The sequence below is a fragment of the Amborella trichopoda genome, chromosome 1 (assembly GCF_054954075.1).
Source record: "Amborella trichopoda isolate Santa Cruz 75 chromosome 1, AtrichopodaSantaCruz75HAP2 v2.0, whole genome shotgun sequence".
Classification (NCBI taxonomy): domain Eukaryota; kingdom Viridiplantae; phylum Streptophyta; class Magnoliopsida; order Amborellales; family Amborellaceae; genus Amborella; species Amborella trichopoda.
This window is the reverse complement of record NC_142336.1, coordinates 54,659,918-54,718,316: the sequence shown is the minus strand read 5'-3', so window position 1 is coordinate 54,718,316 and position 58,399 is coordinate 54,659,918. Positions and strand designations below refer to the sequence as shown.

Here is a 58,399-nt window from a genome sequence, read left to right as displayed (position 1 = left end):
ATTTGCACAGATCTCTAGAAAAGTCATTACATGGGACTTGACTTTTCTAGAGATATGTGTCAAATTTAATGGTGATCCTTTGGTCCTACACACAATGATGTGGGAGGGTGTCATGGGATCATTACTCATAATATATATATATAATACTTGTTTTGGGTGTGGAATCCAGAATAAACAGGGTATTTTGATCATTATTTGCTACTTGTATCATAAGCCAAATTATCAAAATATCTTTGTTTGTTCATGATTCCAAATAAAAAACAAGGTTGTGACATTCTCAAAAAAAAAAAGAAAAAAAAAGAAAAGAAAAAGAAAACAAGGTCGTGTTTTTAACAAAACATTTGAGAAGATATTTGAGTGAAATGACTTTTAAAGCATTCACTTATTTTGATAAATGACAAAAGCTTACATAAAGTGTCAACTTTATACTATTGAAGCGAGACGTCCTCACAAACCGTCGAAAAGGGTTGTTATGATACTAGAAGACCCTCAAATTGATCATCTCAACCTTGAGATTTATGCATATAAGAATAAAATAATTTCTGTCTTAAAAAATAGTGCATATTGTAATGTCATTATCTGCCATCTATTTTTTAAATTTTTAGTTATTTATAGATCTGTTCATCCTGCACCACTTTTGAAGCTTTAAATTCCATAATTAGAGTTAACTGATTTTCAAGTCGCTTTGTGGCATGAAAACGATAGCTTTTGGCATAGTTTTGAGATGTACCTTAGTATTGTTATTTAAGGACGATGCCTGATACAAGCCTCACAATTGATAAATGGTTTTTTCTGCCTCGCTTCTTAAAGTGATGCGATCACTTTAATTATTGGAAAATTTTTATCTAAGGTAGACACCCTAACATGTAGAATTACGATGTACCTACAAAACCTTTGAAAAATAGTTGTGATGTTGGAAAAATGTCTAATTGATCATCTCAACATCCAAATATATAGATATAGAGAGAAAAAAAGATTTCAAATCCTAAAAACAATATATCTTGCAATCCATTCTCTAGACAAGCTATTTTTTATATTGTTATATGAATAATGATCTTGAGACCCTCCACACCCATGTGTGTAAAACTTTAAAAAATCACTAAAAAAATCAAATCTCACACCCATATGATAACTTTGCTAGTGATTTGTATCATATTTAATTGTGATCATTTGAGATCCCATACATATGGGTGTGGGAAGCTCTCATAAGATCATTACTCATATTATATATATGTTGACCGTGGGAAAAGAGGATGAGATGTTATATTAAGTCCCACCCGCAACCACGGATGCCCAACTCCATTCCCAAGAGTAGCCATATTACTAATAAAATAACACATATTTACCAAGGTACCACTATCTCCTGTGTCCATCATCAAGACCGGATGGCCTCATGGTGGGACATGAACCATAATACCTTCAGTATCACATGCCACACCCTCAATACCACATCTACTCGGTGTTATAAAACTGGTGAGGCAATTTGGAAATGCCCAAGGATTTAGCTTTTTTTGGGGTTTTTCATTCAAAATAACCACGAGAACCGGCTGAACTGGCTCGGAGGTTCCAAGCCAATTGCTCAGCCAAACACAGTTTAGTTGATCGAGCCGGTTTTAAAACACTGCCTGCAAATTAAGGTAACACACGCATCGTACGAGTTGGGGAAATTATGCTATGATACATGTATACTACAAAAAAATGTATGCATGTCATCCAGACTCAGCAATAGAGGGGATATAATCCATTCTTCTGCTAAAGCATCAAACTGCTCATGACCATCTGCTACGCACGGACAGTGTAGACGAAATATCACACAACTGATATGTCAGAGTATAACTATCCCTAAGTAGTTTTTAAAACAATTAGGTAGACCAAAACCCATTTTAGTATACTGTTAGATTTCTAGAGCCTACTTCCCATGTGAGAGCGAGAAGCAAATTCCAACACCAGTAAGATACAATAATGTCAAACCTTTTAACATTCAAAAAGAAACGTATACAAATGAAATTTTGCGAGAGTCCATGTGCCTGACGTTCAAACTTCCAAACCTGAACTGAAAGGCAAACACTTCTTTTCACACAGTAGCATAAGAAGAAGACACTATGCAGGCTAGACGTCAGGCACCGCCACCGCACATGCATATACAAATAAAAGAATGCCCCTACACTGCTAATAATTATAACCACAACAGTTGACCAACCACTAGCAACCATCAACCACCAAGCACAAATCAATCACATAAATCCATCTTTCTCTCTCAACAAGCAAAACCAGGGCACAAAATCCACTCACTTTCTTTCCGATGGAATATCTAGAAGAGATCGACCTTCCTCTTCTGCATGTCTTGCTTCCACTTTGGCTGTTGGTAGAAAGCCTCTTTGGCCATCCCCAACACACTCTGGAACTCCGCATCTGACAGGTAGGCCTACGGAAATGAAATATAGAATTAGTAGAGAAATACTGGTTTATATTCTTGTCCTGATAAGTTAGAGAGAGAGGAGAGAGAGAGAGCGTATTCTAGGAGCTGGGTTTCTCAAACTTTTTAGAGAGGGAGAGACCCTGCAGTCATTTATTGAATTTAAGAGAGAGAGAGAGAACCTCTCTCCTCTTGTAGTCAATCCCAGTAGCTGGATTCGTGGACTTTGCTTTCAGGCGCTCATAACTATACGTGCATTCACTTCCATTCGCCCCTGATGGGGCCTCCTCCTGTTTCACCCCTGAATCATCACCTCCATTGCTCTCTGATACAGATTCTCCAGCTTCTGTTGCCTCCTTGACACTCAAATTATCAAGTTGATCCTCCACTTCAAGGCTTGCACTCACACTCTTCCTTGCCTCTGCAACTCATGATGCCACAAAAATTTTAGGCTCATTTTTTACGAACTTATGTGATATATATTTCTGACTCGTTGACGTATTTAGAGTCCAACTTCTGGACTTACCATTTCCTTTTTTAACACTTCTGCCCGTAAAATATGATTTTGAAATTTTGATGTGTTGGTGAGACACGTATAAAGAAATAAAAGAATTGCAGACATGGAAAAAAATTCAGGAATACCTTCAAATTCATCTTGACAAATTTATTCTTCGGACCAAAGTTCTAGGAAAAAGTCAAGAATTTGATACTCTTAGGATATCACCAAGGTAAAATCATAGCAAAAGGGGGAAAAAACTAGAAAAGGAAAAATACGTAAGTTAAAACAGGTTAAACCAGAAATAAAGAAAAAAACTTTAACTCAATAGAATTTAGTTTGTTTAAACCCATATTTTATTATAACAATCAAATTAAGGTGTGCCTCCAAATTTTATTATAAATGTAATTGTGGGGTAAACAATTCTTAGGATATCTTGAGAATTTATTTTGATCTCGAATTAAAAATTTTAAACTCCAAAAATAGTTCAAATCAAGTAGATCTATAAATGCATGAAAATCTTGATTTTGGACAGTCCAAATACTGTATTTCAAGATACACTATATTTTTTTTGATAATGTTAACTGAGTAGATCTATAAATGTATGAAAATCTTGAAATTGGACAGTCCAGATACTGTATTTCAAGATACACTATATTTTTTTTGATAATGTTAACTGTTGTATGGAAAGAGGAATTTCAAGATACACTATTTTTGAGACTTGAAATCTTTTTTCCTTTCATATTCATACATCTCGATGTTGAGATGATCAATTAGAGGGTTTTCCAACATAAAAAAACCGTATATGATGGATTTTTGAGGTGCACCTTAATTCTACATTTTAAGGTTGCAACCTTATATAAACTTTTTCCTTCTTTTATGCATAGGGTGCGGTTGGCATACGGATGCATCTGTAGCTGTAGAGGTAAGGTGTGCCTTCCAAATTTTATCCCGGTATATAATTTTGATGTAAAATGTTCTTAGGATTATCTCAAAATCTATTTTTATATCTAATTATAAAATTTTAAATTTTAAAAATGGTTAAAATCAAGTAGATCTATAAACATATGAAAATCTTGAAAATGGACGGTGTAGATACTACGTTGTAAAATGCACTATTTCAGAGACTTAAAATCTTTTTACTTTTCATGGTTATACATCATGATGTCGAGATGATCAATCAAACGGTTTTTCAACAAATAAACTACCTTTTCCGATGGATTTTTGAAGTGCATCCGTAGCTCTACATTATAAGGTTGCAACCTTATATAAACTTTTTCCTTATGCATATATTCTTTTGTAAAAATTTGGAACATCTACTTTTCTGATGAACTTACATTTATATTTAAGCATTCATTAATGCTTGCCAAAACTTTTACAGGGAATAACTATGGAAGAGAAGATCTCTACACATCATAAAATGGCTTCTTTTGCAAAACTCATGTTAGATTTTAAAAAATGTGCAGATATTTGTGACTATTAAAACCATTTGGGGGGTCTACCAAAGGACTATCTCACAAAAAATATGAGAGAAATTTAACCAAATGACAAATTGAAATGGTAAGGTTAAACAGCTGCAACTCAAAGAAGCACCAAGAGTTATAAATATCAATTTGGTCATTGAGAAAAAGTTGTCGATGTAGCATACACCAATTCAATCTCTGTCCAGCCTAAAACAATGAACCCAGTTCAGTTTGTTTTTGTGTGAGTGTGTGTGTGTGTGTGTGTGTGTGAGAGAGAGAGAGAGAGACAGAGAGAGATGTTTTTAGGGTACCAGAAACCGTGACATCAGGCGAAGGACTTCTGCTGAATCGGGAAGCAGCATCAGGTGATCCCTTCTTCTCAGCAGTGAGAACAGTAGAAAGAGCTGCGACTGCAGCCGCTCTCTGTGAACCCTGGCCTGAGGAATAGGCTGGCCTTGGTGCTGCAATTCTCGTTGCACTCGATGGTTTGAAAGCTGAATTGAGAGCAGCAAGGGCCGAGGCTCTCTGTGTGGGCCCACCTTGATTTGAACCATTCGATTTGTCAGAGCCATCAGGGGATCCGAAACTGCTTCTTCGAGAACTCTGCTACAAAAATCATAAAATCACTTATTACTTAAAAGCTTCTCTCTCTTATCCATTGAAAGAAGAAAACCAAAAGGAAAGTTTATCAATATGTTTCAGTTCTATGGTGAAAAGGAGAAAGTATGCCATACATCAGTCATGAATGGAAGATGAGTACAACAAGGGGGAGATCCATTGTCCTATCCTGATAAGCAACGGTGGAGAGTTACTGTACCCAGATGAGTTTCCAATAATGGAAAATATGGTTAATGTCCACCGTTTGTCCTAGGGAACAGACAATGGATGTCTATGTGGTGTAACATATATCATACACTGTTGCTGTATGGCACACTTTCACATAGTGAAGTCAGGTCAAGGATGAGAGTATGTTGCTTTATATCATGCAGCCATTTTTTATTTCACAAGGATGGATCTTAATACCTCTACAGCCAGAGCAGACATCCCTAGAAGCATCACTAGTTTCTTTTCAAATGAATTTCCTTGAGCCTGCAGTGATTTAGGAAAGCAAACTCTTAATGAATAAAATGATTAGTAAACTATGTCATAATAGCTGTACAAACATTTGGTTCAAATAAGGCACAAATAATTTCAGTGCCTCAATCTCCACAACTATCGAGCACCTTCTATAGGAGCTACCCCGTATCATTGATTCTTTAATAGTTCAAACCATTCAGGTAGTCTTTACAGTTAGGTAATGCCCTTCCACAAAACTAGTTTTATATGTCTATTTGAATTCCTGCCAGACTGCTGTGATACTTGTACTGCAAAATAAATCCTCATGCATTTCCTTTAAAATGACTATAAATATTTACTTGTGTTAAAAAATAAAATAAAAGACAGAGAGAGAGAGAGAGAGAGAGAGAGAGAGAGAGAGATCTGTCTCATCTTCAGAGGAAAACCATGTAGGAAATAGGGGGTACATGGTGGCATCAAAGAAAGAATCCCAAAGAACGGTTGTCGAAGAAATACATACAGCTGCTTTTGCAGGATCCCACGAAAAGTATGTAGTGAAGAAACTTGGTTCATTCCCTTCTGTGATCTTGTACAAGGGGACATCTACTGATAAACTTTCTAGTGAAGCAGCCATATCTATATATTTCTGGAATAGACATAATATTATATTAGATATGTTAAGTAAATGATGGCTTCTAGAATTTTGTTTCATCAACCAAAATACCTGCCCAATCTCAAAGGCCTTCTGCTTCTCTTTGGGGTCTACTGATTGGCCAACCCATACAAAGATCTCCGCTCGTGTGTCGAGTATCATCATGTCCTCAGTCAATAAATCATCTTGAGAAAAGTTGAAGACCTCGGAGACCTGCCATCCAAACAAGACCCAGACAGCTCACTTCACCATATGGCAACAAAAAGCAGTGAGAGAGAATCACATTTCAGATGCAAATCAAAACCGCACCTCAAACTTCCCTGGGGTGTAGCCACAAAGCCATGCGAAGAAAAAGAATGAAGAGTCAGAAATCCTTAAAACACCCAACGGAAATAGGGTCCAGAATAAGATTAAGAAAAGCGCTTGATTCAAAAGAAACTACAAAAGGAGAAGCAAAATAAATCTGAAATTTCAATGAGGCGAAATCTTGACCAAAAATCTGTTAGAAATCAGTTATAAACCAAGCAACTACCTTTATTGTATGAAAAAGTGTATAAATGAGGGTCTCGGGTGATCTCTGGGGGTGCCTTTTTGGTTGTGTAGCTCTGCTTGCCTCCAAGTGCAAACCAGAAAGCTGCTGGCTCAGTTCCTTCCTTTGCGTGTTTGAGTGTCACCCCAGGCTATGAAAATCAAAAGTGTTAAAACTCCACCAAATAATATACGCCTACCAAATTTCAGAAAGAGATAAGCTATCCATCAACTTGGTACATTGTACCTCCGGTAAACACACGGGAATAGAGATAGGAAGACCAGATGAAATATAGTTGTCATAGTTTCAGAAATTCACAGATACAGAGGAAAGTAGTGCTACCCAAGAGGATGCAGTTCTTGTTCCTGATGGATTAATCTTCAAAAGCTATGATTTTCTCATCTCTCTTTAGATAGGAGAACACCCTAAGAAAATAGCCTTAAACCTAAAACCATTTCAAAACTTAAAATTGAGTAGGATGGTGGTTTCCACATGCATCATGAAAAAGTAAAATGATCAAACCAAACTGAAAATGTAACACACCTTAAGAAATTCTGCAACCTTAACTGCCAGCTGCTGCTGCTCTAAAGTGCTGGCATTGCCATGCCAAGTGAAAATTGTTGACCCAGATTGCAACAGAAAGCAATCGGCGGAGCTTAGTGATGCCCCCACCTAGATCACAAAATCATATACCATTACTACTTGTATTATAAGAGTTTGCCATAAGATTGATCCTTCATTTATTTCCATAAAAAACACTGCAGAAGTAGCTCGGTTATGGGTGTAACCACACATAACAAATTTGACTTAATTAGACATGATGAATCCAAAATTATTCAGATTGTACCAAGCAAATCAATTAATCGTGAACAATAATTATTCCTGTCAAAATACAACTAAGAGGTCATCACCAATGAGAGCCTGAAGTCAAAAGACCACAATGTTAAATATGTAGTTAACCACTACTGTGATGCAACAATGTTAAATATGTAGTCAACCACTACTGTGAAGCAACAAGGTTAAATATGTAGTCAACCACTACTGTGATGCATCCTCAAAGCCATTTGACAAACTACATGGTTCTTTGTTCATGTCAAGCCTTATAACAAGTTATCATAGTCAGCCATGCCACAAAGATGCAGTCCTGATCAGCATGGTCCATTGCAGGGTCTCAAAAACTCTGTGAGTCTACTGGGACTCACCAGAGTGCCAAGCCCAAAACCGCCCCCACTCAGTGGGGGCATATTGTTCATCTGCCTGCCCAAGGCAATGTAGTCACTTGATCGAGTTATGACAGGAGAAAAAATAAAAAATATTAGATTTTCAAGATTTGATTTTCAATCAAGGGTTTGCCCAAAGTTTGAAAACTTGCAAAAATTTTGCAACCCTAGCTCGATATTGACTGAAAATTGTTCTCTAAGCATATTTTGACTTCTCTAATAAATCACAGGCTTATTTTCCACAAAAAACTAATCAAAATATTGGATTTGCAAGATCTTAAACACCGAAAGACTAATTTATCCAAGATTTCAGCAAACCACTAATGTCATCGAATGTGTGCCAAATAAAATCAACTTTTCACATTTTTCATATCACATATAGGTTTCCTTATTTTTTCACCTTTTATGTTTTAGTTTTTAATTTTTTTTGTTTCCCCAAATTTTCAGGTTTTTTTGTGGGTGACTCACCCAACTCAGGGAAGAATCGGTTAGTTCCTAGTGGATTGCTCCAAGCACCAAGCAAATCCTGGAGTGAGTCTGAATTTTCAAACTCTGGTCCAATGCATACTCTGAATAAAAATACAATATATTTTGATAACCTGGATTCAGATTCAGACTTGGTCTCTGTCATTCTATTGGGTTGGACTCGGTGAGTCGGTTGAGTCACTTAAGCACATTTTTTTTGTAACTGTCAGAAATACTTTATATTCTGGAAATGTTTTTTTATTAATTTCTACTAAAGAAAATATTCAAGAAATAGTTTTGGTATACAAATTCTTTCAAAAATAAAATTCTAAAAAATCCTAAGAAAATAGAAATTCCCATAGAGAGGAAACATCATTGGATTATCACTTAATGAAGCTATTTTCAGTATAACCTGAAATAAAGTAGGCCAACAATAAAAAACCCCACAAAAAGTTGGGTCAGGTTGGTTTGGTTAATTTCTAGGAGCATTGTTTCAAAAAGCGGACCGCCCAACGCCTAGGCGGCTGCCTAGGCGGATATCCTTGGATGCCCGCCTGAACCCGCCTAGGGGCAGAAATGCGGCTCCTTGAGGGCATTTTTGAGTCATTTTTTAAATACAAAAGGGGTAAAATTATGGGTTTTAGGTTCACTTGAAACCTTACACCCATTAGAAGCTATTTTAGAGAGAGAAAACCCAAAAAACAAATATTTTTTACTGGGCCGCCTAGGTTATGGGCGGGCGCCTGGGAGCCTACCTATGCGCTAGGCGGCCTGGACCCCCTGACCGCCTAGGTCCTCGCACAAACAATGTGTCTTTCCATGGAGACCAAATCCCAATTGATTACTATGAACATGTTCTGGACTAATCAGAAAGCAAGTACAATCCATTCCTCATGCATTATAAGTTAGGGTTTTAGGTTTAAAAAGAAAAAGAAAATAACAGAAGTTAAAAAGTATTAAATCAAAAAGAGTTATCCTCTATTAATTATCTATAAAATCACAAGTTAAACTTAAAATTAAATCTCACAAACAGCCCTTTTCATAACAATGTCACATTGGAGTAGACTTGTTCAACTTCTTTTGACTCAAACAGGTCGAGAAAATTCCAAGTTGACTCAGAGAAGTCATATTAGTTTCCACACAAAACAGGGTAGGATTAGTTTCGCAAACCTGACCCAACAAGTGATCAGGTCCAATTGAGTAATCAAACAAGGACATTAAGTTCTACTTGTACCAGCAAATATAAGAAAGCATATTTAGTGTTAAAGAATAGCATGAGAAATCTATCATCGTATGTATGTGTCAATTAAAACATGATTGACCTGAAATAGATAGTGCAGTTTACTAGATCAGTAGATCCAATCAAAACAAGATGACTTGTCTAATTTTATGAAGCATCCATTTTTTAATGAAGGCTGTCTTTTAAAGCCCCAGCCCATGCAGCTCAGGAGGGTATTTTCACACTTCGTATTGCTAGGAAAACCTTACTGAGACAAATGGGACATAAATATCATCTAAAACGAGTGGCTGGTCCATTAGGACTAGGAAATTTTTAAATGTCATAGCCATGAAGCCTATGCGTGGGAAATTGACTGCAACAATGAATCTCATTTAACAATTCTACATTACAGCTTGACTACTTTACGGTAATGAATCTTGTGTAGAAGCATGCTAGAAACTAGAATGATAAGAAATTGCATGAGTCGTAGATAATTTTCTATCTCTATGATACTTCAGCAGTTACAAATTATGATAAGCTGATAGATCATATAGTTGAGAAAGGCCAAAGCTATAGGCATACCGCATCAACTTGAACTGCTTTGCTGTTATGTGCTGATGCACCAGTAATTCGAATTAGTGCGATAGAATCAGAAGTATATGATTCATCATTCAATCCTTTGTCAGATAAAAACTTCTTGTAGCCAGAGCTTAAACCACCCTACATATTTGACGTAAGAGGAATGTTACATCATGTACTCTCCAAAATAATTAATGGCAATAAAAGTAACACCAATAGAATCAAACAACAACAGTTATGCTCTAACATTTGGAAGAGGAAATAGACTACTCTTAATAAAAAACAAATGGGAAAAAAACACTATTGTCCAAACAGCATTCAAGAGAATGATCAAAACACAGACTTGCACCAATCAAGTGAATTTTAGATACCTTTAAAAGAACCATCGGCTGAAAGAGAGCAATAAACTGCGGTGGTTCTTTTCCTTGCATGATGCGACCCTAGAAGAAACACCGCTTAAAAAATTTAACTCTTACAACTTCTGAAAAGCACAATTTATTTAAAGATGAAATTACATAGAACCTGAACGGGTCTTCCTTTCAAGGAGTTGGTCATTGTGTTTGCCAGTCGAGCTGCAGTCAATTGGTCCTCCTGACAAAACAAATTTAGAATCTTGGCAGTCAGAGCAGACATATGTGAAGATAACCAGGACAAATACGAATACTACGAAATATAAGGATTGTATACCATGAGACCATCTACCTTTGTTACAAGGAGGTTGCAAACACCCCTAACCATCCAATTTCAAATTGGACAGCTTGGGGTGTGTCACGAATTTCGAGAAATGACAAGGTAACAACATAATAAAGCAACAGCAAAAATTGTGTGATCAATGACATGCTTGAGATCTCATTTAATTCATGGATGATAAGACAGATGGGTTCCCAAGCAAACTTAGTATACCAACAGGTTGTTCTATAATAATTCTATCTAGTGGACAAAGGTGTTATTTTGTCTCAGAAAAGGTATATCTTCTGCTAATTACACACCTGCACACTGTCCTTTCCGAACCAACAGCATAAGAAGTAGTCCTCCTTCTTGTCACCAGAATGATAAGTATAAAGGACGACGTAGCAGTCTCCACTGTAGAATTTACCAATTTCCTCTTTAGGAATCAAGGTCTTGGCATTGCCATTAATGCGCCACACCTGAAAGACAAGCACAAATGTTGCTCTTTTGACAAAATACACTTAACAGAATAGCTCTGATATTCATGTAGTATCTTCAAAACAGTAACTTGAAAACCGACACTGCAAGCATACCTCGAGTTTGCCGGTCCCTTCAAGCAAAGGAGGAACATCCTCATTAACTTGAGAACCTTTCCCGATGCCTTTAATGTCAACTCCTTGCTGCTTCAGCAAAGCTAACACATAGCATAAGACCACAGCGTTAAGATCCATTCAACTGAACATGACCCCCTTGTTCATCATAACTGACAATTCAACTGTACCTGCAACTTTCCCCCGTCCTTCATCTGCACCAGAAGTACCTGTACCCATTGGCCAGGACTCAAAGTTTGACTTGAATGAATGTGACTCATATCCTTGAATGACCCGTGTTATGCGTGTTGATTTTGGCGCATTTTGACCGGATATAAATTCCTGTATAATGCATGTCAGGAAAACAGTAGAAGATCCTTACCTTGGGTCTATTTAACAGTATAAAAGTGAGGAGTGTACCTCAGCAGCTTGGCTTGCAACCTTTCTGTCCTCCAGTTGGGTAACTCGACCAACCCAAACAAAGACCTCAGCTCCGCAATCCAACAAATAGCACTTATTGTTTTCCAGCAATGATTTAGAAAGAGCACCTTCAACGGCATTCACTTGACCATCGGTAATGCTACAGAAAGCAGCAGTTTGACTTACAACTCTAGTTCAAACCAGTCTATATATATATATATATAGGGAAAAACTAACAAACACTTGGCAGCTATATTGAATAGTAATATAGGTGAAATCCCAGTCGTCAGATCTTCATCGGGTGGTTCAAAATACATATCACTATCTGAATTTTAATATTTTTTCTAGAAATTGGATCATAATGAAATTTTAAACGTGTGTACTAAAGCATAGGACGCACAATAAAAAATATAAAATGATCAAAATACCCCTCAAAAATGATGGGGTAATTTGGTCATTTTAAATTATTGGAAATAATTTTTTATCCTTTTATATGGTGAGAAATAGTGTTAGGTATATACACCCACAATTTCATCTTAATATGATTTATAAAAAAAAGATTAAAATTACCTAATGAAGATTTGATGGCTGAGATTCCACCTATATTACTATTCATTATAGCCGCCGGTTTTTAGAAGGTTTACTCATATATATATATATATATATATATATATATATATATATATATATATATATATATATATATATATGCTTCAGCAATGGTTTGCATGCAGCACCAGAATAGAGAGCTTCAACAGAAACCCACACACAATCTGCCCCTCCATATTCTTATGTTAATTAGCATTTTTAATTGGTTAAGTCAATTAGAAAAATCCCATTTGATTTACTATGTAGTTCCAGGTCATTTAAAAGTACATGATGAGAAGCAAGGCTTTCAGTGCATTGAGTTAGAAGGAACAAATGCAATATGCGAGAAAAAAATCAGCAGGAGACAGTTAGGAAGCTAAGAGAGGTATGACCGTATGACAAAAGTAACAGGGTAAAATGGAGACCCTGATCAAGGATGGGGACCTTTCAGCAGTGAGTCAAAAGTAGTGTATAACAGGAAGGAAAAAAGAAATAAATGCGGAGCCGAGGGCCCTTAGAAGTTCATGAGAAAGACGAACTGCAAGTAAGATTCCCACAAAGTCCAACAGAAGATCTTTATGGATGATAGTAACATAGAGAATGGGAATATTTCAAAGATGAAAAATAGGGAAAAAAACATGAAGAATGAAATCAGGGTAGAGCATTGTTATAGTCTAATAATAAAGAGGAGGAAAATAATACAAGGGATGCATGTTATGGGCAAAGTACCTGTAGAGTTTTCCAGGAGTAGTCTCCAATGTAAAATCATCTTCACTTGCAACCTTTTTCCCAATGGGGGCAAAACCTCCAAAGAGAACCCAAAATTCACCAGAGTCTGACTCTGCTACAAGTTTTCCATCATCTAGTAGATTCAAAGTTATTTAGACAAATAACATAATAAGCAAGAGGGCAAAAGTGATGAGGACTAACAGAGATCAAAGTAAATAACACTATAACAAAGCAAAGTTCCTTACCAATGACAGCAACATCACATGTTCCCTCATGATACTTGTCCTTAAAAAATTGAATGACCTCCAAAGCCTTTGCCCTTTCTTGAATGTTGGAATTTGCACCATTAAATTGATAGATCTTATTTTCAGTGTCAAGGATAAATACGTCATCATGATTGAGCGACGAGCGGGAAAACGGAACCTGCGTGAAGGATTCAAAAAGGATAACTTATCCTTGAACTTCATGAACTTAATAATCAAATTATAACTGCCTATCTGCAAAAATGCCACAAAGACTTCTAACCTGCTTCAGTTTTACTACTCGTTTGCCTCTGCAGACGTACAACCTTGTTTCAAACTTTTCATCCTCAGGTGTCTTAAAGCCGGAGGCAACACCCCCCTCCAGAGGAATAATGCAAGGTTTGAAGTATGAAAGAAACTTGTCAGACTCATGACCTTGTAGCTCCCTGTATTGCACAGCACGACCGCCAAGGACTGCATCAAGTTCAACTGTCTTGATTGCTGCGGTTCCAGCTTCATCCTATCCAAATTCCATATTTGTGTGATAAGCAGAAAGAGAACAATAGAACTAATCTTGTCAAATCATAATAGTTGGAAACTGAAATAAAAATAGCATACCTGACTGGTATCTTTTCCCAGCCAAAAGTGAATATCATAAAGATAAGCACCTCCTTTGCCTGCAGTTGTCTGCAAGAGATCTTTGCTAAGATTAATTTTACAAGGAAACTCAAGAGAAGCAACATGCCCGATCAGCAAATGCATAAGCATATGTCAGATTCCAGCAAATAACATTTAGAAGAAGGATATCTCAAATAGTTATCGGAAAAGAAACTGTAGGACCATGTTTAACATTCAGAAAAAGGTGTGATGACCACTCCCAAACAACTTGGCAAAGAAAGAAAATGATTCCTAAACTTTTTAAGCAATGTAAACCCTGGAAGGCAATCTAGAGACATAATTTCTCGAAGCCAGATTAAACACATGAGCATAGAAAAAGATTAATAAAAGGTTGAAAAGGGAAATGAATGATCAGGATGTGTCACAGGCATTAGGATCAAATCTCTGGAATTATAACCTTAGTAAAACTTTTTCAACTTTTATCTTTGCTTGACATACTAGGAAAGGAAAACAAGCAGGCTGTTGCATAAAAACCTTATCACCCAACCACAAAACACTGATACAGGAAATCCTCTAAATGAATTAAGAGAAAAATATGTATAAGAACTATATTGAACATTTATGTGTGTGTGTGTGTGTGTGTGTGTGTGAGAGAGAGAGAGAGAGAGAGAGAGAGAGATTACCTGCAAAACAATGTAAGAGTCCCCGGAGTAGAATTTACCATAATCAGACTTTGGTAAAGGCACTGGCTGAAAATTCTCAATTCGCCATATTTCCATGCCTCTACAAGATGTTAAAGAATGCAAAAAGAACAGAGACCACAAAGCATATCTGAACAAAGAGGTTACAGCATAATAAAGTTTATTTCCAAACATGCACTACGAAATACAACTGGTCATGCGTCAAAAGATTCATGTTATAATAATCAAAATAATGCAATGTTGCCATTTAGGATACACTCTTTGGCCAGCTCCCTGGAATGCAGGATCCATATTTTTAACAGATCCAGCCATTGCAAGCTACCCTCGTAATCTGGTATCGTTGATTCCGATTTTGCAAACCTCCTGCTTCCAAATTCGAGTGTTTCACAAATCACAACCTAAATAAGAAACAAAAACAAAAACAAAAACAAAACAAAGAACCAAAGCAAGAGGATTGTATTGTCTCTGCAGGAAAGAGAACTCAAATGAATAATAAGCAAAAATCTCAATGAAAATCTAATTACACAATGAGGAAAGGATGCACATATGAGTTTGTGCCATCTCGAATAGGAAGCAAGCCATTGACTCGATATGGGTATCAAGGATCAATCTCAGGAAAAATGGCTCAATAGGAAGATACACGTTATAACATGTGGCTTAGCGACATGCATCTAGAATTGGTTACATGGAGATCTCTATCCCAGTCTGAGATGAATATTGAGCTCTTGATGCTTGCAATTGCAGCAGTAAAGAATTCGCAAATCATATTGTCTAGATATGAATGATGTTTCCATATATGAGAACCAAATAACTTTATAACTTTATATACTACTATCTTTCAACTTTTCTATAAGGGGGAATAACTGAGTTGTTTTGAAATCATAGGGCCATCAAATGGAAAAGGAATCATTTCAATCAGATGATGAACATCCCATCGATGAGAATTTTTTGTCTTCTGTGGAGTGCGCTTGTCCTAAGGATTTTAAGAGGAACTGTTAAAATAGAAAAATGGCTGGACTTAACAGAAAAAAGGGAGACAGGTTCAGCCAAAAGGGTCATCTTCAGTGTCTTCAGCCAGAGCAAACCAAAGAGGGTCCAAGCTTTGGCCTAAACTTTTTTGAGAAGTTCTTCACTTCAGCCTAGGATAAAGATAACTTGTTAACTTCTTTGGTTGAAGCCAAGTGACAGACAACACTAGATGTGTTTTTACAATAAAAAGCATCTTACAGAACCTGAGATGTAATGGACGCTCACATAGAAGTTACTTTACAAAACCATCCCTAGCCTATATATCACATGTGAAGTGAGCATTATTAGCCAGTTATGCACAAGACAATCCACCTGACCTGTTTATGAGATAATGAAATGTATTATTTCTATATAGAGAGATTTGTCTTCATACAAATAGCAAAGATGTAAACATCTTTTATGAACAAACTATGGGTTGACACAAAATAGGAAGCGGACTACACATTATTGAAGATCTGGTGGTAATACAACAATCGAGAAAAGTAAATCTGAGATCAGCATGACAAATCCACAATATGCAAGCTGATATGGCTCGATATGCTCTCCTCAAAACAAAAAGAATGAGACCAACTCCCTCCATGTAGATGTATTGTGACAAACAAAATGCACCGCATAAACCCAACAAACTACAGTTCCGTGAAAAGAGAAAGCTTATAGAAGTGGATAAATGCTTTATACTAGACAAAGTGATGGACATAAAATCAGTGAATAAAACTTTTTTCTGACACAAATGTTCACCAAGTCAACTTGACGCGTCCAGTGGACAAGCTATGTAAATTAAGAATTTGACTTGTGCCCAAGTTTTGGTTATATACAATTATCTGTGTAATATTAACATATTGTAGCAAATGTTTTATGACTTCCTGAGAAGCTGGGTTTGTATTCTTACAAGCACTTTTTGTTTTATTAAAATTTAAAAAAAATCTTCAGAGAAAATTGAAAACTCACTGGAGGTTTTCCAGTTAACTGATTAACTCAGTAAGTTGACCTGGTTTTTGCAGGGACCAAGTCGAGCTATTGAAAACTGCACAAGATTAATAGATTGTACACAATATCACAGTTAATGAGATGTGGCTATGATGAGCTAAAGGACTACGATGCACTAAAGGACCTAAAACTAGCCAAGTTGGAGAAGCTTCATTACAAGCTTCACATGATGGATACCTACAAACGAACTTGAGAGGGAAACTTTGAGATTCCAGTGGATTATATCGTATCTAGATATTATTTTTTTGCCTAAAGAAATATAAGCCATTTGCATTAACCTCTGCATGAGCGTCATAGTGTTTCTGTCTTTTGTAGACATCATGCATTAGATGCTTTAGACCTTCACAAAATCTATTTCTTTTTGTTATGAAAACCTGCTGTTAACACTTCATTTAAGGTGGGGTGTTAGAAGACCAGACTTAGACAAATTTTCCATAAAGAGGACATAACAAAAACGGTCATGCAACATAGACAAGCCTAAAAATAGGATATTCTCAATGAATTCATGGATGAGAGAAGACTTTAAAACGAGTAAAGAGAGATCAAAACACAACATATTGCTCTCAGTACATTAAATAACAAGCAGCAGCACAGCTTTCACAGTTAAGCCATGCATACATTGCCATAGATGGCATAAAAAAAGAGATGCACCCATGCCTTAACGTGATAGAGGTTGTTGTAGATTTCATAGCATAATCGCTCAAGCAATAGCAGAAACAATGCCCTAGAAACAATCTCAAGTGAAAAATCACCTGCTAGGCCAGAGATCATTCAAAACTGTGGCACAGACAGAAACAGTGATGATACTACAGTTAACAGGGAAAGGAGGAAGAGATCCACAATTACCACCTATCTTCTTTTAAATTTTTTGATGTATAAGGGTAAACGCCATTGATCTTATGATCCAAGTTCTTGTTTTTTGTTTTTTTCTCATCGTATGATCTTATAATCCAAGTTCTTAGACAAAGTGAATTGACTCTTATCTTAACATGCAAACTCTAGATCATCCACAAGCTTGTGTCTTTGAGTTTGTTGCATGCTATCCTAGAACTGCAACTCAAAGAGAAACGATCAGAAGGAAAGCAGCTCTTTCTGAATTAAGAATACAACATTAGAGTACAGCCCTGTATAGAAGGAAAATGAATAAGAGTTTTTACAAAGAACTGTATTTGGATCAATAGAAAACTAATTACTATATAAGAACTAAGATGTCATCACCCATGCCAATCTGTCTATCAATGCAATAAAACAACATAATTCTTAATAAATAAATAAAACTGAAAAATGCTACAAAATTCACCAGTATATTGATCCTGATTTTGAAAATTTGAGCTTCATTCCTCAGAGGAACGATTAATAAACTAGAGATTTGTTAAAAAATAACCTGGAGCGAACTCGATCATGCAATAAATGGTGAAATTAACATCGGTTACCTCGTGCAAAATCAAGGCCAACAACGATGTTCCAGTTTTGCTGAGAACTGCAATTTACAGATCAACACTGTCCTTAAACGAATTGGACCCCTAATTCTTATCAAATACGAACTCTTGTTCTCCAAATAACACAAATGGAATCGTCAAAAATGAAAACAGGCATGAAACTGAGAGGTTTGAAACTGGGATCGAGGGTTTTTTCACGAGCTTAGAGAAGTACAAGATCAGAAGATGAAGCCAGATCATCGGCTTTAAAACTAATTCAAGGACAGATCCATAGCCGTCACTCAAGAGTAAAAACTGTGAACTTTTGTTCAGGTCACATGGAGAAAAGGAATAGAGAGAAAGAGAGATCATGAGAGAGAATACCTGAATTTCTGCCTCTGATACTTTCTCGCTTTTAGCTGGAAGCAATCGTCTTAGAGAGAGAGAGAGAGAGAGAGAGAGAGGAAGAGGGGAAAGCGGAAAGGCTGTGGTATTTAAGCGAATGATTGCAACGCTGGGCTTTCACTTTTTCTACTTCGCGCTGTAAATTAACGGTAAAAATGTAAAAGAGGATCGAAAAAAAATCACACTTTTCTTTTTGACATGCATCGCTTGTTACTTGTATTCTCTCTCATTAATCTATGCATGTGATTCGTCTCATCTCTCTCTCTCATTAATTTCATCAAGATTAAGGGAAATTTATTTATGGGCGAGGTTAACATAAGGCTGCAACTCTAAACAATGCGCCCCTTAAAACTCTTTCATAAGATGCAGGTAAGGTATATATATATTTTTAGGGTGTCTCGAGAATCTATTTTTATTTTTGATTATAAAAATTTAAATTTTATAAATTGTTTAAATAAAGTAGATCTATAAACTCATAAAAATCTTGTAAATAGATAATCCAAATAATGTATTATTTTTGGGACTTTAAATTTTTTTTTTCATATATATATATATATATTTCGATATCGAGACGATCGATTAGATAGTTTACTATGTCAAAATAGCATTTTCCGATATATTTTTGAGATGCATCTTAATTCTACAATTTAAGGTATCCACCTTATATAAAGTTTTTCAACATGCACCACAATATAAGGTGTCAACCTTAATTCTATAATTTAAGGTTTACCGACGATGTATAAACCTTTTAACACTTATATCTTTTTTGACTTAATTTCAAAATACCCATAAAAAAATGATATTGTAATAGTGGCAAATGGACAAAATACTAAATACTCCATCTCATATGTGTATTTTGACAAATTTTCCTAAATTTTAAAATGGGTGTCACTAGTATGAAGCCTAAGCTTTCATGTTACAAACTAGGTAAAAGTATTGTCATATCTTATATGTTTTCTTATATTAAAATTGTTTTTTATTTTTTGTATGTTATGTTTATGTTTGTCAACCCAAATAGTTGATATAAGGCTATGATGATGATGATAAGCTATATTAATATTTCTTTTCTTTTTTTTATCTTTTTTTTTTTCTTTAGATATTCCAGGTTCGGAACTTCAAATTGTTATAAAGTCTTGAATAACCATCTATTTTCCTAAATGACATTATAAATCTGGATCTTGAACTTTTGAACCAACATTTTTTAGAGTTAAGTGGAAGTTCCAAACTGCTTATCCACTCAAAAAAATAGACATGTATCATTGATCAGGAACTTGAATTTTGAACCACTTGTTCACACAAAAAAATGCACGTGTCCTTAGTTCAAAACTTCGAGTTCGGAATCAAGGACACTTGTACATTTGTTGGATGACCAAGTGGATCAGAACTTCAAGAACCAAATTGCTTAATTTTCAAATGTCACTAAAAATGGCACTATATTGGGGAAAGAAACTTAGAAAAACAAAAGGACAAGAGCGTAAAATATGTATATTGGGGACAGAAACTTAGAAAACAGAAGGACATGAGCGTAAAATATGAAAAATGGCACTTCTAAAAAATAAAAATAAAAAAACTCAAAAAAAGGAGAATTATGAAGAATTCCTAAAAAATAAAGTCTCATCCCAATATTATTACTTAAAATGGAGATTCAGAGCTACATACCCCTACAACGGTGTGAAGATCATTTCCTTATTATCAAATTTGAAGTTCTAAATATAGTGCAGAATTGGTGGATCCATAAGACTTGAAAATGGACTATTCAAATAAGTTGTTATAAGATACATTATTTGCAGGGGCTTGAAATTTATCATTTTAAGATCCTAACTGTCGAGATCAATATGATATATTTGAAGATTTTCAACATCGAAACAACATTTTCAAACGGGTTTTAAAGGGCAGATTTACTTTTTATTGCTCATGTACTAACTAAAAGGACACCTTAACAACACTATGTTCGAATACAATACACCACCAAGCATTTTCCATCAGATTCTCATGACGGACGATGGAGATCGATTATTGAAATCTGTAGCATCCACCATCTATGAACTCAGGTAGATGCAAAAAAAACTTGTATTATTAAATTACATGGGGTTGTTAGTGTAATTATTGGGTTTGGTAACATGGTTCCCATTGAATGTAGCATATTAACCTCTACCAATAAATTGAGGCTTAAGTAATTCCTGCGTATATTTAGACTTTAGAGCATATACCTAGTCGATCATAAAGAGATAAAGAAAAAGAGAAAAGAAAATGATACACTTTTATAATGCCTTCTTTAAGTGATAATTACAAGTGAAATGAATTAATGAGCTGGGCTTACTTGGGCTTCAACCAAAATCCAGATTTTAGGAAGATTTTTACTAAACCCTAAAACGAACCTAAATGGGGTAATAAGCTTTGATTGGGAAAAGAGAAAAGGAACAAAATAACTCTTCATCAAGGGAAAACTGGGTTTTACCCTATTATGAAATTGGGTAAAGCAAAAAAAGGATCCAAACGGGCCCTAAAACCCTTCACTAGAACTCTGGGCCAATTGCACAGACATAAATAATGTGTCATTCAAAACTCTCTCAATATATAACAAAGGATTGTATACTATGAGATCATTTGTCCTTGTTACAAGGATATCATAATTCTACTAGCCATTAGATGTCAAATTGGGTGGCTTGGGATGTCACAAGCTCCGAGAAATTCTTTTTTGAACTTTAAGACAAGTTAATAACTCATTCACAACCACCCAATTTAAAATCTGATAGACAAGAATTATTGTGACCTCATTGTCGTAAAGATAAATAGTCTCTTTATATACTATCTATATAATAAACCCCTATAATTGGAAACCAGAATACAAACAAGTCAGCATGACCTTATTTTCTTTTCAAAATAACTTATCGGGTGTAGGTTTTATAAGGAATCGATCTTAAACCCTTAAAGTAAAGTATAACCCAAACCCTACATGAAGATATAGTTCCAATGCCAGAAACGCTGGCTTGAAAATCTACTTTCGTGGTTAATTATAAAATTCAAAGCACTGAAAATGGTATAGATTGAGCAAAATCTACAAGCATTTGAAAATCCTAAGCATAGATAGTCCAGATATGTTACAAGATGCACAATTTTTAATATTTAGAATTTTTTATTTTTTGTTTAGATATATCTTGATGTCAAGATGATCAATTTGACGGTTTTACAACGTCGATACACTTTTTTTTTCAGTGAGTTTTTTACGTGCATTTCAATCTCATAGTATAAGGTTAACTCAATTAAACTAGGAAAAGAATATCATATGGTGGTGGTTGTATGTAGTAGCCTTGAAACTATCAATGGAATATAGAGCTCAAAACATGATTCATGTCTGGTTGATTATGTACCCTGGTCAAATTTACTAAAAAAAGAATGGTAGAAAAAAATAGAAAAATAAAAGGTAGTGCAAGATGAACCACTTTTTGATATCAAAAATCTTTTAATTTTTTTTCTTTTTTGCATTATGATCGTGGAGGTAAGGATAATGGATTCATCGAGTTGAGTTTCTGGTGCTGGTTTGTTGACATGTTTAGAGTTGCCATTGCATGTCCCCCTGACCAAATGAAAACCTCACCCTGAAGTTATTGTTGGGGTGTTTTGTTATTTCAGCAAAGGAAATAATACCATAGAACATGGGCACGGTTTATATAAAGCTCCTATTTTACTCGTAGAAGTAAGATTTTGTAACTTTATACTATTCATTTTAGTTAAACAATGTAAATTTCGTATGTTTTTTAAGACAATGTTAAAAAATGAGATGTGGATTTCCTATGTTTTTAAAGACAATATTAAAAAATGAGATATCTTTTAAGATAGTGCGAAATCTAAAAGATCTAATTAAAAAAGAAATTACTTAGACAAATAAGATAAAAAAAAACTCGTCTCGAGCTTCGAGGGCTTGCAATTGATACATTCCATTATTCCAATGTTACAGAGGAATCCAACGGTTGTGGACCTGCTCCTTTATCAACAGTCAACACCTATATCATTTTCCTACGGCCTACATGAACATTTCCCATCAAGCAAAGGAAAGAATCTAGAGTTGCTGCGCCCTCGCCCTATAATAAAGTTGGGGTTCTTCCCTTTTCAACCAGAAGGATCATATGACACACATCCAAGCACATAGACTAAGAAAATCAATAAATAGAAAATGAAAATAAAAATAAAAAGGTCCATGTCGAGGTGCGGCTTGGATGCATGCGTCGTCATTGTTTCCCGAGAACCCTGAAAATCTATTTCAAAGCCATGGAAATCTAATTCCAATCCTAATTAGCAATGTTGGGGCACTCGAAATGATCCAAATGAGACACTTTCAAAAATCGAAATGGATAAGTCCAGACCTGGGACAATATATCGGGGATCCAAATGCATGTTCTTCTTCGTGTGAGATACATGATCATTGTGGTCCATACAATGGATTTGCATAGGTGATGCATGGCAGTCATCAGCTCGTGTCGTAAGGTTTTAGGTTCCGAGCCATACAAGAGAGACACAAGTAACCCGTGGGAAACACGTTCTCGAACAAAAAAATCCCAACTAAAATCCTAGCATGAGGTTTCTCATCTAATTAAGTCAAACATACAAATTTTTATTACTAATAAAAATGATATTTCGCTCTTAACAAGTACAAGGTGGACTTTAGTTTTCATTTTACAAATTGTGAGGGGTTTTTTACTTGATATTTTGAGGTCGGCATCCACTTTTTCCATCGCCCATCTCTGCCGCCATCGCTTGTCATAGCCGCCCCGCCCTTGCACACCAACTTAAAACTAATGCCCTTATTACCCCCAATGCCCTTGCTTTATCTAGTAATGACCAAGCTTCAACATGGGAAGGTACCCCCAACTTTTGGTAGGAATGGAATATGCCTGAACTGAGTTACAACTGCATCCTCTAAAATCTATCCGGATCAACTCAAATTTTTTCAGTTTTATATATATTTTTAATTTATTTTTTATCTGTATGGCCCAAATTGGATAACCCCCGGATAAGAATCTATGATCCGATTCAATTTTTCGGGTACCGTGTCTAGACCGATTATTGTTTTTCGATCATTGACTATCATAGTGTGCAATGGGGTAAATTGGATGTTCATTTAGGTTCATTTATCCAAAAATATTTCCTTTAATTTGAACTTCAAGAAGAATTGAAATCCAAGGCATGAGTGTGTGAAGAGTCCTTTATGGATTTCCTTATGGAGAAGCATAATAAAATTGTTTAGCGCATATTATTATGCTTCCACAAGAGCATACTGTACACCTGCTTCCTTAGGCAAAGTGCGGATGTTTTTTCGTCTCAAATTTTGGGATCCATCTAAGAATTACCAGCCTGTCATTTCAAAAAATAAATAAATATAGATAGATATTGAGTTCTTCAACACTTAAAGGCTCAAAAAATTGGACAATTTATGTTCAATATTGGGACATTACATTTTTCAGGCATATTCAAACTAGAATTCAGATTTTCTTTTTTCATTTTTTAAATTAATTTCTAGGTTGAAGAGGTTGCATATCCATCATTTCCGATCCTAAATATTTACACTCAAGTGAGCACCTGCAGGAGCACAAAACCTTATGGCTAGATCGTGTAAACTGCAAAGCGAACACAGAGAAGGGCATGGAATCTTTTTTCCTACTTTTGCGTAGAATGATTAAAATAAACTATGTTGCAACGAAATGGTGAACCAGCTGCAAATTCAAAAGGGAAACCTGAGGCCATCATTTGATAAGCCATCATTTTGGCCCATGCAACCCAAGGCCCATCCATTTGTCCCACCTCCCTCCATCTATTATGCCATATAAAATTATAAATTCTATCATTTCATATTTCTCTATTATGCCATATAAAATTATAAATTCTATTATTTCATACTTCCTCTATTATGTCATATAAAATTATAATTCTATCATTTCATACTTTGTTGTTATGTATAAAATAGAGTGAAGGTTTCTATATTGAGAAAGCGAGAGAGGTCCATAATAAAGGGATGTCCTTACTCTTTTTTGGGGTAAACGAGAGATGCCCTTATTGGCATAGATCAAATGGCTTCTATGATTATAGGTTAACAAACTTGCAGCTCTCTCAACATTTTTTCCCCCCGTTTTATTATTAATGTTAATGTAAGGATTATATTTACAGGGCATATAGAATATTTACAGGGGAGCACTCTGTGCATTTGCTCCCTCAGGCACAAGACACACTAAGGAAGATTTAACTAATGTGAAAATTTGGGATCCACTTTAATATCATCATATGAGTATTAAAAAAGCAAACATAAGAGTATTTAAAAAATAAATAGACTTCCCAAAAACTTAGTTTAGAGCATCCGAAAATTAGACTGTTTATGTTCAATCTTAGGATGTCATTTGTTTGAAGCAAATATAGAATTCCTATGAAGATGATAAAAATTTGGGTTCTTGAAAATATTCCTAGGTAGGGTTTCACCTCAATGAGTGAATGTGTGACATAACCCTATGTGGGCATATATATTTCAACGACTTCCTCTAGCTAACAAAATTGATGTAAATGTATTGGAGTATAACAAATTGTCAGTGAAGATTTTACAAAACTTTAGAACCTTGAAGCTATGAGGTAGGTATTAGAGACTCCCTCCTTGGCTAAGCAGTTTGCTACTTTATTTTACTCTCTACAAGCAGGAATGAATTGGACCACCAAAACCTCAAGAGATGTTTTTGATTTCATTACTGCTACTTTATTTTACTCTCTACAAGCAGGAATGAATGAGACCACCAAATCTCAAGAGATGTCTTTAATTTCATTAACAATGGGTTAAGAGATTGTCAATGATGGGTTAAGATATTTAAATGGCTTTATGGGTCACCTCTGATCCACTAGCCAACATTATGTGAATCTCCTTCTACCACCAATGCCCTTGATTAGTCTGTTAGCAGCTGAAAGGCTTCTAGGATTGCTAGGCTTTCTGCTGCGTTTGCGAAAGGTTCTAGTACTGAATAAGGGAGGGTATACCTTGGTAAATAGTGTCTTATCACTCTAACAACCTTAATTAGGCCCGGGTTTCAATATGAGCTTCCGTAAAAAAATTAACTCGGAAGACCTCTCGTGGTGGTTTCTAATTATTCAACCTTTGGAATCGGACTGGAACTTAAGTGGTTAGCAGTTGAGATCAAGCAATACTACTCTTGAAATTCGATTCCTTCCACTGGACTACCAAAAACAAAAAAAACTATTTGACATTTGATTTCTAGGTGGTGCAAACAGGACAATATCCTTAAATTGAGTCTGCATGTCAACTGAGTTAGCTCACCACTATTCTTTTTGTGATTTAGCACAGGCTATGATCATCGTCAAAGGTTTTTTTTGAGGGAATGGCCTTCTATGGCCTTATTGTTGAGTTTATTCATCTCCATCCAAAACACCGAGATAGTTGTTGAAAAAATATACAATGAGACCATTTATTTTTGGCACAAGGTGGTCACAATTAATCTTGGCCATTGAATGTGAAATTGGATGACTACATTTATTATATTGACGAAACTCAAAGTTCAAAAAAAATTAAATTATCTCAGACTTTATGACACATCCAAGCTACCAGATTTCACATCACATCTCATTCTATACAATCCCGTAATTATTGCCGAAACAAATTTTCATAGAATATGCCCATAATTAGTAAATGAGGGGATGACCATCGAGCAAAGAATTGGTTGACTGATGAGGGAAATCACGCGATGCACATCAAATAAGGCCAAAATCTAGTGCCAAGCCCCACAGTAAAAGAGTAATGAAGGACCACCTTAGTGCCTTTAAAAACAAGCATATATTTTGGTTTACCATAAGGTGCCTCATCCAGTATGACTAGCCCTCAAAAGCTTGGGGCATATATTTTGGTTTACCATAAGGTGCCTCATCCAGTATGACTAGCCCTCAAAAGCTTGGGCTTTGCAAGGGGTCATGAAAGCCCATACTGATGTAGTGGTGACTGATGGCTGCAAGTGCCCATCGTTATAAAGGAATCTATAGACCGAACTTAGGATGAACTTTTCAATGGGGCTAGTTCCTAGAGGGCATTCTCTTTGGCAGGGCAATAAGATAAGAGCACGTATATTATGCTCCTTCAGGAGTATAGTTTATTTCTATTCCCTTGGTCAGAAGACCTACTTTGGGGTTTTTTTTCAGTTAGAAATTCGGGGAACCACCTAGGAATCGCTAGATGATTATTATGAAATAAAAAATATTAAAATTTGAGTTTTCTAACACTCTGATCTCACCATCTAAAAATTGGATGGTCTCTATTCAATCTCAAGACATTATTTTTTTCAAGTGCATCGGCGATGCAATTAAGATTTTTTATTTTTTATTGAGGCTAATCTATGGTTCGAAAATATTAAATCTCCAAGATTTGGAGTCTTCAAATTAATTCTAGGTAGAGTTTTGCCCGAGGGAGTAAATGGACAGTATAATCCCCGAGAGTATAATATCTTTTGGCATAATATAATTGGTGCCTCAGTTGCCCATCAACACATCTTTGTAAATAGCATCTACTTGCACTGCTCAAGATATTGAAGGCAAAGTGGTCGAACCGCCCATCCAGTAGTCCTTTCATAAAGGAATCGAGATGCATCTCCCGTTGAGAAACGTTAGTCTCTACAAAGCAGGGGTTGAAAAATATTTGAAATGAAACTCAATATGTCATATCGTGACACCCACTACCTTGACAAGTGAAAGTCCGTTTCTAAATGACAAAAAGTCTTATAAGCATGCAGTCTCCATTAGAATCTCTCATCGCTACATCCCACATGGATCTTGGCACTTTACCAACAGACATCTCAGTGACCCGGAAATATTTGAATTAAAGTTGATCCACCATGCAGCCCAAAATTTCAGAAAATCGAAGAACTTGTTCTCTCAGGTTAAGCTCTTTGTACCCCATCGACTACACTTGGCTAAGCACCAGGCGAGGTTCAAGTCCTTTGTTCGTATGGTCATCAAGCCAAATAATCTGAAGGAAATGGTCAGATTATTATTTGATATTGGTGTGCAGCGCTTTCCCGCAGGAGCAAAATAGGCAAAACACTTTTGGGAGGTTCTTTGAATTGAAATTTTGAGAATCACTATGTTAATATTAAAAAGGATATATTTTAGATCTAGTATTCTCAAACAAGTATGGCCTGTTTCACTATTGGAAAATTATTTTTGTTCCAAGGCAATTTAGGGGGTGAATTCAACCTGGTTTTATATTATCGCTATAATGACTAGATAAAGACGCAAAATTCTATGGGTAAAAAAAAAAAAAAGCAAAATTCTTGTCCAAAAAAAAAAAGAGAAAGCAAAACAAACTAAGTAGGTTCTTGCCAGAGGGAGTATGTTCACATTTTGCAACCGAAAGACCATGTAAAATTTTCAATTTAAGTCCACACACTCATTTATTTATATGAGTCCTCCCACCAGAATCCATCTCCATTAATTTAAGGTTTGAGAATTTAAACTACGGTGAACATGAATATAAATAAAGAACAAATTTTTAAATAAAATGACATTTTTTAATGTATTGTTAAGACCTTGCGTTTTAAGTTATGGGACCACCGTTACCAAACATGCATATTTGAGATGGATGTTTTGATGCATTAGGGGAGGGGATGGACGTGTCTTCTCACTTGGAAAACATCTCCTTTACCATATAGCACAATCAACAAAGAATACCCCGAAATATATTAATTAAACCACCATTTTTACAAGTTTTGATATACGGAAAGTGTTTGGTGAGTCAGTCGACTCATTTGTAGATATGTACCCCCTACAAAAATTTTCTTTATGTAAATCTCAGCAATGGTGATTGTGGATCTGGATTTTTTAATATTTAAAAAGAAAAAATCAATTTTTTTTAATTTGTTTTTCAACATCCATTTTGAGGCATAGTAGAAGCACCATTTTATGACATCCAACTTAAAGATAGACATCGGAGGCATGAGGAGACACAAGATATGATACATGAAGAGCTGACTCAATAAAAAATTCCTATTTTTAAGCATTGCAATGACGGTGGACAAATTCTTGCCAAATTCTCTATTCTAAAGAACCAATAAACTTTGTTATCCCATTTTCAACCTACGCAGCATCATATTTCAGTCGAGACCATCCAGATCGAATGACATGTGGCTAATAAAAGTGTCCGAATTCACTCGCATTCCTAATAGAGCATACTGTGCATCTACTCACTTGCATAGAAGACCTACTTAGGTGGATTTTATCGTTATGAATCTTAGAATCTATATTTTTAGATGAGTATTTCAAAAGCCCAAACTCGAGATGCAGCGTCGATTGTTTGATTCCCAGAGAAGGTGGCTTGTTTGAAGAGGTTACTCCCCAAAATTTCCCTGAAATTTAAGGTCCTAAAACTAGTATTAGGATATTACCCTTGGGAGTAAATCAATTAAATTTTGGCACGGAAGATTGGAACAGTGGTCCACCCCACCCACTCATCCACTTCTATAATGAAACATTTTTTTTTTTTTCCTTCTGTTGAGCCCCCTTTATAATAAAAGTCACAATGGGCCTAGCTTTTGATTGGAAAAGTTATAATTAGCCACTTGGCTTTTGCACGTGAAGAAAACCCTACGAGAGAGACAGGTTGGTAGAGGCCTGGCTTGGCTTGGCTTTAAATGCGTGCAAGAAATTTAGATTGCATTTTAAATGGACAGTTTGTTCCTGCAGGAACATGAAATCTTTTGGCTTTGGATTCAGGCAGGTGGATTGTCATTGGACGACTGGACCATCTCGTGCTACTTCCGCTGTTTTGATTGTGAACGGTGATTATAATCCTTCTTTTAGCTCTGTGGCTTCGGTAAGATGCATCTTCGAACTGTGCCGAAAGATGCTGGAAAAACTCCTACAATGGTTTAAGTATTTTTAAGTACAGTTATAAAATTTAAAATTCTCGATTGTGTAGATTGAGTAAATTTATAAACATTATAAAAAGATATCGTTTCTTTTTTTTTTAAGAACAAATTACCTATGGACCATCTTGGGGGGACTTTGACCATTTGATATCTATGCCTAATATTTCGAACACCATACCTATGTGGTTTTTTTTTTTTTTCCTTCCTAACTTATTTTTTGTCGGGCAATGAAAACACCAGATAATAGGGCTATTCGTTTTGCAATCACCAAAACTATCCAGCGTTCGTATTACCAAAACAGCTTGCGTCATTTTAAGTTCCTAATTCTTTGTTGTTTGGTGTTCAAAATACCGAACAACTATTTGGTATTCTCAAAACGCAATGACCCCTCTCTTCCGATCATTTCTCTTCTCTCGCTCTCTTTCCTCTCTATCGCTTTGCAACTTTCAAGCCCTCTCTCTCTCTCTCTGGAGCAGGCATACGAAGCCACAACCTCGCAGATTCGGCCAGCTAATCAGGTATGTGTAATGGTTTTGTTTTATTTTGAGGGAAATGAGATTAATGGCGGATTAGGGTATTTGGATAGAAAAACCCCAAAATGTATCAGTGACGGATTAGAGATTAGGGTTTTTGGGTTTATGCCCTGGACACTTAGGAATTGATGAGGGATAGAAACCGATTTCACCATTTTAGAGAAGGATTTTATTCTTGCAAGGGGTATAGGTGAAGATTAGGGTTCGGGATGTGTTTTCTTTGGTAACATTGTGTTTTCTTATATTCATGCTCATCTATGGATGCAAAATTGTATTATTTTTATTTTTTGCCGTCTTAGATTAGCAAGGCTTTGTAAGCAATGTATGTAATGTTGATTTTGCTATAGGCCCTGATTAGCGGGCCAAAATCTGCAAGGTTGTGGCTTCCGATGCTTGCTTGCTCCATGGAGAGAGAGCTCGAAGGTTACAGGAATGTAAGAGAGTGAGAAAAGGAAAATGTCGAGAAGATGGGTTTGGGAGTATCAAATAGTTGTCTGGTATTTAAAAGACGAGACAACTAAAAATTAAAAATTTAAAATAATACGAGTTGTTCGATAATACGAAATAGATAATTAAAAATTTAAAATTTAAAATGATATGAGCTGTTGGATAATGTGAACGCTGGACAGCTTTGGTGATTGTGGAAAGAATAATTAAGAATTTAAAATTTAAAATGACATGAGCTGTTGGATAATGTGAACGCTTGACAGCTTTAGTGATTGTGGAAAGAATAGACGCACAGGGCAACTTAAAAATAAAAAAAACCACGAGAGTGCTCATAATATTGAGCATATTGGACACCAGATGATAATAAAACCCCTAATATAATCTGTACGTAATTTGCTTTTATATATATATATTTATTGATCGATAAGATTAATTGGGGGTTTTTCAACATCAGAGCGGCCCATTTCTACGTTTTGAGGGGCGCCTTACGTCAATAGTATAGTGGGATTAATATTTTTCATGCGACTTTGTCCCACAAAGAATGGGGCTTTCTCTCACCAACTTTGTCTATCGAGATAAAAATATGTTGCTACGGGGCTTTCTCTCTCTAACTTTGGCAAAGAGATAAAAAGGTTGGGCTGTCTTTTAAGGGACAGGAGCAGCTTGTATGGGCCGGCTACAACGTGACCAGGACGTGGTAGCCAGCACAGCACAGAGCGGACTCTTGTCCCAATTATTCCACTAAATTTAGGGGTGCTTCTCCACTTCCATTTGTCCATGCCCTACTTTACCTACAAATGAGCCAACTTTTAGAGAGAGAGAGAATCAACCCTGTAAAGAGCAAAGCTTTCATAGGAGAGAGACCTAAAACTCCTCATGCATCCACTTATGGAAATAGGAGAAACATGTTATCTCACATCCCCTTGGGAACGTCACTCCTGGGTGTGTTTGTTTGGCAGAAGTTTCGGTTTTAGAAGCCAAAACTTCTAAACTTTTCTGCTCCACGGGGTGTGTGGAAGGGGCGAGAGCTTCTATATTTGGTGTTTGTTTGGCAGAAGTTTCGGTTTTAGAAGCCAAAACTTCTAAACTTTTCTGCTCCACGGGGTGTGTGGAAGGGGCGAGAGCTTCTATATTTGGTGTTCTCATGGGGGAGAAAATCCATGCCCCCATGGAGTCAAAGCATTTGAAAGTTTCGACTTTTGAAGCCGAAACTTCCTTCGATAGTGTTGACTCCACATGGATTGTGAAGATGGGAAGCCATTGTGCTAATTATTAGAAAATGTAGTGAGGCATTGGTAAGGAGTCCAAAGTTCAAGTGATAATTGAACATGCCAAGAACTTCATCGATGCAAGGGAAGATACCTATGGAGAAGATTAATCATGAAACAGGTTTATACAATCGGATCGTTTATAAGGAGATTATTTATTGGAGGCTACAATCATTCTTGTCTATTAAATTTCAATATGAGTGATTGTTAGAGTATCATTGAATAGACATAAAGTTTCAAAAATGAAAAAATTCTTGGACTTCGCGATTCACTCCAAGCCATCCAATTTGACATCTAATAAGTGAGAATGATTGTGATCTCTATGTACAAAAGATAAATGGTTTATATAATCAAGCATGATACCTTCTCTTAGATATCTGTGCTATATAAATTTCACCTCAAATGTTTATGCCATCTAGGTTCTCTTCGAACCGGAGCTCCGGGTTTGGAGTATGATATAGAAGGATTTGAGTAAACTAGAAAAAAATATATTGAGGTTTAGGTAAGAAGTAACTTTCTATGGAGAAATTTTCTAAACTTCAGACGTTTGTAAGTAATGTAAGCCACATTTCTAATCTACTAGACCCTAACTTTTCGATAAGCTTTCTATGTATATGAATGGACAAGTGTGAGGATGGGGTTGAGGTTGTGGTAGTAGCGCCATCGGAATCTCAGCTACTACTAGTCTATGTTTCCATTCCTAGTAACACATTCGAAAACTACTAATAATAACAGGCAGGAGTCGTATTCCCCACTGATCTACTCCCCCCAAAAAAAATAAAAAATGAACAAGTGAAATTTGTGACCAACCTTGTTAGGAGATCTTGATGGATCTAGGTTACTTCTCAAGCCCCTATTGGCCTGTACATTCCTCTAACATTATTTGAGACCTTAGTCTCTATCATTTTCCTTCCTCATTCTTTTGACAAAGACATGGTAGCCCATATGGAATTAGAGCTTCCCACCTAAAAGCATGCCAATCAAGGTGATTTGATTAAATATTGGCGCTCAAAAACACCAATAAATCATAAGGTAACTTGGTGAGGTATTTGTGTTTAGAGCACTTGTGTCTTGCGATTACTATTATTTATTTAAAATGACTTAGAGAGATACTGTGGTTCAAAAATATCAATATCTCACATGATAATTTACTTAGTCAGATATGGCTATTGATGAAACTACTATCAAAATGGTTATGAGTGATGTGTTAGAATCTGAAAACACTATCATCCACATAGGTGCTTTTTGAAAAAATTATTTTAATTTGATGGAGGGATAAAGTAAAAAATTGTCCCTCCAACAAGTTCTAACACATTATTTTGAGTCGTTATGAGGCCTTTGAAAGTAAAATTTATCACAGACGAGATTTATATATTTACATTTCACTATCCCCATTGTCCTATTTCTTAAAAGTCTATGTACACATTATAAGGGGTCACATTTTGAGGGAGGGACAATGTCCAATTTCTGGCCCTCCATCAAAATTATAGCGGCTTTTATAAAACCTATGTGAGATATTGGTATTTTTGAACGCCAGTATCTCACTTTTAATACTCTATGACATATTAGTGTTCTTAAACATCAATACCTTATCGGTGATTGGACACGGTTTCTATGCAGCCAACCTGCATATTGTAGAAATGAGGGCTTGACAACAAATAAATTTTTTAAATATAATTTGATCCTAATTTTTAGAGAACATAAAATCTTTAACATGGAGGACATGAATATGAAAAAATAAATAAAAAAAATTTGAAAACTAAAAATAATAAGGGAAAATGACCATTACCCCCCTCCCTGAAACTTCCATCCCTATTAGCCTCTTGGGTTCACCAAAATCCCTTGTACCCTCTCAAATTTAAAACTTTGGGACTGTTAGCCCCATAATTGTAATTTTTACTTTCATTTTTTTTACAAATTTGATATTTTTATTTTACAAAATTTTCGCTACTCTTTCTCTTCCGTTGCCTCAAACCAATCTTACCTCTGTGGATCCTACTCTATAAATTAGACATGGAAAAAAATAAAGAAAATTTTCTTTAACATTATGATGTATTTTACAATTATATCAGTATCGTTTGAACTTGAAAAATGATTAATCAAGATATTTGTTACTATTGTTAATGGTTATTATTATTTATTTATTAAAAAACTTAATCAAAATAAGTATAAGAGATGAAATATTTAACAATTAATACATTATGGTTGTTATTATCGTTATTATTGTTATTATTATAATTATTAATTAATTTTAATTATTATAAATTATTATCATCGATAAAATTTATATATCAAGTCACAAAACAAATATGGATGGCTAATGTATGGGTTTGGTATTTTGTAAAACAAAGAGAGGTCAAATTTGTAAAAAGAACAAAGAAAAATATAATTAGGGAGCTAATGGTCCCAAAGTTTAAAACTTGAGGGGGTGCAAGGGATTTTTGTTAACCCAGAGGGTTAATAGGAATGAAAATTTCAAGGAGGGGATTAGAGGTCATTTTCCCAAATAATAATTATATGAAGAAAACATTTGGACTATTAGTTACTATTGTTTTTTAGATAGACCACCTATTTACATCCATCTTTAACCTCTAGACCGCATATTGTAGGAATACGGTCAAGCTCGCATGAAACAATTTTCCAAGGTGACTTAGTGAAATTTCTCGTATTAAAAATACCCAATATCTCATGGAGTAACTTATTAAATAAATACTTAAATTCAAGAGTACCATTACCTTATAGGGTGTTTAGAGTGAGATATCATAGTTTGGAAACACTAATATCTTATGACAACTTGGCAACTGTGAGATTCGGTGTTCATAAATGCCAAAATCTTACAAGGTAACTAAATGAGATATCAATGTTTGAAGATACAAATATATGATTAATATTGAGTGACAATGGTGTTAAAAAATATCAATATCGCATAGGCTGTATAGAGTGAGATATTGATATAAAAAAATTAACAAACATCCCGTATCGGCGAGTTTCCTGAAAGGTATTTTCCTTTCTTTTGAAAGGAGGGACATAATTGAAAGCAGCCCCTCTCACAACTTCTAATCCATTATTGCCTCATGGCATTGTCCTTTGAGAACCTTTTGAAATTAGGACAAAAAAGTGGAGGGGATGTTAAATACTGGATTTCTTCGATGTGGTTTGATAAACTTCCCCTTTTAAGACCCGAACTAAGAAGATACATTAAACAAAAAATTTCGTAGGAGTGATTTGGCAAATTTCCCAAGAAATCAATTAAAAATTTCAGAAGTATTATTCATAATCAAGAAAGGGTAAGTTTTGGTAGCAGTTGCTCAAAGTTTTGTGTAAGGGGAAATAACAGATGATTATAAATATTTGAGTGACAATTTTGAAATATTTAAACAAAACGTGGCACTTTGAAGCCACAAGAAACTAAGGTGGTTAGGCTGCTCTTTCCCATAAACCATGCAAATCAAGCTCATCATATACTTATATTTATTTTTGGAAAAATAACAAAAACATCTTAAAAAGAGACTTTCTAGATAACCTATCCCCAACCAAGTTTTTTTTAGCAACTTTTATCTCAAATTGAACTTTCTTAGGAAATACCCATAGTGTTGGACATCCCCCATTTTGTACCGGACTGCATGCCGAAAGTGCCGGACCGTCCCTATTTTGTACCAGACCGCATGCTTTCCAGAAGCTCAAAGTACTGGACAACCCCCCTTTTGTGTTGGACTGCATACTTTCCAAAGGGTATTTTGGTATTCATTTTACCCTTTTTTTTTTTTTACTTGGGGGGTATTTGCTAGGAAAGTTAAAATTCGGGATAAAAATTGTTAAAAAAAAACTTGCTTGCAGGGAAATTGTCTAGAAAGTATGATTTTGGAGGGTTTTTGTAATTTTTCTTTCACTTTTCATTTAAATCCCTTAAATCCTCTAATTATGGCTTCTAAATATTGCACATATCTGACTTTTAGAGCACTAGATATTTTTCTTTTTTAGATATGGTGGTGGAGGTGGAGGTGGAGATGAATCATTTTACTAGTTTCTGCACTGAAACTGCACTTTCTAGCAATATTTGAAGCTCTATAAAGCAGCAGTAAAGAAAACCCTACTGTCTTCACTCATCATGTTTTACATATGCAAGCCACCCACTCACTCTCTCTCGTTAAATCATAAAAGAATCAGACCATTTCTCGATTTGTGCATGTCATCCTTGCACAGGGGCCACTGTAATCGTCTAGACACACACAACACATGGTTCCAGTGGAGACCCCACCTCTACCCCTTTCCCACGCATCGCTGCATGTTTAGTGGGCACATGCTGAACTCTAAATTATAAGCCTGCACTGGTTGCAGGTTAAGTAGGTTCAAGCTAGTAGCTAAAGTTAATTCAGGTTTATGTAGGTTCAAGCTAAGCAGGCAAACACGCTTAATTAGGTTAGGGCATGTGTTGATCTCTGAAGCGAATAACTCCTGAACTCGTTGCCGGTTACGTTATTACGATTAGCAGATCCAAACGAGTAGCTAAAGTTACTTGAGGTTTTGTAGGTTCAACAATGTAGCTAAGTCAGGCATCCAAGTTCAAGAAGGGCAGGCAAGTGGGTTACTGCGTGTTTGATCGTTTCCATAATTCTGTTGCTCCGCTTTTATTTTCGAATAAAGGAAAAAAAAAAGATATTGACATTTTGAAGTCGGCATTTATCACAGAGGATTCCATGGAAAATGCGAAACGGAACAAGCACACTCTGATTTTGATTGCAAATGCGCGAGTTATTGGAAGCAGTACATCCAAACGGGACCATAGACCACGGCTGGCAGCTAGTTAGAAGCATGTCCATGGATCGGGTAGGTCTTTGAGCATTTCAATCAAAGGTTTTGTAATCACTATTTGACCAACCATAGAACTTTACAACGTAATTTCTTTATCAATGATAATGTGGTCAATCTATTAAAAAAGGTTCATATGTACTTCATATTTGCATGGAAGAAATAATGATTGAACAGAGACTGTCAAATATTTGAATGATCAGATATTAGTAGTAAGCAAGTCAAAATCTTTTTTCTTTTTTTTCTTTTTATTGAGTACTGCTTTAGTGAATATGAAAAATTCCAGATGAAGAAAATACATATTTAGCAAGTCGCAGAATAACAATACATTGGCAAGCCAAAACATTGGTAATAAATGAATTTTGCTTTAGAAAGTCGGTGGCCAAAAATGGGGTAAAAAGTAAACCCAAAGATAAGTTTTAAGTTTGAGAATCAGTTTTAAGTTTGAGAATCGTGCCATGTGTGCTCATACTGAGAGTGAGAGAGAGAGAGAGGATGTCAATAACCAGGGAATGGGTTTAGAGGATCGGTGATTAAGGGGTGGATGCCTCAACATACAATCCTACCCACCATTCCCATTGTTGACATATCAATAATTTTTTTTAAAAAAAAGAAAAGAAGAAGAAAAAGGATGCCAATAACCAATTTCAAAGCCCGCCAGCATCACTAGTGTAGTGACATATGATAAAGGGAAAGTATAAAATATGACTGCTTTTATAAAAAGAAAAAGAAAAAAAAGGTAAGTTAAAAGGGTAAGTCAGTAGGGATTTAGGCCCTACTCTTTGGTGAGTTAAAATATGACTCTGCTTTTAGCGCAAGAAAAAGTCACAATTGGAATCTGTTGGATGTCAAATATAGGTGGCTGTGGCATTCAGATTCAAAGGCTAAAAAAAAAAAAACTTTCAAAGATTCATGACAACCTATGAATCTCACATTTGACAGGTAGGGTTGATTTTAATCTCCTTGTACTTGTACTATAAATAAATGATATCACAGTATACAACCCAATTCATAAAAGGGAACTATTGCAAGTAAACATAAAAACTCCATCAGGAAGACCAACAATCTTTCTCTGTATTTTTTAAAAAAAAAACTACAAATGCTGCGTAAAAATTTTCCATTTTAAATTTCGTTCCTCCAATCCCGTTTTGCCCACCTCCATCCATTTCAATAAAAAAATCACTCTCTTTTCAAAAGTTTAGGGTGAGTTTGGAGTTTGGACCGCTGATCTGAGAATACTCATATTAGGACTATCCTATAATCAGAAAAACAAAGTTTCTTTATTTTTTTCCCCAATACAGACACATTCTTAATAAATAGAACACTCAGCATAATGGGAAAAGAAGAAAATCATGACAAGGATTTGGTATTTGCTCCAGCTAGATTAGTTCCCTATTCAGACGGCTTAGGGTTATGTTCACATGTGTTTTATACGTGGGTGCCACCACATTTAAACTTTATCCTCATGAAAGAGGGCAAGCCCCTGGTTTGTATACCAAAAAAAGAGAAAAAGAATAAAGTGGGAACTCCAAACCCTAGTTTTGTGGAAAAATTCTTCTAGAGAAATCAAGGTGAATCTCAAGGGCTTAAGCAAAGTTTGTATTGGAAGGCTTTGTTACCGATGTTACGAGGGTCATCATTTTTATAGTTTTTTTCAATTAATTGGGATCGGCTACACGAATCCTGGTCCGCCATTCTGCTCTATCAAAAGTCATCCCCTCAATGAGGCCGTACGTCCCCATATCTTTTCGGACTACTTCCAACCTCGTCTTCGTCTTTTTGGGCCAACCTCCTGATGCCATGAGGGTGTTGTTCTAAAAGTACAACAACTATGACTGCTTCATCTTAGTCTAGTAGGACTGGGGATGCTTATAAAGATTTTATGCATGGTTTTCACTGATAATGTTAAGCTCCATCAATCACATAGGCAACGAGAAGACATGAACTTGGATTGTTAAAATCCATTATGAAATCTTAGCATCATATATTTGAATGAATATATAGCTTATGTTACAAGCACGTTGTATGTAATGCCGACGCCTCTAAGAATGCCATCTTTGTGGGAAAAAATTAAAACATTAGAGACATCTCATTGTGTTTTTCCATGTGCGTGCATATTCAAGGAGTCAATATATTAAGGGAAAAGTTTGTACAAGGTAGCAACCTTACTTGTAGAAGTAAGATTGCAATAATTTACAATGTCCATTTATTTGGACGGTGTAAATATGACACTCTCTTAAAAGATGCGCCACTTTTTGACACTATCTCAAAAAACACATAAGATCTACAGTGTCCAGGAAACTGCAACCTTACTTATAGTACTTATACGAGTAAGGTCGCAACCTTATATAACAACTCAAAGAATAAACTTAAATGGACAAAATTAACAAGAAGAAGTTGTATGATATTCAAAAAAAATAAAAAATAAAAAAAATAAGAAGTTACATATCTACCAACTCCAATCACAGAGTTTCAATTTTCAATATGCATGTTGATGGCCAGTATGATACATCCTATGTGTTTGATGAATGGAGGCTTGAAGCATGGATGCGCCGATGACGCTTGAAGAGTTTCAGATGCTTAATGCAAGTCCACAGGCTATACGAAGTGAAACGAGATTAGCACCCATAAGACACACGACTTTCCGAAGAGGATGAATGCACGGAAAGTAGAGCCATGGGATAGGCTCTGAACAAGTTGGTGCTTGATAAGGCATTTGAAGAGCATGAACTAGTGCTCCCTGTGCTGAAAAGCTCTTCATCCATAAGACCATAACAATGGTTTCCAAAGCCAAATCAAAACTTTCTGATTGAAACTTAGTTTGGGCACATAAGGCTAGTACTATGGAAGCCCTGTGCTTAAATAATAGAAAATGAAGAAAGAAATAGGTAAAGTCATGTAATTCATGCGGGTCATTGATCACAAGCATCAGCAGCGGAAGAATGTGGTCCGAGCCATATCAGCCATCAAGCTTAAAGAGCAGCCATAAGAGCTGTGGGTCCCTAGATGAATGACAAGTAATAGCTGATCCCATTTTGTGAAACACACGACATGAGGAACAAAGTGTGCAAAATATGTGTGGTCCAACCAAACTGCTAGAAATATCCTTGTTTATGCAAGAGAAGATTGGCTGTGGTAATGACAATTTGATCCATTGATGGATTTGGGGGATCAGGGCACATGGCAAAGGGTGGCACATATGACTCATGAGGCGTGCATGGAATCCATGTCATTGGCATGTACTGGATTCTACAGAATGGACATATGAAATAGAAGATCAATGCCAGTTATTAGCATTGCAACCCTCAAGCTATAGCCCACTGGTATGACATCCAATTTGTTGGATGGAGGTCAAAGGTTTGATCCTTGAAGTTTGTCCCAAATAATTACAAGCTAACAAGCACCCATTTCATAAAATTGTTAGCAGTGGAGAAGGGCTTTTTGGTTGGTGAAGCCTAGGATAAGTTAAACCTAAGAATTTTCCTAATGGAAATGAACCATGCTGGGAAAAGAAGAAATCCCTAGTACATGAGGAACAATGATGGCCAGAATAAGAGGAGCATGTTCATTGCAGTCCATGAGATTCTAGTCCCATCCTAAGTGCCCATTGTATTTATTGCTCAATACAATTTTAGGTTAGGTAGGTGTACTTGTGTGAGTCAATTGATGCTGAACAACTCCACCTTCAAACCAATTACCGCGAAATTTCTTTTGCAGGTTAGATGCATTAAATGTCCAGCTAATGCTTCATTCCTCTTCCTTCTTCATCGTCAAGAACTCCAAATTCTTCCAATGAAATGGTCATTACAATGTCTTCAACAAACTTCTTGGGGTCCCTGTACCTCGTCACGTGTGCGATTGCATTCTAAACAAACACAAAACTACTAACCATGAAACGGCTTGTGAACCCTGAAGATAACAGTCCATGAACCAAAAACTACACAAAAACACAAAAAGGATGTGCTTCAAAACACTTAAAACATAGACACCTTGTGGCGTATGATATTGAAACCCAAGAATTTTGCTGCCAACTAAACATAGAAGAAAGTTTGAAGTCAATCAGACACATTTATTTGTGATCCATAAAGTCACTAAAGCACTTCACCAATGGTTTTGAGCGTCCCTTGCCTCCATCACCAAGAGCTCCAAATTCCACCACTAAAATGGTCATACACTCACTCATTGTCACTGACCAATTCCTACGCATCTCATTTACAAGTTCTCAATGGATCCTAAAAAAGCTTAAAATTAGTCACTAGCCTCTGTTTCCATGAGATCAGAGTCCAATTTGATACTAACTTATGCAAACAGACTAGCACATAACATAAAAATGCACAAGAATCATGCTTCAAAACAACCAAACCTTGAAACGCCATGAGGTTTATGAGATTAAAACAAAGAATCATATTGTCAAACAGATAAAGAACAACCAAAACTTGAAATGACATGAGGTTTATGAGGTCAAAACAAGGAATCATATTGTCAAACAGATAAAAAACTATGAGGTCAAAACAAAGAATCGTATTGTTAAACAGATAGTGAACAGTGGCACATGTGTGAGAGAGAGAGAGAGAGAGAGAGAGAGAGAGGTTATGCCCAATGAGAAAAATGAACTGAATTTTTTCTCCTTTTATAGTTAACTGCACTAATTTTTCTGTATACAATGTTATGGCCATTCTACACAAACTCAGCTATCACAGAACAGAAAGAAAAGTATCAATAAGCTTGAAGGTTTATGAAGTAATTTTTCTCTATTTTCTTCTTGTTAGGCAAAACTGGCCCTATACATGATCAGTAGTCACACCAAACGGTGGAGAACTATCTACGTAAGGAGTCACAGAGGGAGGGAGGGAGGGAGGGAGGGAGGGAGAGAGAGAGAGAGAGAGACAGAGAGAGAGAGAGAGAGAGAGAGCTCAAACCTCATCCACCAGTCTCAAACCCCTCCCTTCCTGCACAATTTTGGTCTGGGCATCAAATCCTTCAAATTACTTGCCTGAAACTCTACAGCCGCTCTCAAAATCCCCAAGAGCTTCTCCTCTATCGTTTTCCCCTCTCTCTCTACCATCCCCAAAGCCCTCGCCACGGCCTCCATTGTGCTCAAGCACCCCTTGAATGGCTCCTTCCTCAAAACCAGTTCCCCGCTGTAAACACTCGCCCCTTCCAACCCTATCTCGAAGGGAAAGCACACCTGCTCTGCAAACTCCAGCAAAAATGGCAGGCTCGCTCGCATCATCTCCTTCGCATGCTTCCATGTACCATCAAAGAAGATCAAAACCAGAGGCGAACCACAGCTATCTCCATTGTTGTAGAGAACCGAGCTCCGATTCCAAGCGGTTGATTCTCCATTGCCGTGTGGATCAGATTGAGCCGAAACGGGACCTGCACTATTGTCCGGATTATAGCTCTGTTCTGAACCAGACGCCCCTCCATTTCTGTATGGACAAGGGCTCGGGGACGAAGAAAAAAACCCTTCATTGCTGTATGGTCGCGACATCTGAGTCGAACCAGAGGATCCCGCATTGTTGTACAGACATGAATCAGAGGATCCTCCATTGTTGTTCGAAAACGGGCTAAGGGTTGAAGCAGAGGCTCCTCCATCGCTGTACGGACTGGATCCCTGAGAGGCGAGCCACTCAGTTAGGGGTTTGGCAGAGGGAGAGGGGAAGAAAAAGAGGGTTTTGGGAGGGTTAGAGTCGAGGAGGGGGGAGAGGCCGCGCCTGAGCACGCGGCCATGGACGAGGCTGAGGTTAGAGAGAGAAGCGGAGAGTAGAGAGAGAGTGTTGAGAGGGTGGCGGGTCTCGTGCGGGTGCTGGAGAACCAGGACGTGGGCTAGGGTTTTGATGCGGGTGGGAGGGAGGTGCGCGCAGACGCACACACTGAGCGGCCGGGCGCATGGACCCTCGCACCGAGCCCGGGCGCAGGTGGACTCCACCTCGGGCTCGAAACCGGCCAGGGTGGGCTCGAGGTCGCAATCCTCACCGCCCTTCTCCTGCGCCAGCATGCTTCTCTTCCATTATTTTTGTCGTGTTTCCTCGTTTGGACGAGAAATAGGGTGGTTTGTTGGTGCAACTTCCACAAGGCAAAAAAAGTCTACGGCCCCGTGTTCCCTCGGGTGCTTCAAAATCCATTTTGTTCATTTCTTTGGAGAAGGTTAGCCTCGGATTTCGAGCGTCAAATGCGAACTGTCGGTGGTCCCCGAGCCCAAAATTGGTATAAAAAATTGAGCAATTTCATAATAGAATGTATGATCCAATATTGATGCGGTGTTCATATAATTGTTTCAAAATGAGTGCCAGTGGGGTGTAAGGTTTTAAAAATCCGGTCCCTATATTATTTTAATATTTTTCAAATTTTTATTCTCAAACTTTTTATTCGCCCGTTCATTGAGCCGGATCGTTGATTCAGATTTCCAAACCAATTTTCCCACAGCACGTTCGGGGTCACCAAACAATGTTTTCAAACCTTTGTGGGGTGGGTTGTCCACACAACAGATTCAAGTTGGATCGCTAGATCATATATTATGGATCGTTAGATCGCAAGATTGGCCTGAATTGGTGGTCTAAAAAAATTTAAACTTTTAATATACGGGGAGAATCAAGGGAACCAATTTGTTTGAGAAAAGGGCAATGTCTCCCAAACAGTGCATAAGATTGACATGAGATTTGAACACCGGAAAGCTTGTGAAATTTTGCAGGTGGTTATTTAAGTAAGTTCACACCATATTGTACATTCACCCTGAATTCGCAATCTAAGTGAAAATTAGTAGGTGGACAATACACCCTACCATTTTGTATTTTAAAACAACTAACTAAGAACTTCAAACCTTATCTACAATCTTCGTGATTGTTGGGGATGCACTTGCAAAGTATGTCACAAGACGCTTGAAGGCTATGGTTTGGTGCCCATAACTACTGGACTTTTTGGATATTCTCTTGATTTATAATGTAGCTAACATCCCTATGTAATTTTGTATCATAGTTGTTTTTTTTTTTTTTTCATTTTGAGTCAAATGAGAGGGCCCTAATCCCACTTATTTGCCCAAAAAATGAAAAGAAAAATCCCCAATGACCTTAACCTAATCCAAAATAGCCTTCGTCATGGCTGCTTTTAAATGTACGAATGGGAGGCATAAACATTCCAATGTTACATATTACAACCTTGGATCCACCACGACTAAGCCTTCAAATCTATTTCTGCTACAAAACAAGAGGATCCTGAAAGGACTCAAACACAAAAGAGTGAGCTGCCCGGCCCGGCGTTCCACTGGCTTGGCTTGACCCGAGCCCAGCCCTTGGGCTGAGGTGGCTCTGAACCTAGCCCAGCCCCATGGCTACCTCTTCTAGCCTGGGCCCGGGTTTTTCTAGGTTGGGTCGAGTAATACGACCCATTGCTAACCCTTAAATTTATATCTTTTTGGAATAGGTTTACACCCTCGTGTTCAAAAGAAAAAACCTTATCCCTTATATTTATCCTATTCGAATGGAAATGATGATATTTGCATAAAAAAACAAACCCAAAACATTAAGGAAAAGTCATTCATGGGTCAGCGGGCTCGCCCTATGACTCACTAATGTCCATCAAATGGCTAAAATGAATTTAAATGTGTAGAAATTTTCTGTAAAGAAAAACACATTTAAATATTGAAAATTTTATTTTATTTTATTTTCATATTCATGATCATCTTAACCTAGATCACGAATCTTTAAAATTTTAGATTAAAAATCTATTTTTAAGATAGGTTCAAATGGGGGCCGTATATAAACAACATGAATGGGCATATTCATAGAAATCCCATCCAAACAATAATATACTAAGACAAATGCTTAACTAGTCCTGCGTTGGAGAGTGAAAGGGTGTCAATAAGCCGAGTGGAGGCAAGCTTGGATTGTAGGTCATTATAGTCTACGCCTTAATTTTTGGCATAGGATGGGAGCTCGGTCATGGTAGTAGCACCTCCACACCTAGTTACCACGTTGTGGTTTTCAATCGTAACACCTGAAATCTTACAAATAAAAAAAAAAAGAAAAAAGAAAAAAAAGAGCTCTGTCTTCCCACTAAATTACCAAAACAAAATAAATCCTAACACGTGACACCCTCAAAAAAAAAAAAAAAAAAAAAAAAACAACTAATACGGCCATGTCTTCCCACTAAATTACCAAAACAAAAAAAATTCTCTCTCAACGGATTGGATTTTTATTTTTTATACGATGAAAAGTAAACATGCCTTTTGATACTCATGTACTTCAAGAAGTTGTTCTTGTTATTTGTTAACAAAATTGTCATATAAAGTATTCTTCTTATTGATCCAATTTGTGATCCCCATAAATCATTACATTTTTTTGCGATGTTACTTTGTATTAAATGAATGTTTAGACAATATTTGTCAAGTAAGGTAAATGGTACCAAGTCACGACATAAATTATTACTCAATGACTTTCCAAAATAAAAATAAAATTCAATGACTCTATTGTATCCTCACAATAACTATAATTTATAATTTTATTTTATGTCACAAATAAATATCTGATTTTTTTTACTCCATTTTTAAAGCCAAACCCAAATATTCACTTTTTTTAGTTACCTAATGTTTAGCAGTTCATATTTTCCCCCTCACTTTTGGCCTCCGATGTTTTCAATCAAATCCATCTATTACCAATTAATTGAATAGCCAATTTAAGAAATCGTTTGACATCGTCAGACATGTGGGGTATTGAGGTTTATTGACGTCGGTTTGATGGCTTTGTGGTTTTTTATGAATTTGAAAAAAAGCAGGTTATATAAGCTCCTTTGAATCCTTCTTTTTCTTAAAAAGCTGGCAGTCATATCTATTTTTTTTCCTTGATCAAAACACTCATTAGAGATGAAGTATTTAACATTTTGCCCATTTGCAAAAAATTTTAACTCAAGAAGATTTATTTTTCTATGGCTAATTTGAAATTAAATAAAAATATGAGTAAAGATTAACATTGTTCCTCTCTCATTGGTAAATTGATAAGTTTCTCTTAAATATGTTTATGAAAGAAAAATGGCACCTTCTCTGTATAAGTCTGCATATATTAGATAGTTTTTGAAGAAAAAGTTCTCCATTAGTCCGGGGATGCATGTGTCCCCGTGGGCATCAAACACCCATCTTTGAGATGGAAGGCCATTGAGAAGGGCCCAACTAGAATTATAAAATAGAAGATGCAAAAAAAATTCAAAAAATGTTATTTTTAAATTTATTCTTTTCATATTCATGAGGCACATGTTTTTTTTATGTATCCCTGAAAATTTGAATCCAAAACCTATTTTTTTTTATCATGAATATTCGAGTCAGTCAACTCCTTTTTTGAATAGTATAAGCTAAATATTACATTTTAAAACAACTAGAACATTATTTTCCTATTTTTAACCAATGCTGCTGCCGTACAACAGGGCTCTTGGTCCCAAATATCTATATGTGGGCACTAGAAAGGGAAAAGTTTTATGTAAGGTATCAACCTGATATACTATAAGTAATATGTACCTGATAAATTCATCCCAAAATGTTGTTTCGGAGCAAAGAAAACCCTATATTTGATCATCTAAACGTCTATATATATATAATGTAACCCATTATATATACCGTCAATTTTCAAAATTCTAAATGTTTATAGATCTACTCAATCTTTTTGGAAATTTAAATTTATAATTAGGAGTGAAAGTAGATATAAGGTCGTCATAAAGGCTTTCGATATCAAAACATTACATCTTTTCGCAAGATTTAGGGGCACATCTTACTTTTAATTCTTTAAGATTGATGCCCGGTACATTCTAGAAACCTCATATGTTATTATACGTAATTGAGCCCTTTTTACTGCGTTATTTAAGGGTAGGTGTGATTTGCCTTTTTTTATGTTTTTTTTTTTTTTTTTGGTAAATCAGTAGGGGGGAGAAGGCCCTCTACCTGTTTTTAATTAATAACAGACAGATTACATCATAGCCCAATAAGGTTGTTGTGTCATATCTGCCTTTTCTTACTTATGGTATAATGTTTGCAAACTTGATGTGATCCGTGTTTTCATACATTTATTGCTCGAGTTTGGCAGCTACATATTAATTAGCTTCTCTTAATCATATCTTAAAGCTATCCTTGCATCGTTTTTGGTGTTCTAGGCGGGATATACCTTTTCCTACTTCTAAATCATATGGTAGAACTGGAGCTCTTGTCAATTTTGTGAGCCATTTGAGATGCATTTTCTCATGGATGTTTCTCTTTCAGAGCAAGTTCGATTTTCCGACAATGTGCTTCGGCTTCTCGTGTTTGATTGCGGAAAGTCCTATTCTACATTTTATTAACAAATAGAACTTTATTTTCCCATTTTTAACCACGGTTGCTGCCATACCTCATTGCTCTGGGATTCTTCCCCAAACTATCTATATATATGTTGGCATTAAAAAGGGAAAAGTTTATATAAGATATCAACCTTATATCGTAGTAATATCTATCGGAAAAATGCACCCCAAAAGGCTGTTTGGGAGTGAAAAAAACCCTATATTTTATCGACTTGACCTCGAGCTGTATGAATATATATATATATATATAAAAGATTTTAAAATCTAAAAACAATATTATAATATAACACATTATCTAGACCGTCTATTTTCAAAATTCCAAATATTTGTAGATATGCTTAAGCTGTACCATTTTTGGAGCTTTAAGTTTATACTAAGGGGTAAAAGTAAATTTAAGGTCATCATGAGGTTTTCGATACAAAAAATTACATCTTTTAGGAAGATTTAGAGACACATCGTTTCATACATTTATTATTCGAGTTCGGAAGCTACATGTCATTTAGCTTTTCTTCATAATCTACTTTGCATTTATTATTTGATTTTATTGGTGTGCTAGGTGTGATATGCCTTTTCTTACATCTAATCGTACGATAAAACTCTCTTATCAATTTTTTGAGCCATTTGAAATGAATTTTCTCACGGATGTTTTTCCATGTTTGTCTCACGTGAAAACATTTCTCACAAATTATTTTTACATGAAAGAATTCTCTCATGTGGTTAAGAAAGAGAATATTTTCATACTAGTTAGTCATCGTACATCTTTTCACGCCAATTGGTAGCTAATTGATATGAAAATATTCTTATCCGAAGGAATTTTTTCTCATGAAATTTTTTTACGCGAACCAAACAAGCTTCGGCTTCTCGTGTTTGATTAGGGGAATGGTTTTTTTAAAAGCCACTACTCCCATGGCTTCTAGAATAACATTAATTTGTGGAAGTAGCGGCTTCTATATACCCCCACGAAAGCGGCCTCTTCGTTTCTCATGCAAGAGAAGCCGCATCTTTGAAAATCAAGCAATCCGGCATGCGCTTATGAGTCTTGACTGTGCATCACCATCTCTCTTTATGTCTTTATGGAAGCTCACATCCATTGCATTTACCTTTGTTTGCAGAGTGAAACATCTCAAAATTGAATCGATTGATGTACCCAATCAGTATTAGTTCTGAAAAACTTGTAGAAAGTTTGACGCTGTTGTAATTTAAGCTAGTAGAATGTTTCAAATCATAAAGTGGCTCCGAAATGGTAACTGGTCACATCTAAACCAATCCAGATAATTGGATCAGAATTGGCTAGTTCTCCAAAGAATGTTTTTTTAAAAATAATAAAAATAACTAAAATTAAAATGGTGGGAATACAGCAAGTCTTGGGGAGAATTTAGACCCAGAGCAGTCCCTTACTTGTTCCATGCTAGTTTGGGCGGTTTTGAGTTAGCTCGTTAGTTTTTACAACATTATAAGTTAACATATAGCACGCCAAACATACAACAAGATAGATATACAAAACCTAAAACCGTCGTTCGCATCCGAAGCATACCATCCGAAGAATAGACATATAACATCATGATCTTCTTTCGTTTTCTCTTTTTTTGTAGTTAGCTGGAACCAGAAGAACATGTATGAGATTAAAAACTTAAAAGAAGGACATTTGAGTCACCATTCATTAAAAAAAAGCAAAAAAGGAAAAAGAAAAAAAAAAAATTGAGCCATAAAAGATAAGGAATGGGCTGAGATTATCCTCGCATCTAATGAGTGAGAATAGTTGCAACTTCCTTGTAATAAAGATAAATGGTCTCTTTATAGACAATCATATCTTTTTTTTTTTTTTTTTTGTTGTAATTTCAACAATAAAATATATTTCATATAAAAACAAAAAAAAGAAGCTACATTCACCGGTACTCACAAAAATGAAAGAATTACTAATATTAGGAAACAACCAAAAGGATACTATATCCTCCAAAAAAAAAATAAAAAAATATCCAAGCCCCAATCACATCGAAGTCGTGGCAAGGGGTGGTTGCGACAAGGGCAAAGGGGAAAAAATTGGGGCAGGTGACATGAATGGTATTCGGAATTGTGTCCCCCACATTTTAGGGATTCTTTTTGCATGGGTCCCCAAGATAGTACATTGTCTTAAATTTTCTATCTACCGAGGCCAACGCAGCACATTCCATCAGCTTAATGGGAAAATGAAAGTAAAGCCAAAAATTATGTGCTCCTGTAGGAGCACATTGTGACTCCTTTATGTAAAACCTTTCTTAAAAGGGTAGTTTTGGGACAACAAATTTTTGTGGATCTAACCGCCTCACACTCAACCACCAAAAATATAAGGGTGTGGTTTGTATTAGGTTGAAACCTTAAACAATCTAATTAAGGCGCACTTTCAAATTTTATTATAACATGTAATTTTGGCGAAAAAATTCTTAGGATTATCTCAAAATATATTGTTAAAAATATATTGTTATCTCAAAATATATTGTTAAACTCAAAAAATAATGAAAATGTTGAAATTGGACGGTCTAGATAATGTATTGTAAGATGCACTATTTTTAGGACTCAATTTTTTTTATTTCTTTCATATTCATGCATCTCGATGTCGAGATGATCAATTATAGGTTTTTCAACATTAAAACAATTTTTTTTGATGGATTTTGAGGTACATCTGTAATTCTATAGTTTAAGGTTGCAATCTTATATAAATTTTTTTCAAAAGATAAAAAGGTCCTCAAAAAATAAAGAAAAAATTATAGATACAGCCCAAATTAACTTTTAGACATCGTAACCCCTAAATATTTTTAGTATCACATCGTATACCCAAGCACCGCTTTTTCTTGTATTTACCTTCCCGGTCAAAAAGCTAATAAAATTAAAACTACAATGCTTTTTTCATTTCCTTTCTTTCCCTAATAAAATTAAACTACAATGCTCTTTTCATCTCCTTTCTCTCCCTCTAGAATGCCCTTACCCTCTCTCTACCTGCCCATCTCTCTCACTCTCTTTCTCTCTCTCTACCCATCCTCTCTCTCTACTCACCCTCTCTTTCTCTAGTGAACCCACAGTGGGGTCCAAAGTCTACGTGAAAAGTCATCACCAGAATTTCACGAGGAAACGAGTTTGGATATAAGTGCAAGAGGCCCACCAAGCAACCCTAGTGGTTTTGTTGGAAGAAATTATAAGAGATTTAAAAGGAGGCTTCCTGAAGTTAATACTACGGAGGGGAAAGATTTAATGAGTTCAGTGGTCAAAGGCAATGATCGAATCAAGAATGTTTAGATCCATATCCGAATCCAAAAGCTATACTTTGGATCCAGATCATATCCACTTGTATCTATATCCGATCTGAAATTCGGATCTAAATTTTGGATGCAAATCTTGGATCCATACCTAGATTCGAATAGGATCCAAAATTCAGGTTTCGGATCCAAACCGGGTAAAGTTCCCATCCCTATTACAAGTTTCAATTTAGGTTAACAACTCTCCGTGGCTTCCCATCAATGTTTGCAAAATCGATCGGTTTGAACTGGAGCCGGCCGGTTAGAACGGAACCGCCAGGGTTCCGACTCCGGTTAGGACCGGTTTTGGAGTACTAGTACCCATTTAAGTCTCTCAGAAAAAAATCGGTTAAAAAACCGGCCGGTTAGACCTTGTGCCAATGATTTTTACGTAAAATCAACTGGTTTATGCTAAACAAATCGGTTAACCGCTATAACGGGCATTGTATCGAGAAAAACAATCATTCTGTAAATAACCGACGTTATTTGATAAATGGACCATTATATTTAAGAGGAATCCATGAATCACCTTTTACAACTTTTTTTTATCCCAATTTTTGCTATTTTTTGTTTTTTTCACCTGTTACAAGTTTTTTTTATCCCATTTTTTGCTATTTTTAATTTTTTTTTGTGCTCTATTGCTGTTATACACCATAAAATATCTATAAACAATTGATTCTTGAATGAAAAATCTAAGAAGAGTGAGTTTTTGGCGGATTGAAATGACAGATTTTCAAAGCTTTAAAATTTCCGCGATTTTCTCAATACCAGCTTTAATACCGCATGGATCTTCATAATAATGAAGGGCTTTGCATTATTATTGAAACATTCATCGTTTCCCTATTTCAATTTGTCCAAAACAAAGAAGATTTGAGGTTAATTTCGGCCTGAAATACTGCTGCTCGAAGAACTATGTTCAATCCAAAAAAATTGATTTGTGATCGATCTATTGATATGTTTTTATCGAATTAAGCTGTGTATTTTGATCATCAATGCTTTATTTCTCAAATATAGTAGATATGTTAATTTATTATCGAGTAAATTTTTTTAGAGTAATGATCCTATAGGACCCTCCCCCACCCATATATGTAGGACCCTAGAGGATCACAATTAAATTTGTTACAGATCTCTAGAAAAGCTATCACATGGGTGTGAGACTTGATTTTTCTAGAGATCCGTACCAACTTTAATGATGATCTTTTGAGGGTCCTTCACACATGGGTGGGAGAGGGTCCTATAGGATCATTTCTCATTTTTTTATATGGACTTTTTTTACTGTGTCTTTGTCTTGAAAATTTCATGAACTGAAATTTCTGCCATTTTTTTAAGAATATTCTCATTATTAAACGGATCTTCATGAAATTTAGGGCATTTGAATTGTAATAGAAGTATCTATCATATCCCCATATCAATTTATTCAAAAAAGGGGGTGTTCTTGACGGTTTTGGCTCGATTTTAGGGTTTTTTTTAAAAAAATGTTTTTCAATAAAATTACATTTTTTTTAAAATATGTTTTTTGTGATGAATATGAGAAAAAAAAAAAAGATTCTTTCTTTTTAATGTTATATATTTTTGGTGACTTTGTTGGATTGTTTATAATGTTATATATATATATATATTTGATAAAAATATGTTGTTTGCGTGTGATGGAAGGCCTACATAGACAGGGGCCAAAACCTCATCATTGTTCCATCACACGGCATGCATATAGATAGATCGTTCGGGAAAGCTAAATATCCACATTTGGGTGAAGCATATTCATGTGCGAGAGATACCCTAATGCGCCATAGAGCTGTGGTCGCATCAGGTCGTGGTGACCTTGACTTGTCTCTAGGGGAGGACCTATAATCCACTGACTATGATTGCGACTCTTTGGCTGATCGACCAGACTTTGGTGACCTGCTAATGAGCCCCTGCTTGGACTGTGGGTCATGAGAAACACGAGGTCGGTTAGATAAAGCAAGTGTGGTCTGGAGTATCTCGTGATCGTTGATTGAATTCCTAAACCATATGGATCCACTTCCCATTATATTAATTTAATTGTATTGATTTTATTATTAAATTATTTTAGATTTATTATTTGAATTTTTGTAAGTCATTTGATATTTTATTTCTTATTTTTGGACTTATAAAAATGAAGTTATTAATTTACAAAGTTATAATTCATTTTGTTTAAATTTTAAAATATTTATTTAAAAAAATACATGGAGGCCCATAGTGCACATGGGCCCACCATGTGGGTATTAGGTGGGGCCCCACATGCCATACATGGGTGGCACGCCCCACCCTTGGATATCTTATCTTGTTGCTTTGTCTTCAAGTTTGTTAAATATGGTAACTACATCTTGTAGCATGTGGTGAAATATTGATTAGGAAATATTGACCATATCTTATCTTGATTAAGGAATATCTTGACTTGATATTATTGAAATATTTTTATGGAAAATATGAGATGGAATATGCAATTTATGGTATGCACTATATCTTTAATGGATTTAATTTATTTACATATATTGATGGGAAAATGGTTTAAGGAACGGGGATAATGGTTCATGCACATTTCATAATGTTGATGGCTCATCCATGGAATGGATGGCTCAGATCTCTCACCCCACGAGTCACCTTGATCAACGATTTATATTCAATATAAAAAAAGAGGTAAACTATGGGAAACTCTAAAGAAACCCTAGACCTAAATTTCACTATAAATAGGGGTGCTTTCCCCCATCTCTCCCATAAACTCTCTCTCTCTTCCTTAGGGGCCACACCCCTCTCTCTACTCTCTTATTTTCTCTCTCTACTCTCTTTCACTCTTAAAAAGGACCTTAGGGGCCACGCCCCAATATAGAGAGTCTCACTCTCTCTCATAATCTAATATAAGGGTTGGGAAGAATTAAGGTTTGAGCCTAATTATTTTAGAGTTAGGGTTTTGTAAAGATTTAAGGATGGTTACCTAGTTTGGCCGGAATTAGCTTTATCGGTTCAAGATTGAAGCTGGATCGCTGATCTCGCGTCATTAGATATGGTGACTCGGTGTGGGGTGTAAAAAGCCCGGATGGGGTAATCTCCGACATCTTTTACTTTTAATCGTTTGTTCTTTTATTTTATATTCCCAAGCACAATATTAGGTTGTATGAATGTCATCAAGTAGTTGAGATTTATTTTATTGATGTGTTATGTATTTTTGGAATTTCTATTTTTTGTAATAAGACCACCTGCGAGTGATCTCGTTGCCAAAATTATAAGGGGTGATTATTATTATTATTTTTTTTAAAAAAAATTGTATTTCCCCGACATATGATTACATAGGTCTTTCTTTTACTGATATAAAAGCTACTTTTACTTGATTGCCATTAGGAGTCTTTTCTTATTTTTTTAAGAATATAAAATAATGGCTGCTCGTACGTTCATCTCTGAAATCCTATAAACCGAAAGGTCTGATGGGACCAACTTTGCTTCATGGAAAAGAAAAATCAAATTTGTGCTCTATGAAGAAAACTTGCATGAGGTACTCTTTGAGGACCGACCTCATTGTCCAACTGACGACTCATCTCAAATAACCAAAGATGAGTACGCCAACTGGAAAAGGAGGAACTTGAGATGCAAGCACATTATTTTATGTGCCATGACTGACTCGTATGCTTCTGAGTACGAGTCAATCTATACTGCAAGTGAGATTTTTGATAAACTTGAAAGAGACCCTCTCTCATGAAGCAAACTATGGCTATGAGAAGGTACAATGATTTAAAAATAGTAGAAGGTACCAAGTTTGCAGATCATGTGCACGTGTTTCGTGCGCTAGTAAAAGATTTGGAAGATACATGCATGAAGCCTAATGAATCTATGCAAGTGATTCATTTAATAAATTCTCTTCCTAATTAATGGGAGACTTTCATATCTTCCATCTCTGCTAAAAGAAAAGCACCAAAATTGGAGGAGCTCATCACGACCATCAAATCTGAAGAAGAAAGGAGGAGTTCAAAGAAAACCCCAAGGGATGCTGTACATTTGGTAAAATCTCAATCATCTTTTAAGTTTAAGAAAGGAAATGGAAGAAATACTTTTGAGAAGAGAAAAGAAATTTCAAAAGAAGAGATTTTGGAAATATAAGAGCAAAGAGAGAGACTCGAAATTGTTTTATTTGCAAGAAAGTGGGTCACATAGCCAATAATTGTTGGTCCAACAAATCTGGTGGAACTAATAAAGAATTGGTATGTGTAATTTTCGAGTCCATGCTAGCTGACCCTAAGGAAGCTTCTTGGTGTCTTGAATCGGGGGCTACGACTCATGTCACAAACACCAAGGAAGGTTACCGTTCTTTCACTCCCATGGGGCCAAGACAGCAACATATTTATATGGGAGGAAATCAGAAGACTGATGTACTTGGAGTTAGAGATTTTGAGGTAAAATTAAAGAGTGGGAGCACCTTGATCCTGAAACAAGCACTTTATACTTATGATATCAGGAAGTGCTTGGTTTCGGTTCCTAAGATGTCTATGGTTGGATTCATAACCACTTTCATTGGGGAGAAAATGGTGGTCAAGAAGGGGAAAGATGTAATTATGACTGGACGACTTGTAGATGGGCTATTTACCATTGAAATAAAAGAGAACGTTGCCTAAGTCTCCTCCCCTAATGAATTAGATGCTACCCTATGGTATATGAGGTTAGGACATATTATTATCAAACGAATAGAAAGATTAAAAAGGGACGGGATTCTTCATAATTATAAGGGAGATTTATCGAAAGTGTGTGAGTCTTATGTGCAAAGAAAACTAATAAAGAAAAATACCACCAGAGTAAAAAGAGCTACTAGCGTATTGTAAATCATTCATAGTGGCATATGTAGACCTATGAATGTGACCACCAAAATTGGAAAAAGATATTTTATCTCTTTTATAGATGATCACTCGCAATATAGCCATGTGTACCTTATTTATGCAAAATTAGAAGCTCTAAAAAAATTCAAAGAATATAAAACCTAAGTAGAGAATCAAACCAACCTGAAAATTAAAGTCCTTAAAACCGATAGAGGGGTGAAATATTCATCTGGCCTTTTCAAAGAATTGTGCATTGAAAATGGGATCATCCATCAGTACACCATGCCTTATACTTCTGAACAAAATGATGTAGCTGAGGGAATGACTATGACTTTAGTGGAAATGGTAAGGAGTATGATGGGGCATGCAAATCTCTCATTGGAGTTTTGGGGAGAAGTCGTATTAACAGCATGTTATATCCTCAACCGGATTTCCACAAAAGCTGCCCCACTTACTCCTCACGAAATTTTCACAGGTCAAACTCCCTCCCTTGAATACTTGAAAGTTTGGGGTTGCTTAGCCCATGTTCTTATCCTATATCAAATTAAAACCAAATTGCAACCCAAAACTGTTAAATCCATTTTCATTGGTTACCCAGATCATGGTAAGGGGTATCGATTCTACAATCTTGAAACTGGTACTGTTATTGAAAGCCGCGATGCTCACTTCTTGGAAGAAGAATTCCTTGAAGCAAGGGTGAGTAGAAAACAAGCCAACTTTTATGAGGAGGCCAAAAACAATGATGTAGTTCGAGACCTTGAACCTGAAACTTCTAAACCAACCCAACCTGTTTCTGAACTCTTTAAAGAAAGTGAACCTTTACTTGAACTAAGACGAAGTAACTGAGTCAGTAGACCACCTCTTTACCTAGAACATTTTGTCTACCTTGAAGAACATTTTGATAAGGTTGGGGAAGATCCAGATTCAGAACCTAGAACTCAACGTGAAGCCTTGACCTGTCCTAAAAGGGAATCCTAGGTAGAAGCCATGAAAGATGAGTATGTTTCCATTAACCAAAACCATGTATGGGAATTAGTACCCGTACCTGAAAAACGTAAGGTCATTGGTTGTGAGTGGATTTTCAAGAAAAAGTTGAACTGTGAAGAGAAAATAGAAAAATACAAAGCTAGATTTTACCTCTGTTGCTAAATTTCCCTCCTTCTGAATCCTTATAGCTATAGCAGCCCATTTTGACTTTGAGGTTCATCAAATGGATGTCAAAACAACCTTTTTAAATGGGGATTTAGAAGAAGAAATTTACCTGACCCAACCTGAGGGCTTTGAGGAGAAAGGGAAAGAAAACATTGTATGTAAACTTAATAAATCCCTTTATGACCTGAAACAAGCATCGCGACTGTGGTACATAAATTCCAAGAGACTCTTTGCTTTTGCAGGATTCTCTACAAATAATGAGGATTATTGCATATTTCAAAAGGTCAGTGGGAGTGATGTGGTTTTTATATCATTATATGTGGATGATATGCTAATTGTTAGTAGCTCAATTGCCCTAGTAGTAGAGACGAAAAATTTTCTTGCACAATACTTTGATATGAAGAATTTTGGAGAAACTTCATATGTATTGGGCATCAAAATAACAAGAAACAAGAGAGAGAAGACTATCCAACTTTCCCAGACAATCTACTGTAAGATGATACTGGAAAAGTTTGAAATGAGTATGTGTAAGCCCATGTCAACCCCAATTGACAAAAAGATGAAGCTTGGTAATAAAATGTGTCCTACCGAATACATGGATATAAGAGTCATGGAGAGAGTGCCATACAGGAGCACCGTTGGGTCCCTTATGTACGCCATGATGGGAACAAGGCCTGACTTGTCATTCATCATGGGTTTGGTAAGCCGTTTCCAAAGCAACACCGGAGAAGAGCATTGGAAAGCAGTAAAAAGAATTCTTAGATATTTAAAGGGGACCATGAACTATGCGCTCACATATAAGGAGGAACTGAAATAGCAATAGAGGGATATTCAGATGCAAGCTATCTCGCGGATCCAGATAATGCAAAGTCTACATCTGGGTATGTGTTTATGCTTGAAGGGGGTGCGGTTTTTTGGAAGTCAAAGAAACAAGATATTGTGGCTTTATCCACCATGGAATCCGAGTATGTGGCATGCTGTTTAGCAGCCAAGGAGGCTGTATGGATAAAGAAGTTTCTTAATCAACTTAATTTCCATCCTGTACGTTGTGAGGCGGTGCGAATTTTCTGCGACAATACGACAGCTATTTGTGTCTCTAAAGAACCTCGATTTCACAAGAGTTCCAAGCATATCAAGCCATACTTCTATCACCTGAGAAATGAGGTGAGATTAAAAGAGATCAAGATCAGCTACGTATCTACAGATTTGATGATTGAAGACCCTTTGACTAATGGAGTTGTCCCTAATGTTTTTGTAAAACATGTGAGAGAGATGTGGATGAGAGAAAGTAAGGAAGAGAGAATGCAACGCCTTCAATGGCCAAGTGAGAGATGTTGGGTTTATATGTCTTTTAAAGGCCTAATGAGTGTGTAATGAAAAATATTTTCTATAGTGAAACATAAACTCAGTGAGAGTGTGGTCCCTCGAAGAGCATACTAAGCAAATAATATTTGCAGATAATGAACTGTGTTTGACGATCTAGGCCAGTCGGTTGGAAAACCCAAGGTACCTGAGCATAAAAATAAACCTAGAAAGGTTTTTGGGTTAGCCCTTGATGAGGTCGGAGCTTCTGCCTAGATGAGTGAGTCGAGGAACTGTGTGACCCCGGTGTGTGATGGTAGACCTATAGAGACGGGGGTCAAAACCTCATATCCTTGTTCTATCACACGGCATGCATATCGATAGATCGTTCGGGAAAGCTAGATATCCATTTTTGGGTGAAGCATATGCATGTGTGAGAAATACCCCTATGCGCTATAGAGCTGTAGTCGCATCAGGTCATGGTGACCTTGACTTGTCTCTAGGAGAGGACCTGTAATCCACTGACTGGGATTGCGACTCATTGGCTGATCGACCAGACTTTGGTGACCTGCTAATGAGCCCCTGCTTGGACTGTGGGTAATGGAAAACACTAGGTCGGTTCGATAAAGCAAGTGTAGTCTGTAGCCCACAGTTGAAGGTCGAGTACCCCGTGCTCGTTGATTGAATTCGTGAACCATATGGATCCACTTCCCATCATATTAATTTAATTGTGTTGATTTTATTATTAAATTATTTTATATTTATTATTTGAATTTTTGTAAGTCATTTGATATTCTATTTCTTATTTTTGGACTTATAAAAATGAAGTTATTAATTTACAAATTTATAATTCATTTTGTTTAAATTTTAAAATATTTATTAATAAAAAATACATGGGGCCCCATAGTGCACATGGGCCCACCATGTGGGTATTAGGTGGGGCCTCACATGCCATACATGGGTGGCACGCCCCAACCTTGGATACTTTATCTTGTTGCTTTGTCTTCAAGTTTGTTAAATATGGTAACTACATCTTGTAGCATGTGGTGAAATATTGATTAGGAAATATTGACCATATCTTATCTTGGTTATT

At 36.1% G+C, this 58,399-nt stretch overlaps 2 protein-coding genes across 7 annotated transcripts; both read right to left on the bottom strand.

Moving 5' to 3' along the window:
* Positions 1 to 1,955: 1,955 nt before the first annotated feature.
* LOC18440912 (villin-3) lies at positions 1,956 to 18,609 on the bottom strand. Of its 6 annotated transcripts, none has more exons than XM_020671173.2 (24): positions 18,471 to 18,591; positions 18,053 to 18,148; positions 14,909 to 15,015; positions 14,635 to 14,734; positions 13,952 to 14,020; positions 13,617 to 13,853; positions 13,337 to 13,514; positions 13,092 to 13,224; positions 11,775 to 11,934; positions 11,546 to 11,696; positions 11,358 to 11,458; positions 11,085 to 11,243; positions 10,618 to 10,686; positions 10,467 to 10,535; positions 10,099 to 10,236; positions 7,156 to 7,284; positions 6,616 to 6,763; positions 6,393 to 6,403; positions 6,156 to 6,296; positions 5,952 to 6,077; positions 5,399 to 5,464; positions 4,687 to 4,981; positions 2,599 to 2,837; positions 1,956 to 2,425 (listed from the first exon to the last, which is right to left on the bottom strand). In XM_020671173.2, the coding sequence occupies exons 3-24, from the start codon at positions 14,962 to 14,964 to the stop codon at positions 2,312 to 2,314; spliced, it is 2,889 nt and encodes a 962-aa protein (XP_020526832.1). In that variant the 5' UTR covers positions 14,965 to 15,015; positions 18,053 to 18,148; positions 18,471 to 18,591; the 3' UTR covers positions 1,956 to 2,311. The 6 variants fall into 6 exon arrangements, with proteins under 6 accessions (XP_020526832.1, XP_020526833.1, XP_088730783.1 ...); XM_020671174.2 differs by having other exon boundaries at positions 18,102 to 18,148; XM_088874657.1 differs by having other exon boundaries at positions 4,687 to 4,978; positions 18,102 to 18,148.
* A 22,449-nt stretch (positions 18,610 to 41,058) lies between these two features.
* LOC18440913 (DTW domain-containing protein) lies at positions 41,059 to 42,552 on the bottom strand. The gene has a single exon (XM_006851048.3). The coding sequence runs from the start codon at positions 42,448 to 42,450 to the stop codon at positions 41,383 to 41,385; it is 1,068 nt and encodes a 355-aa protein (XP_006851111.1). The 5' UTR covers positions 42,451 to 42,552; the 3' UTR covers positions 41,059 to 41,382.
* Positions 42,553 to 58,399: the final 15,847 nt, after the last annotated feature.

What these genes read in the sequence shown, in the direction of transcription:
- LOC18440912 (XM_020671175.2), bottom strand. Translation starts at nt 14,964, where the DNA reads ATGGCTGGATCTGTTAAAAATATGGATCCTGCATTCCAGGGAGCTGGC. An exon ending in GAGTAGTAAAACTGAAGCAG is followed by an intron (nt 13,515 to 13,616) that starts GTTAGAAGTCTT and finishes TCCTTCACGCAG; the next exon opens with GTTCCGTTTTCCCGCTCGTC. An exon ending in ATGTGATGTTGCTGTCATTG is followed by an intron (nt 13,225 to 13,336) that starts GTAAGGAACTTT and finishes TGAATCTACTAG; the next exon opens with ATGATGGAAAACTTGTAGCA.
- LOC18440913 (XM_006851048.3), bottom strand. Translation starts at nt 42,450, where the DNA reads ATGCTGGCGCAGGAGAAGGGCGGTGAGGATTGCGACCTCGAGCCCACC.